Source organism: Macrotis lagotis, chromosome 1, assembly GCF_037893015.1.
Source record: "Macrotis lagotis isolate mMagLag1 chromosome 1, bilby.v1.9.chrom.fasta, whole genome shotgun sequence".
In the NCBI taxonomy this organism is placed as follows: Eukaryota; Metazoa; Chordata; class Mammalia; order Peramelemorphia; family Peramelidae; genus Macrotis; species Macrotis lagotis.
Genome location: NC_133658.1, coordinates 922,500,928 through 922,573,016, shown reverse-complemented (window position 1 = coordinate 922,573,016; position 72,089 = coordinate 922,500,928). Strand labels below are relative to the sequence as shown.

Sequence of the window (72,089 nt, the reverse complement as noted above, 5' to 3'; positions counted from 1 at the left end):
TTGAGGAATATATGGAGACCTCAGAGAACTTGGAGAACTTGTCTTTCTTGTCTCTCTTGTCTCCTGCCCCCTCAATGCTGGCCTGGGGAAAGATAAGGGAATCCCTGAAAGGAATTCAACATGATTTCACTAAACAATGCTCTTGGAAAGGCCACCAGAGATCTCATATTTACAAACACACACGAAGACATACATACATACAAAAAGAAAGAATAGAAAGAGGGGTGAGCTAGATATGATGACAAAAAAGAGATTTCTCTAGATTATTTTATAACTTTTATAAACTGAGTTGGAAGCTCATATTAATTGATTTATTAAGAAGGATTTTTAATCTAAGAGATCTATAAAGAAATTTTAGGCCCATTAATTACCTTAGAACTAGAGATGAAGGGGCAGCTAGGTAGCACAGTGGAAAAGCACCAGCCCTGGAGTCAGGAGTACCTGGGTTTAAATCCAGTCTCAGACACTTAATTACCTAGCTGTGTGGCCTTGGGCAAGCCACTTAACCCCATTGCCTTGCAAAAAAAAAAGTACTAGAGATGATAATAAATAATAAAATAAGTTCAAGGAAGGGGTATTGACAAAATGCTCAATTGCTCTGGCAAATTATATTTACAGTATTCATCACTTTTGCAATCCTATCAACAAAGAAAATAATATAATGATATCAAAATAGCGAAATCTTGTTCTTGAGAGAACCATTCTCATTCTTTGTGATCGTTTCTTCCTTTTCTAGATATATTTAGGATTCTGCACACACATACACACAAACACAAACACACACACATATATATTCATATATATCTATATCTATATCTATCTATCTATCTATCTCTATATATATATATATACACACACCTATATGTATGCAGGTATGTATGCAGGTAGATATGCATGCAAATATTCTAAAATTTCTCCTTGAACTAAAAGTTCATCCTCCTGTATGTAGTAGATTCTATTCTCTTCCAATGTTTTTGAAAATTCATCCAAATATATGCCTTCCTCCAATCTATATTTACTTATCCAATTCACCACAATAAAGCAAATGTCACTGTTATTCACTCAACAATCACATCTACCAATTCTTTCTGTATCTCAGCATATAAGTCATTAGGCAGGTAAAAATAGAGTGGAAATACAATCTCAAATACTAGCTCTGTGATTTTCTAGATATATGACATTGAGGAAATCACTTAACCTTTCTGAAGTTATTTTCTCCACTATAAATGGGGACAAATTGTACCTCACATAGATGTGATGAGCCATCAAATTAGTTTAGGGGAATCACTTTGCAATCTTTACAGAACTCTATATATTATTTTGTTTTGGTGATTGTTCAGTTATTCAGTCAAGTAAACCTCTTAGTGACTCTATGGACTACAACAAGCCAGACTCTTCAATGAACTACTACCTCCTAAAGTTTGCCTAATCTCATGTTGATTTGTTCCATGTTCTATCCATCTGACTTTCTATTATAACCTTTTTCTTTTTCCCTTTTATTTTTGCAAAGCTATGGGTTTAATTACTTGCCCAAGGTCACTCAGTTAGATAATTATTAAGTGTCTCTGACTGGTAACTCAGGTACCTCTGACTGCAGGGTGAATCCTCCATCCACTGCAATACCTAACTGCCCCCATTCTTTTGCCTTTAATCTTTCCCAAAGCAGGATTTTTTTCATAAAATCCCATCTTATTATATGTCCAAAGTATTGAAGCTACAGCTTCAATACTTGACATTCTACTGAAGTGCTTGAATTTAATTTCTTTGAGTATTGACTGATTCAATCTATTTGTTATTTTAGAGTCTCTTAAAAATCTCTAGGACCAAAATGCCAACGTGTCAGTTGGGCAACATTAAGTTTTGCTTGTAGAACAATTCTCATAGCCATGGAGTCCTGCCAGAAACACTATAGCTTTGATCATACAGACCTTTTTGTGCTCTAGAAGGAAATAGCAAATCATTATTATCTTTACCAATAAAAAAGGATATAAAAATATATCAATCTTAACTTATGATTATTTAAGTCAGATTAATTGAATTCATTAAGGGTTATCTTTACTCTACTGTCTCCTTTTTTTTTCTTAATTCTAGTAATGTCATTATCCTTTTCAGGAAAAAAGAAAGCCATGTATAAACTGATCAGATCTCATCTGTCCATTGTTATTCAACTCAACCATGTCTTTCCCTTTTCATTCCTCTTGCTCTCTCACCCAATAGAAACAAAAAGAAAATTATTTTAATTATTTTTCTCACTTAAGCCAGATGATTGTTGCATATAGAAATGCAATAAATCCAATGATCTATCATAAAAATTCTATAAATTTCCTCGAAAGATGTCTTTCAATAAATACCACTTGGATTAAAAAAAATAAGAAAACTGATTGTAGATGCTTCTATTTCTATGTCAATGTTGAGCAAAACTGAAAAGTCAACCAAATTTGCTTTTTTGGATAGTCTCCTAATGCTATGAAGTTTCCCCCCCACACACATGTATATGATACTCCTATGATACCAACTTCTCATGCTAATGGATTCTTACAATTCCTTCTTCGATTAAATTTTATATAAATCTGCTTTCAGGGGAGCACCTCTATGCCATTCATGAAAAGGAATTGAATTGGAAGAAATTATGAGAAGGCAGAGAATGTATTTTACTGCTGAATCAACTTGCATGTTAGATTTTCTAGAGCATATTGTTCTGAGAGATATTGAAATGAATTTAAATTTTTCTAAAATTGACAAATTATCCTAGGAGAAGAATGTGGAAAAATGTGGAAGAGAAGAAAATGAATTTTGAGTCAGGAAGAAGTGGATTTACATCTGTCATTGATTACATAATAGCAATTTGACTCTGGGGAATAAAAAGCAAAAAAAAAAAAGGAAAAAATGCACCTTACACTGCTACAAATCAATTGTAAATTTAAGCTTCAAATTTAAGTAAAATTAGTAAAATTGAGGCATTTGAATGAATAATTTCTCAAAACCATACTGTGATAGAATATGAATTTTCTTTACAGAATATTAGGCTTGATATGGGTGACCTTGCTCCAGAGTAAAAAATTAAGATTTTCCCCTTAGGTTAATTAAAAACAGGAGGACAATGAGCAGGATTTAAGGAGACAATCTTCCTAGGAAGATAGAGCCACTATTCAGATAATCATTGTTCACAGAGGATAAACTTTCCAGATCAATTTTGGCTAGGATGTTTGCAATTTCTATGGTTAGATCCCTAAGGAGGTTAATTATCTTCTCTATTCTTTGTTTTTCTTAAAACACAAATTTCTTTCCCATTTCTGTGTGACTATACTAGATGATCTCTGTATATACACTTATTGGCACATCCAAGAGAAAAAAAACTTCATATCTTTTCTATATATTTTTCATGTTATTTTAACCCTATATTATTAAGATGCTGATAATTTTAGGGTTCACAGGCATCAGAATCAGTTACATCAAAGTTTCTTCCAGTTCTAACTGTATGACACTATAGTGATAAAATTAATCAGATAATCCATCCTGCTGAGGGTCAGCTCCTAGGAGTGATTTACACATATCTTTGGTGACTTTTTCCATCAGAAATATGTATGTATTCTTCCTCATTAAATGGATTATCTGCCTCTCCAGTTAACCCTGACCTGGGACAATCTGTGACTCTGGAGGTGGTTGCAAAAGGCTTTTCTGACAAGGAAGTCTAAAGATTACTATGGATAAATATTGTAAATTTAACCAGGAATTTGTGAAGTTGGGTCTCTTTTAATCAGTCATTCCTGAGAGAAGTTTCTGTTATAAAAAGTCTGAGTTTCCAAAAATAAATCAGTAGAGTTTGTATCACGACCTTCTATGTACATTTAATTCGATCTGACTCTTGTTCAGTGTTTGGACACACACCAAAGTTATTGTGGGCAATACCATCTCAGCAAATACAACTATATTTGAACTTAGCAAACAAGACAGGAGAAGTGTTAATTTTTTGCCTTTAACAGAAATTAGTCAGGCAACATGAATTGTCTCCATAATGATTCCTGGGGTTAAGGAAGAATCTCAACTGCTACTAAGTCTTATGATTTTTCCCAGATGAAATAGAATGTATTCTCTTGCATGGAGAAAGCAATCCTCTACCTTTCCCCAATTCAGTCAATTCATTGAAATGTAAAAGAATAGAAAACTTAATCAAATTGGTGCAGAGACATAACTAATTTCTGACTAAAGGACTATGCATTTTTCTGTTTCCTGACCCAGATACTGTTGGAAGGTATTGCGTAAATGATACCCCATTTCACCATTCTTATCTCATCTCCTGACCTGTCTATCCTGTGCACTTACCAATGATTCTTCTAGAAGTGAGAATCTAGGTGGTGCAAATATATAAACCATGTAAAACCATACTTTCCCAGGCTCTATGAAGTTCCACCCAACTCCTTAACTTCTGGGAATTAGAGAATTCAATGCAGAATTTGCTAGTGTTGCATAACTCTTTTAGGGAAAACATTTTAGTATAAAAAAGGAAGAAATGTCAAAAAAAAAGGAGTACTGTGGAATAATCCAAAGTGCTGACTTGAGTTAGTGAGTTTGCTGGTAGGAGGGTAATTCAAGAAGAGACTAGATAACTACGTATCCTCCTCCCATATTGAATAGAGTTGAACAAACTGACCTCAAAGTTCTCTCTCAGTTCCTGAATTGAGGATTCCAGAATAACTAAAGAGAAGCATCCATCCATCAAGGAAACTGATTTAGTTGCTAGATTGAAGCCCCAATCATGATTTTTCATTCCAAACATTATTGCACACTAACTTCATGCAGATACTGCTCATGTAAACTGTCTTCACATTAAAAGGTAACAGTGCAATGAGAAGAGAAGACACTTGGATTTGGAGTATGAGACTGTCAGTTTTAATTATCCTGTCAATTACTAATTCCATGATGATCAACAACACAATTTACTTTGTAGTTCTTCAATTTTCTTATTTATAAATATAAAGAGTAAAAGGAGGGAGGAAATAGGTGACTTCTAAAATCCAGTCCAACACTAAAGCCATGCTCCTAGGATTCTATAGGAGGAAATATTGTCTATTGGAAATAGAATCATGGATGAGTCTGATGAATGAACTTGAACCTAGAATCATCTTGTGAATCCAGACTACTCTCTTAACCACTGTGAGTTTCATTGGTTTCATTGATAAAAATGGCACAATAACAACTATTCCACATTTGTGGTGAAGCTCATGGGAAATAAGGATATAAAGAGCCAGGAAACAAACTATTGTTCAAAAGTCATTGCAATGTACCTGCTATTACAAGTTTTAAAATTACAGAGCATTATTAAAACATATCTCACTGTTGCTGCGATGGTTATTATTGCCCTGTGATCAGATCATTTTGAAGAGCCTGAACAGTGCCAGAAATCTACTGAACTAGTATCCTATCCACAGGTCTACCCTCATTCGTACCTGTAGTTACATACTCAATCTGGAAAATTCTCAGTCACTTCATAGTAAATAAACTAAGAGACCACTGACACAATTTTACATATTCATATTACCAACCTGTTTTTTTGGTTACTTGCCTGATCATTTTGGCAAAATGGTTTGGGGGAAGAATAGTCTTCATTCTTCAAGAACGAAGTAAGTGAATGCTGGTGCTGGCTCTGTCCCACTTTCCACTAAAACTATGAAGTCCAAGGATGCATGAGAAATAACTCACTGCTGTTAGCATTGAAGCATATTTGTTGCTCTAAAGCAGAGCTAATGTCACCTATGAGATTCATTATGGTCTTCAGAGAATTCATCTCAACAGGGAAAACCTTCTGGCTTTACAGAGTAATTGAATGTTTAATGTAAGAACATTAAAGTTTCACCAAATAGTTTAATGACTAAAGGAACTGGGGCTGCAAGGAGATCCAATAGTTCATGTCATTTAACAATAGCAATTATAAGAGACTTTAAGATTTACAACAATGATCTCATTTTACTCTCCCTACCATTGTGGATGGTTTTTGTTGTTTAGTTGTTTAAGTTGAGTTTGACTTCTTTGGCACCCACTTTGGGGATTTCTTGGCAAGATCACAGGAAGGATTTGCCATTTCTTTTTCCAGCTCATTTTATTGCTGTGAAACTTAAGGCAAACAGTTACACATTGTTTCCCAAGGATTACATAGCTAGTAATTATCTGAGGCCAGATTTGATTTCACAAAGATGAGTCTTCCTGATTTCAAGACTGTTATCTCCACTATATCATTTAGATAACAAACATTTATAGTGATCAGTGTTACACAAAACACTGTGCTTACACTATAGATTTTGAGCTCCACACCAATCCAATCACTAAATATTGCAAAAATCACTTTCTTATTGGGATAAATAAGGAATTCCCAAAACAATGACAATTCTGCGATTGACAGCTGATGTGACTAAAAGTTTGCTTAAATGAATGAATTATTTTTCTTTGAAAATACATTTATTCCCAATAAGGTCAAAGCTAACATTAAAGAGGGAAATAAAGGTCAGGGACAGGGAAGAAACTGAATGTTTGTCATCACTCTTTAATGGTGGCTTTTTAAAAGAATCTTGTAAAAAAGTGATTTTCCTGATGAGATTCAATAAGGACAGAAGTTCAAGTTTATTTCCCAACCAGTATTTTCAAGATAATCCTGTTGCTTGAACTACAATTTTGGGCACTTCCATAATAGCGTTTGGTTAATAATGACCTGAAAAAAGACAGAAGCAATGCTCAGAAATAATTGAAATTATGGTCTTAAAATTTATATACATTTAGCTAGTGTTTGCTATCTGCCACATATTGAGTTAGGCTCTGAAGAAATTTACATTGTAGAGGATGGAGCACACAACCTGTGCCTGTGTAACAAAATGCAAACAATATGCCAAGTGATACAAAGGTGGTTTTAGGAAGGGTAGCATGTGAACAAATGATGTCCTCAGAAGAAAGTTTCATTTGGATACAACCCCAGAGCTATGGCTTGAAGAAGACAAGGTTATCTCCCAGATAGAATTGAGGAGAACATGCATCCCAGACCAAGCTTAAGATATGTAAAAGATCTTCCCAGGATTATTTTCATAATACCTCATTCTAATATTTGCTTGAGTATAAACTTTGTTCAGTCATTTTTTTATTTGTGTTTGAATTTTTGTAGTGCCATTTGGTGGTTTTTCTGGCAAAGATCTTGCTAAGGCTTTCCATTTTCTTCTGCAGCATATTTTATTGATGAAGAAATTGAGCTAAACTGGGTACAGTGGTTTGACCAGAGTCAGAAATATACTAAGTGCATATGGCCAGATGTCAACTCTGGAAAATGAATCTTCTTGACTTCAGACCCAGCACTGTATTCATTGTGCCATCTAGCTCACCAATTGAAGCTTACAATCCACATAATGACTCTTAACCCCTCTAGCTACAGGCAATTTATTTTCAATGAAAAATTATGAGTAGAATCATTTAAGAAAACCAGTAAGATTAAGGCCAAGATATTATTTACATATATGCAAACTTAGACATTTAATTATTTGCTTGTGCATTTACATCTATATTCTCACAAACATGTATCTACAGGATATTCATTTAGGTTATTTGATGTGTGCTGGGAACCTGGTTCTGTTATCCAGAACTAACTGCAGCAGGTGCTTTCCTTTACAATGTCATCCTTCTTGCAAAATGTTAGCAGAAAAAGGAGGAGAATCCCTTCACCAGTTTGCCAAAAAATATTGACCACTAGAAAATTGTCTTGAGACTGCAGAACAAAAGAAACTATTTCTTCCAACTGCTTTAGATATGGATTTCTGAATTCTCAAACCCTTAAGAGATTTTAACAATAATTGTTTTATGTCACTTCCTTATACAAATGTTTGGTTAATATTTGCTTGTAAGTCTTTCTTGTGAAGTAAATCTTGTATCCATTATTATTTTTAGTTAAGTATTTATTTGTTCTCTCCACCAAGAAAAAAAATGGGACAAATTTCTTTTTCTATTATCTTCAGTGTGGGTTTCATATTTTCTTATGTGAAAGCAATTTCTTATACTAAATTCTAATAAAAGATTAATTGCCTTTAGAGAATAGTAGGTTTCATATCAGATCATCTTGTTTCACTAATTAGTAATTAAATTTCTTATGTTAATTGCTAATTTAGGAGAACAGTGCTTAGGATGGAAGAAGACTGTCCTCATGGAAGAGGAAAGAAAATTCAGGAAGAGACAGAGTTGATCCTCTTTGTAGAGTGGTTTTAGATGGAAATATTGTACAAATTGCTATGTAAAGGACACTAAGGAAGCTAAATATTTTTTCCATTTCCCACACTGAATAAAGTTTGAGTTTTTGCTCAAATTCTTTGTAATCATCATAGGATAGTCTTCATTCCCCATAGGTTTTGTTTGGCAAATCCCAGAAAATAAAACTTCATATAATATATATATATATATATACATATATATATATATATATATGTATATATATATATATATATATATATTTCTGCTATGTTTGTTTTAACCATATGTTTTTGAGTTTCTTAAATTTTATGTTTCACAGTTGTTTTACACTGTCATTTGGATCCAGATATATGTTTTGAATAGAAATCAACCTTTTACCCCTGACAATATGACAAGAAAGGATCACTAGAAAACCAAGACAGATTTTGAGCCTGACACAGTGGTCGTGTCTGAAGGATGAAGTTTCTTTTCTTTTCTTTTTATTTTTTTCTCTTTGAAGATGAAGTTTGCGAGATTGCCTTTTACATTTGGGAATTCTCACAGGTTGGTGAGAAATGTTTTGGTATTCAGTCTTCAAGTGTGTTTTAAGGACTTATTTCTAGGTTTAAGTGACACATTTTCTTGATGAGAACATCTAGTAGTTAGATCTCTGGACCTTATCTTGGTATGATATAAGAAATTTGTTTGGCATCCTTGTCATATGTCTAGTGACTTTAATATATGTATGGAATGTAGTGTCTTATTCTGTCTGTTGGTGTTTGGTTTTGTGCATAATTGTTGTTTAATTGTTGTATCTTGTCATGGGTTAATCTAAACTTAGAGACCCAGTAGAAAGGACACCTGATTTCTATATGACAAAGTATTGAGTCTAATGACCATAAATTTTGTCAAAGTTGGTATAAACTAAAAGATGATGCTCCCAAATTATGTTGGACATGATGGGGATCTTTTGAAAAAACTACATTGAATTATCTCAAAACAAAATTAATTTGAAAAACTAAAAATATTTCTGTTAAGGAATATGAATGTTTCTATCACTGGTTTAGTGAGTTGCTACAAGGAGAGTACAAACCTGAAATTTTGTCACTTAGAACTCGTAAAAACATATTAACTCCACTTGTTCCTCCACAACCCTTTCCCTTAGTGAACTATGGAGCCTTCCAAATGGACTCTTCTCCCTTCTCCAAAAACACCAGCTTGTCTTCTTTGTTAAATTTTTGTTCTTCCTCCTTATCCATTGCCCTCTTTACCTCCTGCAGATTCTGATTTTTGGGGAATCTAACTCATCTGTAAACCTGAGTCACAATCTAGATCCTACTAAAACCTCATTCTTATCTGCTCCCCTATATCCTATCCTCCCTATGTCTAAGGAAAATTCTGCCTTTGTTTCACCTTCTCTCATTGAAAGTAATCTTCATTTATCACTCACTTTTCTTTCTCCTTTTTCAAATCCTTCTCCTTTTTCTCCTTCTTCTTCTCTCCCTTTTCCTCAGTCTCATTACTTTTTCTCTCCTTCTTATTCTAATATCAGTTTCTCTTCTTTCTATTCCCCTCATCCTTATTTATGTAGTATTTCTTTTTCTCTTTGTTCTTCAATTTCTTCCCTTTCCGTTTCTGACTCATTTCCTTCTTATTTCCTTAAAATTCATCCCATGATTACCTATTCTCTTTGTCCTGACATTTTCTCTTCTTTTCTTCCTATCTCATCTCTTTCTTAATAGTTCGGCTTATTCTTCTATTCAGCCTCAGTCCATTTACTCATCCTCCTCCAATTTCATCTCCTTTTTATTCCACATTTTCTCCCCTTCCTACTCTTCACTCTCATCTTCTCCTTATTCAATTTCTTCTTCCTATTCTCAATTTGTCTCCATCTCCTTTCCTCTCCTTCTGCTATTCCATCTTCTTCCATGTCTTTGCTATGTCTCCTCCTTCACTTGGCCCAAGAATTTCTTTTTCTTATGATGTTGCCCCAGGTCCAGATAAGAACCCAAATCCTGACCTCTCAGAATCTAGTTTATTGTTAAACTATCCTTGAATCCTTTAGTATATTAAAAAAATCTTCAATAGATTAAGAGAGCAGGACCTCAGACAATTCCAGTTACAGATGGAGCTAGATTGGTTACATCAAGATATTAAGCTTTACACTGTTGCATAGTAGAAATATGAACCATGGCATGGAGGCGAATTTCAGACTTTAAAAAAAAAAAGATTTCCCTGACCCCCAACAAGATCCAATGAATTTTAATGATCAATTTAAACTTTCTCTGGAATTCTATTGTTCTGGGATTCCAGACATTTGTAAGTTAATAATAATTTTAGTTGGAAAGGGAGAGGCAAAGAACTGATTCAGAATCACCAAAATGAAGGTCGCATTTAAGGAATTTCTGGAGACAGATCAGGTAGTTGATATAGCTCAGCAAAATATTATATGGATGCAAAAGCTTTCAGGGATACTTTTAATACACTTTATCCCACTTGTTTTCCCCAATCCAGTAAATTTTTCAAAAAACAAAAGTGTTATTCAAAGAGAAGATGAAACAATTTTTCAACTTTTTGATTGTTTATCAGAGGTTTTTGATGTAAATTCTTGTTTAAAGCATGATCAGGCAGGAAGAGGACAGATTCAATTTCTCTCTTACTTTGTTACCAACCTTCAACTTCTCTCCCACAGAATAGTAAAATTACCAAGCTAGAATGGCAAACTAAGGATCCCCAGTGCATAGTGAAGTAAATGCTCAGCATGCACAGATCTTACAGCTCAGTCAGAGGATGTCCTCCAGGAAAAAAAGGGAATTGAGGGCAAATAAAGACAAGATGCATGGTATACAGCTTTAGCAGTTAACCAGGAGGCAGTCTGAGAATCAAGTAACAGGGATTTATCAAGACAGGAAGAAACCAAGTTCCTGGAAGAAACAGTGGAATTTTTGGGGGGGCAAGGCAATGAGGTTAAATGGCTTGCCCAAGGCCACACAGCTAGGTAATTATTAAGTGTCTGAGGCCAGATTTGAACTCAGGTACTATTGATTTCCAGGCCCGGTGCTCTATCCACTGTGCAACCTGGTTGCCCCAACAGTGCAAAATTTTGAAGAGCAACAAGGAATTAAAAATTCCTTCCACTTCTAGCCAAAATGGCAGAGAGAAGACAGGCACAGTTCTAAAGTCTCCTGATCTTTCCCCATCTATAATATGAAACAAACCTCTTAACAGAATTCTGATCCACAATACCCAGAAATAAAAACCAGGAGAAATAACATCTAGCTCAGGATTTCTCTTCCACAATCATGGGTGAGTCTGGGTGCACAGGGTGGATCAGCCAAGGATCAGCCTGATTGGTGGCTGGAGTGGAGTCCCGGGGGCCTGAGTGCTGTGCCTGCTTGATCAGCAGTGGGGCTAGACCGCCTGGGCTTGTGTCAACTAAGAAGTACAGGCATTGGTGTTGGTGCTGACCATCTGGAGCATGGTGACAGGGCTGGGTGGAGAGTTCCACTGCAGAAGAGCTGATGGACACCATCCCTGGGCTCCTTGGGTATAAGCAACTCTGAGTCCACACCCCTATTGCAGCTGAGCCCTTTTCCCAGAGCAAACACAATTACAGATTACTTCTGCCCCAGATACAGGTGTGTGAGCAAAAGAGCCATCTCTGCAGACAGTAGGGAGAGGGATGACCTCACCCCAGGGTAAAGCCCACCACTGATTGGAGGAAAAAGTATTTAAGAGCTTCAATCACTCCATTTAGGCTAAGGGAGTAGGCCCCAATCAAGGCCACAGACACTCCAGATAAGGCAACCAGCACCTCCCACTGGACAGTCAGAGAATTTGCACTCAGTGAGTAAAGTCTCTAGGAATCCCAACACTAAACCTCTGTGAACCAGCCCCTCCCCAACTCAAGGTCTTGGTAAAATGAAGAAAGGTCAGCGGTAAGGTGGATCCATAGAAAAAAAATCTTGGAAGGAAAAGACGCTAACTCAGAGAGCTCTAGATCTAGGGGGTAGGGGGCTTGTTTATTGTTTGTTCTGGGCAAAGGGCTCAGCTGAAAGTCTGGAGTTCACCTCCCCGGTCCAACTGGTTGTTCTCCAGGCATGCTCTGCGACTCTATGCTGGAACTCACCCTCCGGTAGCTCCTCTCGACCTGGCCAAAGAATCCAGAACTAAAGCTGAATCTAACACCCAACATTCACCAGAGTCTCTGTGTCTAAGGCTGGCATTTTGTCTTCCCCCAGCTACACTCTTGGAGCTGATCCTCTGCTCTGGTCTCCTGGTTCACCCATGGTCCCCTGAAACAGACCTTCTTGGTGACTGTTCTCCTAGCTTCTTTTTCTGGGTTTTGTTGATCAAATTTCTTTTAAGAGGTTTCTCTCATGTTATTTCTGAGGGGAAAGAGAGAGCACCTATCAGTGTCTGTCTTTTCTCTGCCAACTTGGTCTTAAGTCCAGTCTTTCAATTCTTAAACTTTATTCTAATACTCAGGTTTTGTAGATCTCCAATTCTCCAGGTCTCCCTCTTCTTATATCTCTCTCTCCTTACCTCATTTCATGTTGCAGACTTTCTCTCCTACATCCTTCAACACTGCCTTTAAATTTTAAAAGATAGTACAGTCTACTTCTATTCCTAACCAATTTTTTTTTTCTTTTTTAAAATAGAGATATTTAAGTTTGCTAATGATGAACTTAGTAATTCTTGTTAACCATATTTTTTGTTCTTCCATTCCCTCACTTGTAAAATGAGTAATAATACTTTCTCTACACCAAGAGGTCATGAAGAGAAAAGACTTCTGTATATTGTATATTGCTATAAAATGTGAACTGCTTTCATTAATTAGCTATTATTTAGCACAGTGTTACTCACCTTTTTAGCCTTCAGTTTGAAAGAGTTTGCACAACCTGTCCTTATTTAAACAAATAATATAATTCTTTTGTCCTCTCACCTCTACTTTTGATGGCACTCATCACATCTCTGGGATACTTTTCCCCCCTTTGGTTCAGACTCATTTTTTAATATAAAATATTTTATTTGTTTTCCAATTATATACAATAGTAGGTTCTCCCAATCATTTTTGTAATGTTTTGAATTTTACAATTTTTCACCCTTCCTCCCTTCCCTATACCCTCCCTTTCCCCTCCCCACCCAGAAGGCAATCTGATTATCTCTATATTGTTTCCATGAAATGCATTGAACAAAATTGAATATGTTGAAAAAAATCCTTTTTCATGAAATAAAATATTAAAGAGAGCTAAATTATGTAGTACATGTAACAACTTCTTTAAAAATTGAAGATAATATTTGGTCATTGTTTAAACTCCACAGTTCTTTCTCTGGATAGAGACTGCATTCCCCATCACAGACCCTAAAACTTTCCTTGATCGTTGCACTGATGGAGTAATTCAATTAAGGTTATTCATTTCCCCCAAGTTGCTGTTAGAGTGTATAATGTTCTTCTGGTTCCACTTATCTCCCTCAGCATCAATTCATGCAAGTCTTTCTAGGCTTCTCCAAATTCCTATCACTCCTGATTTCTAAGGGAACAATAGTGTTTCATCACATACATATACTGGTATTTGTTTAGCCATTCCCCAATTGATGGGAGTCTACCTGCCAAGGCGGACTCAGAAACTCTATGAAAACAACCATAAAATACTTTTCACACAAATCAAATCAAATCTAAATAACTGAGAATATATCAACTGCTCATGGATAGGCTGAGATAATATAATAAAAATGACAATTCTACATAAATTAAAATACTTATTTGGTTCCATGCCAATCAAACTTCCAAAAATTACATTAGTGAGCTAGAAAAAGTAGTAACTACATTCAGAGGAAGAAACAAAAATTGAAGAATAACAAGGGATTTAATGCAAAAGAAGGCAGCTTAGCCTTACCAGATCTAAAATCATGTTATAAAGCATCAGTCAAAAAACTGTCTGGTAATGGTTAAGAAATAGTGGTGGATCAGTGCAATAGATTAGGTACAGAAGAGACAGCAGGAAAAGATTATAGCACTCTGCTGTTTGATAAAACCAAAGAGTCCAGTTTCTGGAATAACAGCTCACTCGTTGATAAAAAACTGTTGGAAGGTAGTATGGCAAAAACTTGGATAAGATCAATATTTTACAACCTATAACAAGCTAAGATCAAAATAGGTGAAGGATTTAGATATGAAAGACAATATTATAAGCAAACCAGGTAAACAAGGTATAGTTTGCTTGTCAGATCTAAGGAAAGGAGAGCAGTTTATGACCAAGCAAGAGATGGAGATCATCATTAAAAATAAACTATATAATTTTGATTTCATTAAATTAAAATGTTTTTGTGAAAGCAAATTCACTCTAATCAAGATCAAAAGTAATGTAGCAAATTGAGAAACAATTTTTTACAAATAGTGTTTCTAACAAAGAACTCTTTTCTAAAATATAAAGCAAACTGAGTCAAATTTATAAAAAAAACACCAAAAGTAAACAAATAAAAAGGCATTCCCCAATTGACAAATGGTCAAAGGATATGTAAAGGCAATTTACAGATGAGGAAAACTAAGTTCTCTGCAGTCATATGAAAAATTGTTCTAAATCATTACTGAACAGAGCAATGTCAAGGCATCTCTGAGGTACCACCTCAATGTTGGAAGGGGTGTGGGAAATCTGGGGCACTAATACATTGTTGGTAGATCTGTAGATTCATCCAGCCTTTTTTTGGAGAGCAATTTGGAATTATGTCCAAAGGGAAATAAAAATGTGCACAACCTTTGATCCAGCAATAACATTACTGGGTCTATACCCTGAAGAGATCATGAAAAAGGGGAAAAAAATCACTTGTACAAAAATACTCATAGCAACTTTGTTTCTGTTGATAAAGAACAGGATGCCTTTCTTAGCCTTCATAATTTCCCCTAAGCTATAGGATGTACTGAAGGATAGACCTGTTATACTATACAAAGACTTTTACATGCTCCAGTTTGCTAGGCATTTCTCTTTCTGGAGTCATTGTCCCTGCAGTCCAAGTCCTTTGGGATTCCCTTTCAGCTTACCATAAACATTTCCTCTGAGTTTTGTTTATTTGTAAAGTACCCTGGCTCTGAACTTACAAAAACATTGTATTCTGTCCTGACATCATTGATGGCTTGTCCGTTTACCAATACCATGCCAGAGGGACTAGTCTGCCATGTCTTCCCTGATGAATAGCTGAATGATAGACTATCAGAGAAGAATATAACTTGAGAAATCAGCTCCTCCAACCCTTCCATCTTAAAGTCACAGACACTAATTTCTAAGGAGGAGAAGTGACTACAAGGGAGAAGTTTAACACATCTGATACAATCTAAATTATAGGCAAAATGCTTGCAGGTCAGTAAAGTTTCATATATTTTTTTTCAATATTGGGAAGGCTTGCATTTTAAAGGATTTTAAAGCTGGACGTTACCTCCCAGATCATTTAGTGAAAGGTTTAATGATCCATGGGACTCTAGGTAACAAATCTCATTCATAGCCCAGCTATGGAAACTTCTGCCCCCCCCCAAGCCTACCTAGGGCTAGGTTTCTTGGTATTTGGGGATTTATTCTTCATGTATTTTTGAAGCTGAACCCACAAAGGGTGTTGATACTCTGCTTTATGAGCAAGGGGACATTTCATGTTTGTGTGTCCTGGATCACTTTGACTGTTAATCTGGGGAAGACAGTGAACCCCTGCTTTGTGTCTTCTGCTTAAATTCATAAAGCGAGTTATGAAGTATTATGGAAGGAATCAATGGTAAGTCAACAGAACAATAAAAAGAAGCAAACAAACAAAACATGTTCACGGACCAAAGCTTAAGAACTCTTGTGAGAGAGAAGCCTGTGAGGGGAACATCAGAATAAACAGCACAGGGGCAATCTTCACTCAATGTCAAGGAAGCCCGTTCATGATGAACTAATAAGCATGGATCCTCTGGTAATCACCCATAGACAAAAATCTAACTTGTACCTCATCAAATTAGACTCCTTGATAACAAACCTAGAAATCTGAGGAATGCAAATGTTCCTTTGAGGAGAATGAGATTAGACAGAAATTTGAGGGGAAGGAAAAGGATAGGGGGTATAGAGATGGAAGAGAGAGAGAGAGAGAGAGAGAGAGAGAGAGAGAGAGAGAGAGAGAGGCAGAGTGACAGAGAAGAGACAGAGAGACAATCACAGGCAAAGATAGAGATATACTTAGACACAGAGGCAGAGCTAGCTAGAGATGGGCAAAGAACAGAAAGCAAATACAAGTTGGAAAGACAAACCATTACTTCTTAGTTAATTTCTAGGTCAAAATACTTACACTCTGGGAAGGACACACGACTTGCCTGATGACCAGTCTTCTCATGGGTCATTAGACTTCTTACTTTCTCCACGCTTTGCCTCAAGAAGCTGGATTCAGAGTCCAGTTACAGGAATAGTGTTTCTTTGCCAATAGTTAGACACAGGGAAAGAGGAAGAGTGTAGTCCTAATTTCCATTTATTTAAGAGGGTGAGGAAAGGAAGACTTAAGTCAAAGGTCAAATGACCAGGCTTTTCAACTTTTCTGAAGGACTCCATAAAAGTGTGGAAGAGAAGTAAGATGTCAGGCAAGAGGAGGGAAGGTCAAGGGCTCACATGCCTGGAATCTATGTACTTCTGATCAAGCTAGGTACCAAGTGTTTCTGTTTGCCTCCTCTGAGCTCTATCTTCAGAGGGATTCAGGATCTGTCCTTTAGGGAGCTCCATCCACATAGGTCAGCCTGGAAAGGTCTCTTATCAGTAGTAAATGAGTAGAGAACAAAATCCTTCCTCAAGACACATTATAATTGAATCAAGGGAATCTTGTACCATGGCTATGAAAGGAAGGCATCACCATTATCTATAACCCTCAGGGAAATAGTTCTGTATTGTAAGGAGCTAGGTGGAAAGCAGGGTTTTAAGACCAGATTCATTCTTATTCCAATATGCATCTTCTACCAGTTTTCATATAACATTAAAAAGCTAATTAGAGTTAGGGTTCAACAACTGTCAATGCAAACTATTAATGAAAAGAAGAACTGGTCACACTATAATTAAAGTTTGTGGAAATAAAAACACAAATAGTACACTGACAGCAGCAAATAATAAAAACTATAATTTTATCCACTTTCATAAATTTATGGATGATAAAAATGAGAGTCAGAGAATGAAACTGACAGGACCAAGGTCAAACATTTAATTGATAATAGATATTGATAAGAACCACATCTCCTGATTTCCAAGTCCAAAATACATTAATCTAAAGGAATAAATTGTGCTTATATCTAAAGAAACCCCGACTTCCAACTGATTTGTGCATGATTTTGATTTCTTGACTGTGGATTAAATATGAAATGATAGATATCTGTGAATAAATGACAATTATTTAACAAGTCCTGGCAAGGATGTATTTATACATCCAGAGTCTTCCCAGGAGAATCAAGGTATTAAGCTTCATTAAAATGAAGGAGAGAGCTTTTGTTGTATATCCACAATGCCGGGCACTCCAGGGAATCCATAAAATACAAGAAAAAGGAAGTATAGCAATATCTCAAAGCATTCTGGGTAGCATTACCTTAGTGTGGTTGGAGAGACATATTCCTCCCTCCCTTCTTCAGACTAAGATAATTTCACCTTAAAAGATATCAAATACCCTCATCTTCATTGATTTAGGAGACTAAAATTTAGACTGCTACTGTGTTCCTGGTTACCTGAGTACAAAGCATGTCTGAGGACTTCAGATACTCTGATGATCACTTGGTGGATCATGATGTTGGGTACTTTAGCACAGTTAAATTACCTCAAAGTGATATCATCCCTCATGAATGCATGCCTTTTGTGGTGGTTAAGTAAATACTTTTCATTTAAATGAATATTTTATTTGTTTTTCTAATTTCCTATTTCCTGTGGTCATTTTAACAACCATTTATTTCCAACGTTTTCAAATTTACTATTTTTCTCCCTCCTTCCCTCCATTCCCCTCTACCCCTTCCCCTAAGAGAAAGCAATCTAATACTGGTTTTACATTTGCAAACATGCAGAACATAAATTAGTATTGAACATATAGTGAGACAAGAATCAGATCCAAAAGGAAGAAACCACTGGAGAGGAAAAAAAAATTACTTAGTACATGAGACAAGCTTTAGGTTTTTGCAAGACAAATGGGGTTAAGTGACTTTCCCAAGGCCACATAGCCAGGTAATTATTAAGTGTCTGAGGCCAGATTGGAACTCAGGTACTCCTGACTCCAGTGTCAGTGCTCTATCCACTGTGCCACCTAGCTGCTCCAAGACAAGTTTTAAAATTGAAGATAAAAAGCATTGATCTTTAGTTAAGCTTCACAGTTCCTTCACTGTATATGGATGGTATTTTCCATCACAAGGCCCCTAAAATTGTCTTTGATTACAGTACTGCTACAATGACTAAATCCATCATGGTTCATCATCACCCCATGTTATTGTTAATGTGTATAATGTTCTTCTGTTTCTGCTTATTTCCCTCAGCATCAATTTATGTAAGTCTTTCCAGGTTTTTCTGATGTCCTTAAAGAAGGGATGCCTTATGATTCCTTACAGGACAGTCGTGTTCCCTCACAAAAAATAATCCAAAGTTTGTTCAACCATTCCCCAATTGATGGATGGTATATATATAAACTGACCCATTCTAGCCTCCTTTTCTGAGCTAGTATGCTTATCTCTAAGGTACCATTCAACAGACCCTGCTTTGAGCTGACTTTTTTTTTTTCATTTTGGTGTCTTGGCTTTCTCAAGGTTCTGATATTGGAGAAGGTACCAGTTTTCATACCTTCCTTGTTGAAAATCCTAGAATCCTTAATTGGATTAGGAATTCCAGGGTGTTTCTCAGTGGACCAAAAAGTAAGGAAAGCTGGAAGATCTCTCTGGACTGCCTGTTTAGGGAGTGTCATTAGTTCACTCCCTAGAATGTGGTATTGGATCTGGGCTATCTTTTGGCACTCCAGTCCCTGGGCTAGGCAATCTGGACTAGAAATGGCAGAAGCTTTCCCTGGATAATCAGAGTTGGGAAAGTGCTGCTACCCACACAGACAAGGTGAGAACACTTAGAGCTGTTTTTCTCTCTGTACTGGACAAAGCCATGTCCTCCCACAGGAATGCAGTCTTCTCTGTGAATGGGGGTGGGAAGTTCATAGTTCAAGCCACTAACTAGAGGCCATGACAGAAAGCAAATTTGACCTCATAAATATTGCTTATATTTGTGTGTGTGTGTGTGTGTGTGTGTGTGTGTATGTATGTCTGTGTGGTTAAATGGAATGAATGGGATGACATGGAATATGAGTGAGTATATCTGATTCTCAGCAGCAGTTCTCAAAGTGAAGTCTGGAGATTTCCAGCACCACTAGACTCCTTTAAGTACTTCAGGTGACTAAAATTATTTTTGCAGTGATATCAAGATGTTTTACTTACTGATATTGTAAATATCAATAGTTCAAACCCACATAGACAAAGGCAAGGCTCAAGTGTAAGGGGGTCATGAAATCAACATATTTGAGATCCTCTGTTTTAAAGGAACATTATAAGTAAATGATGATGTATTGTACTGGATAGAGCACAGACTTTGGATTCAGGAGGACAGGAGTTCAAATCCAGCCTCAAACACTTGCCAATTAGTAGCTTGGGGAAGTAATTTCACTCTTGTTGTCTCCCATCCAGGGACATCTCTAGTCATCCTGATTCGTATCTGGCCACTGGGTCTACATGACATTGGAGGAGAAAATGAGGCTGTTGATTTATCACAGAACCCCCTCAGTCAAATCCAATTCATGTGCCTATCCTGGCATCACCTCCCTGATGTTGAGGTCTTCTTCAAAAAAGAAGTACAGAAATTATATTCATATGAGGAAATTTAGTCCTCAGAATGAGGAAACAAGTAGAGAGCATTTAGGAGAAGATAAGAGGAGGGAAAATGGAAGAAGTTTTCTTATTGAAGCATGTCACTGAATAAAAAAAGAAAACATTAGGAAAGGACTTTCGCAAAGAGATTGCAAAACTTTCAAGGACACATCATATAATATTGATGAAGAGTTTAGTCATTTAGATATATGTTGGAGTGCTTTCAATAAAACACTATCTAATAATCTTTGATTGGTCTTTGTGTTAACTTAAAAAGATGGAGGATTCAAAGAAGAAAACTTCTCTGGAAACTGTAGTCATAAGAAATATGACATCATTTGTAAGAGTGAGTGAAACCCAACAGAGCAAGAAAGATAAAGATGAATTTATTGGCATATAATGTTTATCATATGGACAAGAATAAGGTATTGATAAGGAGTTTCAGAAATCAGGCCAATTAAAATAATTTTTAATTATCTTTTAAATTTTATTTTAAAATTAACTTCTGTCTTCTGTCTCCCAATTATAAGACTAGAAAGTAAGTGCATTAATTATACATGGTAAGACAAAATAAATCTTCACATGTTTAATGCCCCCAAATTATGCTATTTTGCATCTTGAACCTATCACCTTTCTGATAGGGTGCTTATGCCTATCTATCTCTCTGGAGTCATAATTTATCATGATCGATCAGAGTTGCAAGTGTTTTAAGTTTTACAAAGTGTTAAAAAAAGTTTTCTTGGACCTACTTACTTTTCTGTATCAGTTGATAGGACTTCTTGGGTTTTTCTGAAACACTTTCTTCCCTTCATCATTTTTTTTTAATAGCAGAATATTCTGCAGCAAAGTATACCATTGTATCCATGCACCATCATTTATTCAGACATTCCCCAAATGTCATGAAGTGCATTTTAGTTCCCACTGCTTGTAAATAGGTCTTATATTTTTATCCACATGAATGTTTTTGGGGCTAGGCAGTGGGGTTAAGTGTCTTGCCCAAGGTCACACAGCTAGGTAATTATTAAGTGCCTGATTCTGGATTTGAACTCAGATCTTCCTCATTCCTAGGCTGATGTCTATCCACTGACATGGAGTTTTTTTAAAATTTTTTTGTCAATCCAATTATAATTCCTTTTAATTCATATTGCCAGAATTTCTCCCTTCCAGAGAGCCATAATTTTTAACAATGAATTCTGATCAATCATTTTTAATAATAAAATTACTCTTTAGTAAACACACTGAAAACACATTTTATGTTTCTGGATTATAAAAATAAAGAGTATATAATGAAAAATGCTACTTATAGGATTGGCTAGGTGGTACAGTGGATAGAGCACTGGCCCTGGAGTCAGGAGTACCTGAATTCAAATCCAGTCTCAGACACCTAATAATTACCTAGCTGTGTGACCTTGGGCAAACTTAACCCCATTTGCCTTGCAATAAATTAAAAAAAAACCCTACATATAATCAAAGTCTCTTAAAACTTTAAATGTCAGGAAAACAATATATCTATTATAGTCAAGAGAATATAAATTAGATCCCAACTTGATGAAAAACATATTCATCATAGGAATGAAATTATTGGAACAAGAAAAACATTATAAATACTAACAACAATATGGGGTGATGATCAACTATGATGGACTTGCTCATTTCAACAGTATAATAATCAAAGTTAATTTTAAAGGACTTATGTTGCAAAATACCATCCATTGCCAAATAAGAATCTATGATATTGAAATTAAAATTAAAGATTTACCTTCAATTTTTAAATTGCCTTATGTCTTATGTCATTTTTTTCTCACTGCTTTCTTTTTTCTAATTGGATTTCTTTCTTCTTTTACAACATTATCAATATGTTCTATTGCTTTGCATGGTTATAAATGTAGAACGAATAGTAGAATGTTTTCTCTCAGGTGGAGGGGTAGGGAAGGGAGGGAGGGAAAAATGTAAAGTTCAAAACCTTGCAAAAATTATTGGCTAAAACTATTTGTAGTTGGAGAAACAAAATATTAAAAAAGGAACATTTTCTAAATACAAAAATATAACCATCAAGAATTTTTTCTATAATAGCTGTATCAAGGCTGTAATATCCTAAACCTTAACAGTACAACTGATTTTATTTCCTTAAGCAAATTGGGATAGAAACTATGAGATTTGGACAAATGTGGCACTGAGTCAAGTCCTGCATCTAAATTGAAATAAGATCTGACTACTGTCACTTTTAAGGAAAATTATTCATTTTAATTTGAAAATATACATCAAGGTCTCTGAAATAAAGTCTTATTTTGTATTAAATAAAAATGAAGCACCCAGTGTCTGGAAGGGACATTTTATAAAATAGTTGCTACTTTGACTCTTACAAATATGTGTTTTCCTTCCCAAAATATTCTGCTATAAGACTCTCATTTCTTGAAAAGATGATCCATGTGAAATTTGCAATCCACAAAATTTAAGGAAGCTTAGTGCCTACTTTATTGCCTCTAAATAATGGATAAAGAGGAAAATGAATGATCTCAAATATCTATTTCTGTCTGATGGCCATAAACCAAACAAAACACTGGAAAATTACTTGGAATTCAGTAAGAGAACCACAATTATAGTTGTGTTTTTCTTCTCTTGGCATCTCATACGAAAAACAGTCTCTTTAAAGAATAAAAGTTTATTCTATGAATGAAGTGAAAAACTGACATTTGCTTTTATCAAGGTTTCAATATACAAATTTTTTGTTTTGTTTTTTTGTCCACTTCAAAACTCTCCTTGCACTGCTAAACCACCGACCACATGTGATAGTTGGGTAATGCATAAGCTAAACTTCCAAAAAATCAAGCTGAAGACAAACCCAACCAAATTCCTTTATATTCAGGAATTGAAAATTAAGTTTTCTCCCCCTAGAGCAGTAGTTTAATTTATGGAGCAATTATGTCTTTTATATGGTTTTCTCTCTCAGAAAGTAATATGGATCTATTTTTCATTACTGAAAAGTTGGTTTCTACATTTCTGCACTTTTTGTAAGTTACAGATAGCCTTTTGTCCAACATGTTATGCTCAGCCTTCCAACTGCTGGCACAAACAAAAGCATGTCTCAGGATATAGGTTTGAAGTTAAAAATAGGTACAATTCATGATTTATCCTATAAAATCACAAGATGAATTTTTAAGATCTTTTGCAATCATGACATAAAATATTATTTATTTAGTATTTCATTTTCACCCAGTTACATATACAAACAATCTGGAAACCACCATTGCACCTGTGGTTCAGTTTCCCAGTTGTCAGTCCCTGTGTTGTTGGGGATCTGTCTATACTGAAATGGGCAGTGCTTTACTGCTCTTCTCTCTTAACCTGGTGCAACAGAACTTTCTTGCCAACCTGCTTAGACATATTATGCTGAAAAATTATTCCATTGTCTTTTTGTGTGTTATGTTGCTCTGGAATTTGTTTGAGTCATTATTTAAAGATCTTTGGAGGAATTTAGGTGGAGAGTTCATGCAAGTCCCTGCCTTCACTCTGGCATCTTGGTTCAATCTGGAAATAACTAAAAGATAACTTTTTTCAAAAATTAAGGATTTTATTTATTTTGAGTTTTACAATTTCCCCCCTCATCTTACTTCCCTCCCCCATCCTGCAAAAAAAAGGCAATTTGTCAGTCTTTACATTATTTCCATGATATACATTGATTCAAATTGAGTGTGATGAGAAAGAAATCATATCCTTAAGGAAGAAACACAAAGTATAAGAGATAGCAAGATCAGACAATAAGATACCAGTAAAAGGTAATTTTTTAGGAAATGTAAAGTCAGGCTCCTCAGTGTAATATTATTCATGAAGGAGTAGATGTGTTGCTGACTACTTTTCAGGCCATTCATCTTGACTTTTCACCCAACTGTCACCTGTGACTCCAAGAAGTTATATAATGCTTGTGGCCACACTTTGGTAAAACCATCTTATAAGATAATCTAAACTAAGTTAAAAATAACCAACAGGCTTCAAACACATAAATGAGTCAGAAGGATATCTACTCCTAGCATGAGAAGACTATGGTCACCATTGTTCTGTCGGTCAAAATGTGTAGATGAGAGCACTTTGTTCCAATGATCATGAAGGTTGCTTTAGCAAGTGGAGTTATGCAAATATCAACAAAGGTGTCAAAGTCATTCACTGCATTCTGGGTCATCACCTGCTATCTTGTTTTTGGTCCTGCCATTGGTATTTGATTACTGAAAGACAGAGAACAGATAATAACTTTATAGAACCTACCTTACTTAAATAGAATTAAAGCACAAGTCAGGACATAGCCATATGATTTCTTTGGTCCTCTTTGATAATAAACGATGAACAAAAATAGTACTTGCAAAAAACAATTTAAAAAAATTGGTACTATCAGTAGTTTCTATATATGAAAATTATCTGTTCCTCTAATAGTTTAAAGTTTCATCTAATGTTCATCTAGTGGCTTAAAGTTTCACTTTCTTAATAGTAATTTAATTGGAATAAGGTGAATGAGAGCAAAATGTTGATTTTCTGATTGTATCTTTTTAAATTGTCATTTGCCAGTGTACTTTAAATAATTAAAAAATAAATGAAGGACTAATTTTAGATTGTGATTTTCCTGAGGTTCTGTTCAATAATAAATTTTGTTCTCTTTATGATTTTTGCATTTTATATTATTATAAGACTCTTAATGTGAAAGTAAAACACCAAAAAAGATAAAGAAACCTCAATGGAAATTAACTGGGAGGAATAAAAAATCATACCTCAATCTATATTCAGATTCCATCACATCTGTCTCTGGGATGAGTTGTCTTCTTTATCATAAGTCCACCAGAGAAGTTGCTTCAATATTTTGTCCCAAGGTGGCTATATCTAGTTGTATTTCCCTCCATTCTGTTCCTCCCCACTTCCATTTATTCTATTCTGTCTCTCTCTCCTTTCACCCTCCTAATGCTCAGAATTGTATACGATCTGATTACAGTCCCATAAGTTATTCCTTTTCTTCTATCACCTATTCCCCCTTCCTTTCCCCCCCCATTCCCCCTTATCCCATTCCTCTCTTCTCATTTTTCTCTAGAGTAAGATAGATTTCTATACCCTATTAAGTGTTTATAATATTTCCTCTCTGCACCATTTCTGATGAGAATGAAGGCTCACTCATTCCCCCTCACTTTGCCCCATTCCACTCCATTGAAAAAGCTTTCTCTTGACTCTTATATGAAATATCTTAGCTCCTTCTTCTCCTTTCTCTTTCCCCCAGTAATACCTTTTGAAACGTGCACATTTGAAACGTGCACCCGAGCACCTGCTTCTGCCTTGAGAATGAGCCTAGCCGCGGGCTTACCTCTCTCCGAGGTCTTCGGGTGCACTCCGGCTTCCGCCCTGGGGGATGGGAAGGAAGTTCACAGCCACACACGAGCCTGGTTTACAACAGCAGCATCTTTATTCATGAACAGCAGAAAATGGCCCCCCGAACTTTTGCACAGCGCTCTTTTATCCAGTAACCCTTTCTTCCCGGGGTACATGCTCCTCCCAAGTTCCAACCCATGGGCGGAGCCACATCCTGTTAGCGAAGCCGTCCCAGTACCCTATAAGATACCTTACAAGGCAGGTTCAGACTTCCAGGGGTCTCACGGCCCAGGTCATATGACCTTCATGGGTCGCCCCGGTCCAGAGCTTCCCCTTACAACCTTTCATCACCCAATGGGTCCATCATTAAACCATTATATTCTGCTCCTTCCTGTGCCCTGTGTGTGTGTGTGTAAGTGTGTGTGTGTGTGTGTGTGTGGGTGTGGGTGTGGGTGTGGGTGTGTGTGTATAATATATATATATGTATATATACATATATATTCCTTCTAACAGCTCTTATAAATGAGAAAGTTCATATGAGTTATCAATATCTTCTTCCTGTGCATTAATACAAACAGTTCAATATCATTAAGTTCCTCATAGTTAGTCCTTCTTGTCCACTGCCTCTATGTTTCACCAGAATCCTGTACTTGGTGATCAAACTTGCTGTTCAGCTCTGATTGTTTCAATAGGAAAGTTTGAAATTCCATCTTTTCTCTTGAAAGAGGATGTTCAATTTTGCTGGGTAGTTGGTTCTTGGTTGTAAATCAAGATCTTTTGCCTTCCAGAATCATATTCCAATCCCTATGAGCCCTTAATGTAGATGCTGCCAGATCCTGTGTAATCCTGACTGTTTAACCATGATAGCTGAATTGCTTGTTTCTGGCAGCTTTTAGTATTTTCTCTTTGACTTGGAGGTTTTCGAATTGACTATAAAATTCCTGGAAGTTTTTCTTTGGGGATCTCTTTCAGGAAGTGATCAGTGAATTGCCTCAATTTCTATTGTACACTCTGTTTCTAGGATCTCAGGGTAATTTTGCCCTATTATTTATTGAAAAATGAAGTCTAGGTTCTTTTCCTGGTCATAACTTTCAGTTAGCCCCAAAATTTTAAAATGATTTCTTCTGGATCTGTTTTTGAGGTCACCTATTTTTCCAAGGAGATATTTCACATTTTCTTCTAATTTTGGGCTTCTTTAGAAGTTTTTTTTTTCTTCTTGATTTCTTGCAAAGTCATCAGCTTCCTTTAGTTCCATCCTGCATTTGAAGGAATTATTTTCTTCAGAGAGCTTTTTTGCCTCTTTTTCAATCTGGCTAATTTTGTTTTTGAAGGCATTCTTCTCCACATTTACCTTTTGTTTTACTTTTTTCCATTTGGTCTAAACTAGTTTTTAACATTATTATTTTGTTCAATATTGTGAAGTTTTTGTTTTAGTTTTTCAATGGGGGAGACATGGGCATGTTTATAAACAGTAAGAGAGATGAGCAAATAGAAAGGGAAAATATTTAAAATTAGCAAAAGGCTAATGATAACAAAGGGGAAACAGCCTATTGGAGAACATTTGAAAGAATTGTTTCTTTGAGGATGTGAAGAGGTTAGCCTTAGTAACGATTAAAGTTACTTCATCATGTGAGATGCAGTAAAAGAGAAGGTAATTGGAAAGACATAGGAGTAATGTGAGATGTGGAAAAATAGAGAAAAAAGGTTTTTGTCTTATTGGTTTCTGCAAAACAGGAGATAAATATCTCAGCTGAGAGGGCTGTGAGGGGGGAGGGTAAGCTACAGAATGAATGAAAAAATTTAAAAGAGAAATTGTGGGGAATATTATAATGAGTTGATAAGTCAGATGTAATAGGTTATGACAATAGAGTATGTGTCCAGTTGAGATGGTGAATCATTAATATGAACTTCCTCTATTCAGAATTATTATATGATTTTGTTCCTTTTTTGTTCAGCAGACTATAGTAGAGAAGATAATAAATGATGACAATTACTCAAAGCTAAAGGCAAACAGTGTAATACTAATGGAGAGAAGGACTGAAGAGAAGAGGAGACTGGGTACTGTGTACAAAGCACCTTCTAACAACAAAGAGTAAATATTTAATTGTTAGACAGTCCAGGTTCCCTAGAACCTCAAGTTCTTTGATGCGGTTTAGAAGGTATTAGAGGAATATAATTGGTATTACAGGGAAAATGAGAAACAGAAGTTAGGTAGCTTGAAATATATATTGATAACATTAAGATACACACATGATAACATGTATTTATCTATATTAGGGCATGTATGTATTACATTCACATTATTTTAGCATTTGAAATAGCTATATTACTTTAAAAATTTAAAAATATTAGAATGAAAATTTATAGAAAGGTTACATCCTATATAAGTAGAGAGATGAATTCATATATCAATAAATAATTCAAAATCCTAACTGATTACATTCAATGGTTCAAAAGGAAAACTCCAGTTCATCTGTAAACAAGCACCACAAGTTAACTATCTATACATAGTATATAATCTATATATAATATGGGAAAACTATTTTATTTTTTTCAATGGAGAACAGCATTGTGTGGTGTGTGTGTGTGTGTGTGTGTGTGTGTGTGTGTGTGTGTGTGTTTGTATGATGGAACAGTTTGGTGTTTGAAAATAAGCCCTACTGTGCATGGAATAGTTGGATTCTAGATAATTGACCTGTGTAGAATTCTCTGATACTATTATACCATTAAATGATGCTACCAATAACAATGCCATTTGATAGTATCTTTGATGCAGTCATGATGATGAAATATTGTGCCATGAATCACAGATGTATTACCTTTCCATCTGACTGTTCCTTCAGCAAATGAGATTGTTGTCTGCTGGAGGAAATGAAACATGAAACATAACATCATTCTTGATAAGTAGAGTACCAGAATTCATGAAATAAATTCAATATATAAATTTTTCTTGGAAAGATATATAGTTTGAATTAATATAGTAGATTTTGTCATCCATTTAAAAAAATGTTACTTAGGGGTGGCTAGGTAAAGCACTGGCCTTGGAGTCAGGAGTACCTGGGTTCAAATCCAGTCTCAGACACTTAATAATTACCTAGCTGTATGGCCTTGGGCAAGCCACTTAACCCCATTTGCCTTGCAAAAACCTGAAAAAAGCACAGTGGATAGTGCATGAGCCCTGGAATCAGAAGTCCCTGAGTTCAAATCCAGCCTCAGACACTTAATAATTACCTAGCTGTGTGCTTTGGGCAAGCCACTTAACCCCACTGCCTTGCAAAAAAAAACCCTAAAAAAATAATAAAATAAAAAAAACCAAAAAAAAATTTTACTTAACAACAAAACTGCATGAATGTTACTTTGAATATTTTCCACACATTTTGAATAGGTCATCCAGGGGCATTCAGTCTAGTTTTTAAAACTTTTCATTTCTGTGATGAAATGATTTGTCAAAAACCTTCCTCAAGGCACATAAGACATCTTTATTTCTGAGACTGTAGATGACAGGGTTGAGCATGGGAGCTAGAATGGTGTATAAGATGGCCATGACCTTGTTCTGACATGGAGTATGATAGGACTTTGGTCTTGTGTATGTAAAGATACATGAACCATAGAACATGAGACCACAGTCAGGTGAGGAGAACAGGTGGAGAAAGCTTTTTTCTGTGCCTCCATAGATTTCATATGAAGCATGATACAGAGAATCTGACCATATGAGAAAAGGATGATGGAAAAGGGAATTAGGAAGAAGAATAAGGCACTCACATAGACTTTTTCTTCATATTGTGGTGTATCAACACAAGAGAGTCTCAACACAGCTGGGACTTCACAGAAAAAAGTGGTCAGTGGTCCTTGTGCCACAAAATGGGAGAAGCATCACATAAATTGTATGAATTATAGAGTTGCTGATTCCCCCAAGCCAGCAGTCAGCAGTCAGAATGAAACTGATCTGATTATTCATGAGAATGGGATAACGCAGTGGGTGGCAGATGCCTACATAGTGATCATAGGACATGGCTGTGAGAATAAGGCACTCAGTACCCACAAAGCTGGCACATAGGAAGATCTGGAACCCACAACCTGCAAATGTGATGGATTTCCTGCAAGATATGTAGTTGAAGGCCATCATGGGAACAATATTGGAGATGTTCAAGATATCTGTAAAAGAGAGATATTTGAGAAGGATGTACATTGGAGTGTGGAGCTGGATGTCAATGTGGATGAGAAGAATCAAGACTGTGTTTCCCATTATTGCCACTATATACGTGATGAGAATAAGTGATAAAAGGAGCAATCCATACTGGTTTGCATCCAATAATCCCCTCCTCCAAAAGTCTGATTCTTTTCCTTCCACATCAGGATTATTTCATTTTCTCTCCTGTAGTCCAGAAGACAAGTTTTCAAAATTGAAGAAGAGATAAAATCAGTACTGAGTCTGACTATAAAATAATGACTATCTACAGAAGTTATTTCATTGGTTTAGGTTAATAAATTGAAATTCAATTAAATCAATTAAATTACTTATTTGAATTTATTGAGCACTTGTAATGATCAATTCATTGAAGGAAGTGCTAAAAAAAATCCAAGTGGCTCATGTCAGCAGTTCTATACTCATCTTCCTTTCCTTTATGATTAGTTAACTTTAAAGGAAATAAGGATGCTGATTGAGCCTCTCAGTGCCTAGTCTTTTCTCTCAATTAAGAGTATGGAACATTTTTCAAAGCAACGAAGAGATCATATACTAATGGAACTTTGGGGGAGAAATAATTGTTTGTAATAGACAAGCACACCAGTAGCAAAAATTCTGTGAACCAACCATTTTTTATATCATAATCATGATGACTCTCATGATCACCATCATAATTATCTTTTAAAATTAATTTTATTTGGGAGTCCTTTTGAAAACTTTTTGAAAACAATTACAAAACACTTATCACACAACTAAAATCAGATTTAAATATCTGTACAGATATCAACTTGTCATGGTTAGGCCAAGTTAATATAATAAAAATGACAATTCTATCAAAATTAAATTACTTGTCTATTGCTCTACCAATAAAAATTCCCAAAAGTTGCTATAGAAAAACTTATCAGTAAATTCACATGGAGAAATAAAAAGTGGAGATTTTCCAGTGATTTAATGAAAGAAAAAAGTGCAAAAGATGGTGGCTTAGCCCTACCTTATCTAAAAGTTGTATTATAAAGTATCAGTAGTCAAAACTGTCTGGTACTGGCTAAGAAATAAAGTGATGGATCAGTGGAATAGACTAGCTGCAAAATAAATAAATAAATAAATGGATGGATGGATGAATGGATGAATGAATGAATGAATGAATGAATGAATGAACAAACAAACAAACAAATAAATAAAAAAGGAATAGACTAGCTGCAATAGCAGGAGATGATTATAGTAATCTGCTGCTTCGTAAACCTAAGTCCAGCAATTGGGATAAAAACTCTCTCTTAGGTGAAAACTGTTGGATTAATTGGAAGTTAGTATGGAAGAAATTAAGATTTGACTACTGTACACCATATACCAAGATAAGATCAAAATGGATACAGGATTTAGACAAAAAAAACAATTTTATAAGCAAACTAGATGATCAAGGAGCAATTTACTTGTCAGATATGTGGAAAGGGAAGCAGTTTATGACCAAGGAAGAGATGGAGAACATTGTTAACAACAACCTAGATAATTTTGATTACATTAAATTAAAAAAGTTTTGCACAGACAAATCCATTGTAACCAAGATCAAAAGAAATGTAGTAAATTGGGAAATAATTTTTACAGTTACTATTTCTGACAAAAAACTCATTTCTAAAATATACAGAGAAATGAGTTACATTTTCAGAAAAAACAAGCCATTCCCTAATTGACAAATGTCCAAAGGATATGCAAAGGCAATTTACAGACAAAGAAATTAAAGCTATCCACAGTCATATGATAAATTGCTCTAAATCACTAATTTTTAGAGAAATGCAAATTAAAGCATCTCTGAGGTACCACTTCACACCTCTCAGACTGGCCAATATGACCAGAAAGGACAATGATCAATGTTGGAAAGATTCTAGGAAAAGTGGAACACTAAATATTGTTGGTGGAACTGTGAGTCATTTAACCTTTCTGGGGAGCTATTTGGAATTTCACCCAAAGGGTAACAATAATGTGCATTCTCTGAGATTCAGCAATACCAATACTTGGTATACTCTGAAAAGATTATGAAGAAAGGGTAAAAACATCTCTTGTACAAAAGTATTCACAGCAGTTCTGTTTGTGGAGGCCAAGAATTAGATATCAAGTGAATGTTCATCAATTGGGGAATGACTTAATAAACTGTGGTATATGTATGTCGTGGAAAATTATTGTTCTGTTAGAAACCAGGAGGGATGGGAATTCAAGGAAGCCTTGGAAGGATTTGCTTGAACTGTTGTTGAGTGAGAGGAGCAGAACCAGGATAACACTATGCACCCTAACAGCAACATGGAGGTGAGGATCAACCTTAATGCACTTGTTCATTCCATCAGTGCAGCAATCAGGATCAATTTCAGGGTATCTGTGATAGAGAATACCATCTATATCCAGAGAAAGAATTGTTGAGTTTGAAGAAAGAGTAAGACTATTAAGTTAAAAAAATTATCTTTTCATGTAATTTTGATATTTCTTATATTTATTTTTCTTCCTTTAGATTATGGTCTCTCTCTCATCATTCAACTTAGATCAATGTATACCATGGAAACAATGTAAAGACTAACAGACAGTCTTCTGCATGGATGGGGCAGAAAGATATGAGATTAGAGAGAAAATTGTAAAATTCAAAATAAATAAAATATTTCTTTTATTAGGAAAAATAAAAAAAATAAATTGAATTAAATTACAATAATTTTATTTTAATTTATAGATTTAAAACAGACTTTTCCATAAGAGTATAATAAAATATCCAATGTCATTTTTAAAATACTATTTCTACTTCTATATAAGATGGTTTCTTGTTTCTTTTCACTTTACCCTTCATCATTTTTTCAAGACTTTCTATGCATTTGTAAGATCATTGATCTCAGCATTTTTTATAGTAAAATAGTGTTCCATCGCAACTAAACACCACAACTTGTTTGATTATTCCTCAATTGATGGGGATCCCTGCAATTGTCAGTTCATTGCTTACACAAAGAGATTTGCAAAAAAATAATATTCATATATAAACTTATAGTTATAATTGAATTTCCCTATACTTTACACATTATTTTATTTCTCGCCCTCTCCATTACTTTAGATTTCATTCTCACCCTCTCACTTCCCTTCCTATCTACTCCTACACGATTATGAATGCCACTCTGTCTCCCAGCGTCCTTTGTGAATCCACACAACACTCCTATAGCTGTAGCCTCCAGGATCCTAATCTATATAAGTCTCTAAAATTTCTTCCCTACATCCGGTCTCTTAGTTTTCTTATCTCTCTACATGTTCAGAAGGTTCTTACACATTTTCAGTTGTACAAATTGTTTATTATTCAACCTATATAGGAGAAAGTTTCCATCATTCCAATCCTCCATCACCACCAACATCCTCTGCAGTGGTTCTTCTCATTTCCAATTTAATGACAATTGCTCCCTTTAATCTTTTCCTACTTAGTAGGACTTTTTTAGAATCATCCCATCATGGGCAACTTAGTTATAATCGATGAGATAAATTTTCCTTTGCTTATTTTTTTCCTTTGCTGCTTTTTTAAAAGCATTTAATTATTTTAATAAAGTTTTTAATGCCAGACTGTGGATATTATTGACTTAGGTCTCGAGTATTCCATGTTGTTATATACTGAATTCTGGCCAGGGGTCAACATCAGGGATTTTGTCCTTCCTGACACAACAATTAAGGGCTCTAGTGACATTGTTCTTAGAATATTTTTACTTCTTAAGGTAATACATTCACCAGGCACATGCTCCCTCCTCCTCACCCATTGTAGGAGCACTTCTGGATAGTTGAGATGAAATTTATTGTGGTCTGATCTGCTTTCCAGGTGAGATGCCCTTAGGATCTACTGTTTGTTCCTCTAGTGAAGTTGGTCTTGAGATGTCTTCCCTTCATTCAGGCAAACTCAGCCTAAAGAAGTCATGTCTTTTGTGAGCCCCTCTCAAATTATCTTAGAATTGTTTTACCCCTATATTTTTAGTAAACCAAATTCATTAGTGATTTCCTGTATTTGTGGAGGAAATCTGGAGAGTCAGAAATTTTTTATCTATTTCAGGATCTTCCCACAATACTTCTTCCCTATGACCACCACCAGCAGTAGTAGTACCAGCGTCACCATCATTATGATGCAGTGGTTAGAGAACAATCCCTGAGGTCAGGAGGACCTCACTTCAAATCTGACATCAGATAATTGCTGCTTGACTTTGGGATAGTTACTTAATCTTGACTGTCTCCTATTAGGGGCCATCTCCAATTGTCTTGATACATATCTGGCCACCCTGTCCTACACTTATACCAAAAGTTGTTGATTGTCTTCTCAAATCTTTTTTCTAGAAGTCATTCTGTGTAGATTCTCTCTAAGATTATTTAGTGTGAGAAAAATTAGTATATGTTTATAACTGCCTTTCTTTTCAGAAAAAAAGTTAAGAAATTTTCTTCAAGATAGTGACATTGTTTTTAAAGATAAAATACAGTTCTATTTTTTTGCAAAATAAAATGATAGGAAATTAGCAAAAAAATATTTAACTATGTTTATGTGACTTTAGTATCATGATATCCCATTTATTCCTTTTTATATGTTAAGAATTTGATATATTCATGGTCCTTAATAGAAGTTTTTTTATATTCTTGAAACTGCTGTGGCATTTTTGATAAAGTTTCTGTTGTCAACCTATTTGGAAGTAATGATTGATTTTTGTACTTTCTTAGAGAAAGAGATTCAAAATGATATCACAATGTTTGAGACCAGTCTGACTGTGACTCCTCAGATTGGTATGAGCTTAGGGTGTTCTATTACAGGTTGGCACTAATAGTCCATGTGAACATCAGGTACACATTGTCTAAAGTTGTACTTCTCATGTTTACTTTTAGCTGCTTCCATTCAGTGTTACTCTTGGAGCTCAGTATATTCTCTGATTTGGGCATGCCATGGTGAACAGTCCTATGTTAGTCATTTCTCATGCTGCACAATCAATTCCAAAATTCTTCAGAGAAACATTGAGAATGTCATGCTGTTACTTTTTCTGTCCCCCTATGTGAGCATTGGTCCTTTGTGAGTTCTCCATAAAAATAATCTTTCTGGAAAACATACATATGGAATTTCAACAAGATGTCTAAAGAAGGAAATAAAGGTCAGGAAAAGGGAAGAAACTCAATGTTTATCATCACTCTCTTTAACGTGGCTTTTTAAAAAATCTTGTACAAAAGCATTTTTACTGAAAAGATTCAATAAGGACAGAAGTTCAAGTATTTTCCCCAGCTAGATGGAGACACAGTATGTTCAAGACAATCCTTTTCTTTGAACTATAATTTGGGGCACTTATTCCATAGCAATTGGTTAATAATGACCTTTATAAGACAGAAGCATTACGCAGCAATAATTGAATTTATGGACTTCAAATTGATATACATTTTTGAAGTGTTTGCTATCTGCCTAATGTTGAGTTAGGCTCTGAGCATACAAACACAATCTGAAAAAGAACCTTCTCTGAAGGAATTTACATTGTGGGGGACAGAGTACACAGTCCATGCCTATGTAACAAAATGCAAAGAATATGTCAAGTGATACAAAGGGGTTTTAGGAAGGAGAGCATGTGAACAATTGATAGCCTCAGAAAAAAAGTCTCTTGGCTTTTAGAAGCCAAGGTTATCTATCAGGTAGAATTGAGGAAGATCTGCATGCCGGAACAAGCTTAAGACAAGAATGTTCTCCCCAGGATTAATATCATAATCCCTCGTACTAATATTTGCTTTGGTATAAACATTGTTCAGTCATTTTTTATTTGTGTTTGATTTTGTGTAGTACTATTTGTGGGTTTCCCTGGCAAAGATCTTGTTAAAGCTTGCCATTTTATTCTACAACTTATTTTACTGATGAAGAATTTGATTCAAACAGATTATAGTGGTTTAAACAGAGTCTCAAATATAGTAAGTGTATATGGACAGATGTGAACTCTGGAAAATTAATCTTCCTGATTTCAGTCCCAGTACTGTATTCATTGTGCCATCTAACTGCCCTATTAAAGCTTACAATAGACATAATGACTCTTAATCTCTTTAGCTATGGGCAGTTTATTTTCAATGAAAAATTGAAGTAAATCATGAGTAAAATCAAATAAGAAAACCAGTAAGATAAAGCCAAGATATAACTATCATATATGCAAATATAAACATTTATTTATCTAAATGTGCATTTACATCTATATTCTCACAAACATACACACACACACATATATTTAAATAATGTCTTTTGAGTTATTTGATGAATATTGAGAACCTGGTTCTGTTAGATAGAAGTAATTGGCAGCAGGTGCATTTACAATGTCATCCTTCTTGGAAAAATTTACCAGTCAGAAGGAAAATCACTTCACCGGTTTCCCAAACAATAGGGACCTCAGAAAAATTGTCTTGAGAATGTACTGCAAAAGAAACCACTTCTTCCAACTGCTTGAGATATAGATGTTCTGAACTCTCAAACCCTTAAGACTTTAACAAGAATTGTTTTTGTCAGTTCCTTATGCAAGTGTTTTCTTAGTATTTGTTTGAGTCTTTCATGTGAAGCATATCTTGTATCCATTATTATTTTTAATTGTCTTCATTTGTTCTCTCCAACAAGAAAAAAATGAGACAAATTTCTTTTTCTATTCTCTCCAATGTAGGTTTCACATTTTCTTATGTGAAAGAAATAATAATTTCTTATAACTAAATTATGATATAAGATTAATTCCCTTTAGAGAATACTAGTTTTAATATCAGGTCATCTTGTCTCACTAGTTAGTAATTAAATTCCATATGTTAATTGCAAATTTAGGAGAACAATAATCAAGATGGAAGGAGACTGTCCTCCTGGAAGAGAAAAGAGAATTCAGGAAGAGACACTGAGATGATCATCTTTGTAGATTGGTTTCAGTTAGAGATACTGTGCAAATTGCTATGTATAGGACACAAAGGAGGTTAATTATTTTTTCCATTTCACAAATGATATAAAGTTTGAGTTTTTGCTCAGTTTCTTTGTGATCATCATAGGATGGTCTCCGTTTACCCATAGGTTTTGTCTGGTTAATCCTAGAAAATAAAGCTTCAAATGTAATATATATTTTTCTACTGTTTGTTTTAATCTTATGTTTTTGAGGTTCTTATAATCTTATGTTTCATAGGTTTTGTTTTGTATTGTTGTTTGAATCTAGACACATGGTTTGAAAGGAAAACAACCTTTTCCTTCTGCCAATACTACAAGAAGGGATCCCTAGAAAACCAAGACAGATTTTTTTCCTGAAACAGTGGTTTTGTCTAAAGATGAGGTTTCTTTACTTTGCAAACTTAACTGTAATGTGGATCTTTTATTTTCGTTTTCTTTGAAGTTGAAGTTTGTCAGGGAGATTATCTTTTAGTTTGTGCAATTCTCAGAGGTTGGTGAGAACTGTTTTAGTTTTAAGTTGTCAAGTGGGTATTAAGGACTTATTACGAGTTCTAAATGAGGCATTTCATTGTTGAGGATGTCTCTTAATTAGATCTAGGTCATTTTTTGATATGGTATGAGAAATTTGTTTGGCATACCTGTCATACGTCTAGTGACTTCAATATATGTTTTGGGTTTAGTGTTTAATTCTGTCTGTTTCTGCTTGGTTTTGTGCATTGTTATTTTTGTTTAATTGTTTGTTGCATCCTGTCATGGATCAATGTAAACTTAGAATTCGAGATCCAGTAGGAAGCACACCTGATTTATATATGAAAAAGTATGATGTCTAATGATGATGAATTTTGTCAAAGTTGGTGCAAACTAAAAAAAAAATGATGATCCTAAATTATGTTGGACAGGATAGGGATCTTTTGAAAGTACTAAATTGAATTTTCTCAAAACAAAATTAATTTTAAAACTAATAAGACTTCTATTGAGGATTGTGAATGTTTCCATCACTTGCTTAATGAGATTCTACAAGGTGAGTACAAAGCTGATATTTCTTAACTTAGAATTTGTAAAAATTTTTTAGCTCCACTGATTTCTTCTTCCTCAACAACCCTTTCCCTTACTGAACTATGGAGCCTTCTAAATGTACTATTCTTGCTTTGCCAAAAACAACAGTTTGTCTTCCTTTTTCAGTTTTTGTTCCTCCTCCTTATTCATTGCCCTCTTTATCTCCTAAAGACTCTAATTTTGGGGAATCTAACTCATCTGTAAACCTGAGTGACCACCTAAATTCTATGAAAACCCTATTGTTATCTGCTCCCCTATATCCTACCCTCCCTATTTCTAGGGAAAATTCTGCCTTTCTTTCACCTTCCCCCATTGAAAGTAATCTTCATTCATCACTCACTTTTCTTTCTCCTTTTTCTTGTCCTTCATGTCTCTCTCATTTTTCTTCTTCTCTCCTTTGTCCTAATGTTCTTCAGTCTCATTCTTTTTCCTCTCCTCCTTGTTCTAATCCCACTTTTTCTATTCTTATTTTCCCTCATCCTTATTTATGTTGTATTTCTTTTTTTCTATTTCTTCCCTTTCCTCTTCTGACTCATTCCTTCTTATTTTCTCAAAATCAGTACCGCCATTACTATTCTCTTGTTCCTGACATTTTCTCTACTTTTCTTCCTATCTTATGTCTTTCTTAATAGTTTTGTTTATTCTTCTATTCAACCTCAGTTCATTTATTCATCTTACTCCTAATTCATCCCCTCCTTATTCCACATTTCCTCCCTTTCCTACTCTTTACTTTCATCTTCTCCTCAGTCCATCTCTTCTTCCTATTCTCAGTTTATCAAAATCTATTTTCCTCTTCTTCTACGTTTCCATCTTCTTCCATGTCTTTGCTAAGTCTCCTCATTTACTTTCCCCAAAACATTCTTTCTCTAATCATGTTGCCCCAGGTCCAGATAAAAGCCAAAATCCTGACCCTCTCAAAATCTATTAGTTTAATGTTAAATTGTCCTTGGATCCTTTAGTAGATTAAAAAAAATCTTTTAAAAGATAAAGAAATCAGGACCTCAGAGCATTCCAATGATAAATGGAACAAGATTGATTACATCAGACATTTAGCTTTACACTGTTGCATAGTATAAATATAAACCATATGACAAGAGTTAAGGGCAAATTTGAGGAATTTCAGGAGACAGGTCAGGTAGCTTCTATGCCTCAGCAAAACCATTATATGAATGCAAAAATTTTGAGAGATACTTTTACTTTATTTTTTATTTATTTACTTTTTTGCAAGGCAGTGGGGTTAAGTGGCTTGCCCAAGGCCACACAGCTATGTAATTATTAAGTATCTGAAGCCGGATTTGAACTCAGGTACACCTCACTCCAGGGTGGGTGCTCTATTCACCTAGCTGTCCCAGGAGATACTTATTAACACAGTCTATCTCACTCGTTTTTCCCCAACTACTGAATTTTTCAACAATCAAAACTGTTATTTAAAGGCAAGATGAAACAGTTTCAATTTTTGATTGTTTATCAGAGACTTTTCATATAAATTCTGTTTTAAAGCAAGATCAGGAAGGAGGAGGACACATTCAATTTCCCTTTTATTTTATTAGTAACGTTCAACTTCTCTGTCAAAGAATATTAAAAATTACCCAGCTAGAATGGCAAACTAAGAATCCCCAGTACATAGCTGAACTAACTGCTCAGTAAGCACAGACCTTACAGCTCAGATAAAGGAGAACCTCCAGGAGAAAAGGGTACTGAGGGCAAAGACAAGTTGCATACTGAGCAGCTTAAGCAGTTAACAGCTTCTATTTAAAATCTACCTATCACCAGGAAGTAATCTGAATATCAGTATTGGAATCAACTGGGTAACTGGAAGAAACAGTGCAAAATTTTGAAGAGCCACAAGGAATTAAAAATTCCTTCTCCTCAGCCTTTATGTAATTTTAAAACTTCTTTTTTTTTTGTTACTCTTGGACAGAACCATTTTCATTTTTTATCCTGACTCAATTTCCTGTATTGCCCAATCCCCATAATCTGTTATCTTTCATTCTTCCCTTTGCTAATGTGTCCACTGTGGTTAAAATATGCAGTTTCTATTTTTCCATTCTTGTTCATGCCAGTAATCAGTATCTTTTTTTCATTTACATAGGAAGGACAGTAATTTATGCTAATAGTCTTGTTTTTTTTAAAATTTGTCCTTCTTAATTGTAAAAATTATTCTAATAATATGGCTGTGTAGGTATCCAGTTCTCCAGGTTTCCCTCTTCTTACCTCATTTCACAGTGGAGACATTCTCTCCTACATCCTTCAACTCTGCTTCTAAATTTTAAAAGATAGTACAATCTAGCTGCTATGCCTAACCGAAATTTTGTTTTTCTCTTTTAGAAATATTTAAGTTTAGGGGCAGCTAGGTGGCATAGTGGATAAAGCACCAGCCCTGGAGTCAGGAGTACCTGGGTTCAAATCCAGTCTCAGACACTTAATAATTACCTAGCTGTGTGGCCTTGGGCAAGCCACTTAACCCTGTTTGCCTTGCAAAAAAAAAAAAAAAACCTAAAAAAATATTTAAGTTTAAATCAATATTTACAAGGTTATAAAATAAGGATTATTTTACATAAAATATTCTGTTGATATGAAAGATGTATTGTGGACACAGAATCTGAATATAAATTATAGGAAAGAAATATATTTTTCTGTCCATTTTAAATTGTAAGATGAAGTTCTTTTTCTTCAAATATTGATAAAGTAACTTAAAATGTTTTGTTGCTGGATTTTGAAGAGTTTAAAGGTTTAAAAAGGGATATCTGAGTCATAACAAAGAAAATTTTAGCACAATAGATAAGTTTAAGTATCTAATTACTGCTTCATCTGACTTCCTGGCCATTGGAAAGAAGTGTTCTTCTCTGTACATTCCACCAATGGAAGACTTTCCATGCTTTGGGGAAATAACCCCCACAGCTCAGTAATGAGACTGAAACTTCCTTGGTTACCCTCAACCCAGTTTAGCCCATAAACTAAAATGATTTACCAGAGCATGCCCACTCTATACACAACAGTTTCTGGTTAGGTAGTTAAGGTGGACCTCAAATTTTGCAAGCAGCCTTGAAAGGGACTTTGCAGTCTTACACAAACACTATATCCATAAAAAACCTTTTGAACAAACAAATCCACTCAAACCAAGATCAAAAGATATATAGTAAATTGGGAAACAATTTTGACAAATAGCGTTTCAGACAAAGGACTCATTTCTAAAATCTATAGCAAACTGAGTCAAATTTATAAAAAAAATAAAAACATAATCCAAAACCATTACCCAACTGGCAAATGGTCAAAGGATATGTAAAGGCAATTACAGATGAGGAAATCAGAGCTATATGTGTGTATATATATATATAATTTCTCTAAAACATTACTGATTAGAGAAATGCAAATTCAAGCATCTCTAATTTAACACATAACACATCTCAGGCTGGCCAATATGACCAGAAGGGACAATGATCAATACTGGAAGGGATGTGGAAAATCTGGGAACCAATACATTGTTGGTGGAGCTCTAAACTGATCCAACCTTTTTGGTGAGCAATTTGGAATTATGTCGATAGAACAATAAAAATATGCACAACCTTTGATCCAACAGTACCACTGCTGGGTCTACACCATGAGGAGATCATGAAAAAGGGAAAAAGCTTCACTTGTACAAAAATATTTATAGTAGCACTATTTGTAGTGGCATAGAATAAGATGCCTTTCTTAGCCTTCATAATTTCCTGTAAGCTAAACGATGTACTGAAGGATAGAACTGAAATACTATGCCCAGTCTTTTACATGCTCCCACAAGCTAATAATTTCTTTCTGGAGTGGCTGTCCCTGCTATCCAAATCCCTGGGGATATTTCCTAACCCTACCAAAAACATTTCTTCTGACTTTTGTTTCTTTGTAAAGTACCCTGGCTCTGTACTGACAAAAAGCACTGTATTCTGTCTTGAGATCACTGCTGGCTTGTCCATCTACCAATACCATGCCAGAGGGATTGGTCTGATATGCCTTCTCTGACAAATTACTTAATGATTGATTATCAGAGGAGAATACAAGTTGAAAAAACAGACCTCCAAAACATAAACTCACAGACACTAATTTCTAAGGAGAAGAAGTGACTACAAAGAAGAAGTTTAACACCTCTGACACAATCTAAATTATAGCCACAATGCCTGAAGGGCAGTAAAGTTTCATACTGTTTTTTCAATATTGTTAAGACTGGATTTTAAAGAATTTTAAGGCTGGAAGTTCTCTCCAACATTATTTAGTGAAAGGCACAATGATCCATGGGACTCTAGGTAACAAATCCAATTGATAGCCCAGCTATGGAATATGCTAACCCCCCTCCTCCCCATACCTACCAAGGGTTGTGTTTCTTGCTATTTGGGGCTTTATTCTTCATAGAACTTTGAAGCTGCACCCACAAAACAGTGGCATCACTCTGGTTTTTGAGCAAAGGGACGTTTCATGTTTGTGTGTCCTGGATCACTTTGATTGTTAATCTGTAGAAGACTGTGAACCCTGCTCTGTATCTTCTGCTTAAGTCCATAAAGGGAGACATGAAGTATTATGAAAGGAATCAAGGATAATTCAATAGAACAATAAAAACAAACAAACAGACAAAACATGTTCATGGAACGAAGCTTAAGAACTCTTGTGAGAAATAAGTCTGTAAGGGCAAAATCAGAATAAACACCACAGGGGCAATCTTCACTCAATGACAAGGATGCCAATCCAAGATGAACTAATAAGCATGAATCCTCTGGTAATCAGCAACAGAGGAATATGAAACTTGTACATAATCAAATTAGAATCCTTGATAACAAACCTAGAAATCTGAGGTGTGCAAATATTCCATTAAGGAGAATGTGATTAGACAGAAGTGACTACTAAGGGAAAGGAAAAGGACAGAGGAGCATAGTGATGAGAGAGAGGGAGAGAGAGAGAGATAGAGAGAGAGAGAGAGGGAGAGAGAGAGAGAGAGGCAGAGTGACACAGACACTGTCACAGGCAAAGATACAGGTATACATAGACACAGAGGCAGAGGTAGCTAGAGATAGGCAAAGAATAGAAGGCATAAAGATTGGAAAGACCAGCCATTACTTCTCAGCTAATTTCTAGGTCAAAATACTTCTACTCTCGGCAGGAGACATGACTTGCCTAATGGCCAGTATTCTCCTGGGACATTAGAATTCTTGCTTTCTCCACCCCTTGCCTGAAGAAACCCAATTCAAAGTCCAGTTACAGGAATTTTATTTTTTGTCTCAATAGTTAGACAAGAGGAAAGAGGAAGAGTGCACTCCTAGGTTCCACTCATTTAAAAGGGTGAGGAAAGGAACACAAGTCAAAGGCAAAAGGGCCAGGCTTTTCAACCTTTCTGAGGGACCCAACAAAAGTTTGGAAGTAAAGAAGGATGTTAGGCAAGAGGAGGGAAGGTAAAGGGCTCACATCTCTGTAATCTACTTCTGAACAAGCTAGGTACCAAGTTTCTCTGTTATCCTCCTCTGAGATCTACCTTCAAAGGGATTCAGGGTCTGTCTTGTTGGGAGCTCTATCCAAATAAGTCAGCCTAGAAAGGTATCTTATTAGTAGTAAATGAGTAGGGATTCACATCCTTCCTCAAGATATGTATCATTGAATCAAGGGAATCCTGCACTATACCTATGGAAAGAAGACCTCACCATTGTCTATGACCCTCAAGGAAATAGTCCTGTATTGTCAGAAGCTAGGTGGAAAGACCCCATTCATTCTTATTCCCACATCCAACTCCTACCAGTTTTTATATAACATTACAAAGGCAATTAGAGCTAGGGATCAACAACTCTCAATTCTACTATCAATGAAAAGAAGAGCTGGCAGAACTCTCATTAAAGTTTGTGGAAATAAAAATACCCATAGTAGACTTGACAGCAGCAAATAATAAAAGATATAATTTTATCCATTTTCATAAATCTATGGATGATACAAATGAGAGCCAGAGAATGGAATTGACAGAACCAAGTTCATACATTTAATTGAAAATAGGTATCAATTAGAACCACATCTCCTGATTTTCAAGTTCAAAATACATTTAACTAAGGGGATAAATAAGCATAACTTCCAGCTGATTTGTCCATGATTTTGATTTCTTGGTGGTGGATTAAATATGAAATGATAGATACCTATAAATAAATGACAACTATTTCACTAGTCCTGCTAAAGTCCTGATTTACTCATCTGGACTCTTCCCAGGGGAAACAAATGGGTGTCAAATGTCATTAAAATGAAGGAGAGCTCTTTCCTTGTATGTTCACAATGCTGGACACGCTAGAGAATCCATATAATACAAAAAAGGCAACTATAGTAATATCTCAAAGCTTACTGGGAAGCATCACATGAGTGTGGTTGGAGAGACATATTGCTTCCTCCCCTCCTCAGATAAGGATAATTTCACCTCTAAAGATAGCAAATATCCTCATCTTGATTGATTTAGGAGACTAAAATTTAGGCTGCTACTGTGTTCCAGGTTGCCTGAATACAAAGCATGTCTGAGGACTACAGGTACTCTGATGATAACTTGCTGCATCATGATGTTGAGTCCTTTAGCCCAGTTAAAATACTTCAAAGTGACCTCATCCCTTGGTGAATACCTGCTTTGTATGGTGGTTAAATAAATACTTTTTGTTTAAATGAATATTTTATTTGTTTTTCCAATTTCCTATTTTCTATGGTAGATTTTTACCAATAATTTTTTTTGCAGAGGTGTGAGATGTACTATTTTTCTCCCTCCTTGCCTCCCTTCCCTCCCACCCCTCCAGGGGAACTGAGGGAGAGCAATCTAGTATTGGCTTTACATTTTCAAACATGCAAAACATACATTGATATTGTGAGACCAGAATCAGATCCTAAAAGGAATAAACAACTGGAGAGAATAAAAATTACTTAGTACATGAGACAAGTTTTAAAATTGAAGATAATAAGCATTGGTCATTATATAACTTCACAGTTCCTTCAGATACAAATGTTATTTATCACAAGTCCCTTAAAATTGTTTGTAATTATGGTACTCCTGCAATGACCAAATCCATCATGGTTAATCATCACTCCACATTATTATTAATGTGTATAATGTTCTTCTGATTATGCTTATTTCCCTCAAAATCAATTCATGCAATTATTTCCAGGTTTTTCTGATGTCCTTAAACAAGGGATGCCTTATGATTCCTTATAGCACAATAGTGCCCCATCTCAAACATAAAGTAAAGTTTGTTCACCCATTCCTCAATTGACAGACAGTGGACCAATTCATATTCTCCTCTGAGGTGTCACATAAAGTGACCCTTCTATCCTCCTTTTCTGAACTAATATCATAGTATCCTTATCTCCAAGATAACATCAGTAGACACTGCTCTGAGCTGACTTTTTTTTTTCACTTTGGTATGTTGGCTATCCCTAGGTTCTTTTGTTAGAGGTGGTATTGGTTTGCATACATTCCTAGAGACCTTGCTCAATGGGTTTAGGAACTCCAGGGGGTTTCTCAGTGGGCCAACCAGTAAGGCAAGTCAGAAGATTTCTCTGGACTACCTGTGTAGGGTGTGTCAGCCCTGGGGCTGGATCTAGGCTGTCCTTTGGCAACTCAGTTACATGGCAAGGCAGTCTGGACTAGAAATGGCAGAGGTTCTCCCTGGATAATCAGAGTTGGGGAAGTCCTGCTGCCCATAACCAGGCCTTAGGACAAGGTGAGAACACTTGGAGCTGTTGTTCTCTCTGTACTGGGCAAAGCCAGGTCCTCCCACAGGAATGCAAGGGCTTCTCCAGGAACAAGGGTGGGGGAGGGCTCATAGTTCAGATCACTAAATAGAGGCCATAACAGAAAGCAAATTTAATCTCATTAATACTGCTGACATTTGTGTATGTGTGTGTGTGTGTGTGTGTGTGTGTGTTTGTATGTCTGTGTGGTTAAAGGGAATGAATGGAATGGCATGGAATATGAGTGAGTATACCTTATTCTAAACAGCAGATTTCAAAATACTGTCTGGAGATTTCCAGTATCACCGGACTCCTTCAAGTAGTTCAGGAGGCTAAAACTAATTTTATAGTGATATCAACATGCTTTACTTACTGATGCTGCAAATATCAATAGTTTAAACCCACATAAACACATGATCTTTGGGAAGGCAAGGCTAAAATGTAAGGGCATTATGAGATCAAAATATTTGAGATCATCTGTTTTAAAGGAACAGTATAAATAAAGGACAGTGTGTTGTAGTGGATAGAGCACAGACTTTGGATTTAGGAGTTCAAATCCAAACCCAAGCACTTGCCATTTGGTAGCTTGGGGAAGTCACTTCACCCTGGTTACCTGGCATCCAGGGCCATCTCTAGTCATTCTAATTCTTATCTGACCACTGGATCTAGAGGACTCTGGAGGAGCAAGTGAAGCTGCTGACGTAGCACATAATGCCCTCACTCAAATCCAATTCATGTATTTATCATGGCATCACCTCCCTGAAGTCAAGGTCTTCTTCGAAAATGAAGGACAAACATTATATTCATATGAAGAATGGGGAATAGGCCCCAAAATGGGGAAACAGAGAGCATTTGGGAGAAGATAATAGGAGGGAAAATGGAAGAAATTTTCTTATTGAACCATGCCACAGCCTATGGAAAAAGAAAAATTATTGTATGACTTGGTAAAGCCATTGCAAATCTTTCAAGGATGCATTATATAATATTGGTTAAGAGTTTAGTTTTTCAAATATAAGTTGGAGTGCTTTCAACAAAGAGCACTCTAATAATTTTTGACTGGTCTTTGTGTTAACTTAAAAAGATGGAGGAATCAAAGAAGAAAATTTTTCTGGAAACCATAGTCATAAGAAAATATGACATCATTTGAAAGAGTATTTGTCTGAATCCCAACAGAGGAAGAAAGATAAAGATGACTTTATTAGCATATAATGTTTGCCATTTGAACAAGAAGATATTGACAAGACTTTTAGAAACCCAATCAATTAAAATAACTTTTAATTGAGATCTTTTAAAATTTAAAATAAAATTAACTTGTGTTTTCTTTTTCCCAACTCCTTAATTATAAGAACAGTAAATAAATGCAATAAATACATGGTAAGATAAAATAAATCTTCATGTTTAATGACCCAAAAGTATGCTGTTTTGGACCTTGTACACATCACCGTTTTGACAGGTAGCATATGCCAATGCCATTTCTCTGGAGTCATACTCAATCAGAATTGATCACAATTTTAAGTGCTTGAAGTATTACAAAGTGTTACAAATAGTTTCCTTGCATCTGCTTGCTTTTCTGGTTCAATTGATAGGTCTTTTGGGTGTTTTCTGAAACACTTTCTTCCCTTCATCACTTTTTTAAATAGCAGAATCTTCCACAGCAGAGTATTCCATTGCATCTATTCACCATCATATATTCAGCGATTCCCTGATTGTCATAAATCCCTTTTCAGTTTCCTATTCTTGTAAATAGGTTTTATACTTTAATACACATCGATGTTTTAGGGGAATAGACAGGGGGTTAAGTCTCTTGAACAGGGTCACACAGCCAGGTAATTATTAAGCATCTGAGGTTGAATTTGAATTCAGGCCTTCCAGATTCCAGGGCCATCGCTCTATCCACACTCATGGATTCTTAAAAATATTTTTGTCAATCCAATTTTAATTCCTTTTATTTCATATTGATTGAATTTACCCTCAATAATATCCTCCTCCTACAGAGCCATGCTTTTTAACAATGATTTTTAATCAATCATCTTTTTGGATAAAATTATAACATAAAAACCACATCAAAACACATTTTCAAATTCTAGATTACAAAAAAAGGTTATGTAAAATGAAAAATACTTCATATATAAACAAAGTCTTAAAACTTTAAAATTAAATGGCAGAAAAACAATATATCTATTATGGTCAAAAGAATATAAATTAAATCACAACTTGATGTAAAACATAATCATCATTGGAATGAAATTAGTTGAATGAGAAGAACACTATAAAAAATAAAAACACCATGAGATTATGATCGACTATGACAGACATTCTCATCTCAACTATAGTATAATAATCAAAGTTAATTTTAAAAGACATACTGTAAAATACCATCCACAGCCAGAGAAGAATCTGTGATGTTTAAAATAAGACTAAAGCTTATTATCTTCAATTTTTAATTTGCTTTATGTCTTATGTCAATTTTTTCTCCCTGTTTTCTTTTTTCTACTTGGATTTCTTTCTTCTATTACAACATGATCAATATGACTCTATTGTTTTGCATGGTTATAAATGGAGAGCCAGCAGCAGATTGTTTTCTCTTAGAGGGAGGGGGAGGGAAGGGAAGGAGGGAAAAATATGTAAAGTTCAAAACCTTGTAAAAAATTATTGGTTAAAACTGCTAATTGGTTAAAACTTTGTAGTTGGAAAAACAAATAAAATATTAAAAATAAAAGCTTTCTAAGTAGGAAAAAATATGCATCAAGAATTTTTTTAAAGAGCTGTATCAAGGCTGCTACATCCTAAATGTTAACAGTACAACTTATTTTATTTCTGTAAGTAAACTGAGATAAAAACTTAGTGATTTGTACAAATGTGGCACTGATTCAAGTACTGCATCAAAATTGAAATAAGATATGACTGTTGTCAAATAAGTTTAAAGAAAAATATTCATTTTACATTACAAATATTCATTAAGGTATCTAAAATAAAGTCTTATTTTGTATTAAATAAAAATGAAGCTCCCAATTTTTTGGGAAGGAACATTTTAGAAAACAGTTGTTACTTTTACTCTTAGAAATATGCATTTCTCCACCCCAACATTTTCTACTGTAAGATTATCATTTATTCAAAAGATGATCTATGTGAAATTTGTAATCTATGTAATTTAAGGAAGCTTAGTGCCTACTTTGTTGTCTCTTTAAATAATGGATAAAGAGGAAATTGAACTATCCTAAAGACCTTTTCCTGTCTCATTGCCATAAACAAAACAAAACAAACCCTGGAAAATTACTTGGAATTCAGTAAGAGAGGATCACATTGTAGTTGTTTTTATTTCTTTTTTCATAATTAAAGATTTTATTTGTTTTGAGTTTTACAATTTCCCCCAAATCTTGCTTCCCTATCCCCACCCCCCCACAGAAAACAATTTGTCAGTCTTTACATTGTTTCCATGTTGTACATTGATCCAAACTGAGTGTGATAAGAGAGAAATCACATCCTTAAGGAAGAAACATAAAGTATAAAAGATAACAAGATCAGACAATAAGATATCAATTATTTTTTTTAAGGTTTTTGCAAGGCAAATAGGGTTAAGTAGCTTGTCCAAGGCCACACAGCTAGGTAATTATTAAGTGTCTGAGACTGGATTTGAACCCAGGTAGGTACTCCTGACTCCAAGGCTGGTGCTTTATCCACTATGCCACCTAGCCACCCCGATATCAATTATATTTTTCAAAATTAAAGGGAATAGTCCTTGGACTTTGTTCAAACTCCATGGCTCTTTATCTGGTTAGAGATAGCATTTTCTATTGCCAACAGTCCAAAACTGACCCTGATTGTTGTACTGATGAAATGAGCATGTCCATCAAGGTTGATCATCACGCCCATGTTGCTGTTAGGTTGTACAGTGATTTTCTGGTTCTGCTCATCTCACTCAGCATCAGTTCAGGCAAATCCCTCCAGGCTTCCCTGAATTCCCGGCCCTCCTGGTTTCTAATAGAACTATAGTGTTCCATGACATACATATACCACAGTTTGCTATGCCATTCCCCAATTAAAGTACATTTACTTGATTTCCAAGTCTTTGTCACCACAAACAGGGCTGCTATAAATTTTTTTGTACAAGTGATTTTTTTACCCTTTTTCATCATCTCTTCAAGGTATAGACCCAGTAATGGTATTGCTGGATCAAAGGGTATGCATATTTTTGTTGCCCTTTGGGCATAGTTCCAAATTCCTCTCCAGAAAGGTTGGATGAGTTCACAACTTCATCATCAATGTAATAGTGTCCCAGGTTTCCCACAACCCTTCCAACAATGATCGTTATCCTTTCTTCTCATATTGGCCAGTCTGAGAGATTTGAGTTAGTACCTCAGAGAAGCTTTAATTTGCATTTCTCTAATAAGTAATGATTAAGAGCAATTTTTCATATGACTATGGATTGCTTTGATCTCCTCATTTGTAAATTGCCTTTGCATAACCTTTGACCATTTGTCAGTTGGGGAAGTTTTTAAAAAAAATATGACTCAGTTCTCTGTATATTTTAGAAATGAGTCCTCTGTCAGAAACATTAGTTGTAAAGATTGTTTCCCAATTTACTACTTTTGACAAGTTCATTTGCCTTGGCAGTATACTTTCCAAGGATTCATACACTAATAATGAGACTGACACACACAGATTTTCAGAGCTAGCTCAGTATTTGGGAAACTCTGAGTGATAGTGTGGGAACAAGGGATATTAGACAGACTATCAGACTGAAAGTCTAGGGAGTCATTGCTCTGATTTGAGTGTTGTATAATGGTGACACCTGGAGAATTTACCAGGTCCATACCAGGGAACTGAATCACTTCTATTTTAATTGTCTTAGGAAGGTTCTAAAGATCACCTGGCAAGATAAGATACCAGACACTGATTTCCTTTCTTAAATTAAACTGCCAAACATTCAAACTTTGCTACAGAGAAAACAATTACAATGAACTGACCACATAGCTCAAATACCAGAAAGATAATTTCATGGAGAACTCACATGTAGCAGGAGGATGGTTAGAAAAAGTGACACAAGGACAGTGTCGAGCTATCTCCTAAAAACTAGGGTATTGAGTGTGCAACATGATATATAGTGCCAAAGGACTGCTCTGTTTGATGTACCCTCCTCATCAGAGAGGGTGCTATACTCTATGAGCTAAGAACTGAAATAATATAAAGGAAACACAAGATGCACAAATTGAGAAAATCACCCCCATATGTTCACATGCCTTCATTGTGCCTAGTCTTTGGTTGAGCATTCCAAGTCCATATTGGTCTGTTCTGTCACTCAGACATACTGCCAGGCACTAATATCGTGAGCTGTAAATTGAAATAATTCAAAGGAAACAGATGATGCACAAGTTTAGAGAATCACCACCATGTGTTCACATGCTTTAATTGTGCCCAATCTTTGGTTGAGCAATCTAAGTTCATATTGGTCTCATCTGTCACTTAGACATGATGTAAGATTCTAATATTGTGATGTCATTTTGGTCTTCTTCAGTGATGAAGTACAAGAACTGATCATGTCAGCTAAGTTTATCTGAAAGTTTCCTTGTTGAGTGCCTCTAGTGTGTTAATACAATACAACTATATCTCAATGAAATATATTTTTTTGCTGAAGGAAACAATGTGAGCATAAATTTCTGAATTCATTTAGCAAAGTTATAGTGTTTCTCTTCTCTTACTCATGAGTTTCTAATAAAAAGGAATCATTGGTCCCCCTTTTCTCAATGCTTTGTAATCTGGCTTCCATTTCCATGTCTCTGCTTGTATAATAATTAATCACTTCAGTTGGAAATTAATTTAATGGAAATTTATTCAATTTCCTGTTATTTTCCTTCTGATCATGGAATAATAGTTTGATCACTTTACATGGAGTTCCGCATTATAGCTGAACTTTTCATGGAATGTAAATAGCACGATCATTGTGGAAAAATAATGGGAAGTTTTAGTTTTTGGTTTTCAGTGGGGGAGACCTGAGCACATTTATAAACAGTAAGAGATGAGCGAATAGAAAGCGAAATATTTAAAATTGGGGATAGGCTAACTATAGCAGAGGGGAAATAAGCTATTGGAGAATATTTGAAAGACTGGTTTCTTTGAAGATCTGAAGAGGTTAGCATTAGTAAAGATTAAAGTTACCTCATCATGGGAGATGCAGTAAAAGAGGAGGTAATTGGAAAGACATAGGAGTGATGTGAAATGTGGAAAAAGAGAGAAAATAGCTTCTTGTCTTATTGTTTCCTGTAAAACAGGAGATAAATAGCTCAGCTGAGAGGGCTGGGGGGAGGGTTAGCTACAAGATGAATGACAAAGTTTAAAAGAGCAATTGTGCTGAATATGATAGTGAGTTGATGAATCACATATAATAGGAAATCTCAGTAGAATAAGTGCCCAGTTGAGATAGTGAATCAAGGGACTTTAGAACTGTGCCTGTCTTCTCTCTGTTATCTTGGCCAGAAGATAGTTGTTTTTATTTCTGTTAGCATCTCATAAGAAAAACTACCTCTTTAAATCATCAATGTCTACTTGCTCTATTTAGAATGATTACATGATTTTCTTCATTTTTATTCTATAGACTCAATATAGTAGAGAAGATAATAAATGATAACAATTACTCAAGGCTGAAGGCAAACAGTGTAATAACAATAATGGGGAAAAGGAGAAGAGAAGAGGAGAGTTGCTACTGTGTGCAAAGCACATTCTAATCACAAAGAATAAATATTGAAAAGGTAGACAGTCCAGGCTCTTTAGAACTTCATATTCTTTGAGACAAATCATAATATAGAAGGTAGCAGAGGAATATAATTGGAAAAATAAGAAACAAAATTTGGATAGCTTGAAAGATAAATTGATAACATAAAGATACACAAATGCATGGTAACATGCTTTTATAAATATGTGCATTATGTGTTATATACAAATTATTTTAGCATTTGAAATATTTATAGTACTTTATAAATTTAAAAATATTAGAATGAAAAGTTTTAGGAGGGTTACATTCTATGTAAGTAGATAGATGAATTCACATATCAATCAATAATCCAAAATCCTAACTAATTGTATGTGGTGATTCAAAAGGAAAACCCCAGTTCATCTGCAACCAACCATCAAATGTTACTTATCTATCTATTGTATATATTCTATATATAATAGGAGAACGCTATTTTATTTTTCAATGGAGAACAGCAGTATTTGTGTGTGTGTGTGTGTGTGTGTGTGTGTGTGTGTGTGTGTGTGTGTGTATTTGCATGAGGGAACAGTTTGCTGTTTGAAAATAAGCTCTACTGTGTAGGGAATAGCTGGATTCTAGATAGTTGGCCAGTGTGGAATTCACTGATACTGTTATACTGTACAATGATGCTACCAATAACAAAGCAGTTTGATAGCATCTTTGATGCAGCCATGATGATGAAATATTAAGCCATGAATCACAGATGTTTTAAGTATTACCTTAACATCCAGTTGTTATTTCTACAGGTGAGATTGTTATGTACAGGAGGAAATGAAACATGAATCAGAACATCATAATTCATATGAATTGTACCTCATGAAATAAATTCAACACATGAATAAATTTTACTTGGAGAGGTCTATAGCTGAGTTAGTTAAATTGATTTTGTCATACATTTAAAGGTGATTTAATTCAACATGCAAAGTGCATGAATGTTATTTTGAATATTTTCCACACATTTCTAATAGGTCATGCATGGGCATTCAGTCTAGTTTTTCAAAGTTTTAATTTGTGTGACTAAATGTTTTGCCAAAAACCTTCTTCAGGGCACATAAGACATCTTTATTTCTGAGGCTGTAGATGACAGGATTGAGCATGGGAGCGAGAATGGTATATGAGAGGGCTATGATCTTGTCCTGACCTGGAGTGTGATAGGACTTTGGTCTCATGTATATAAAGATACATGAACCATAGTACATGACAACCACAGCCAGGTGAGAGGAACAGGTGGAGAAGGCTTTTTTCTGAGCCTCCATAGATTTCATATGAAGCACGATACGGAGAATCTGACCATAAGAGAACAGGATGATGGAAAAGGGAATTAGGAAGAAGAATGCAGCACTCACAAAGACTTTTTCTTCATATCGTGATGTATCAACACAAGAGATTCTCAACAAGGCTGGGATTTCACAGAAAAAGTGCTCAATAGTCCTTGTGCCACAAAATGGGAGAAGCATCACATAAATAGTATGAATTATAGAGTCAACAATTCCCCCAAGCCAGCAACCAGAAGTCAGAATGACACTAATTCGATGGTTCATGAGGATGGGATAACGTAGTGGTTGGCAGATGGCTACATAGCGATCATAGGACATGGCTGTGAGAATAAGGCACTCAGTACCCACGAAGCTGACATAAAAGAAGATCTGGAACCCACAACCTGCAAATGTGATGGATTTCTTGCCAGATATGTAGTTAAAGGCCATCATGGGAACAATATTGGAGATGTTCAAGATATCTGTGAGGGAGAGATGCTTGAGAAGGACGTACATTGGAGTGTGGAGCCGGATGTCAATTTGGATAAGAAGAATCAAGATTGTGTTTCCCATTATTGCTACTATATACATGATGAGAATAAGTGATAAGAAGAGCAATCCATACTGGTTTGGATCCAACAATCCTAATAGGATGAAATCTCTTGCAAAAGTCTGATTCTTTTCCCCCCTCATCAGTATTATTCCCTTTCTCTCCTGTAGTCCAAAAGACAAGTATTTAAAAGGGAAGAATAGATAAAATCAAAATATAGTACTGAGTCTATGATTATAAAATAATGACTGTCTACAGAATTCATTACATTGATTTAGGTTAATAAACTGCAATTCAATGAAATCAATTAAATTAGTTATTGAACTGAGAACTTGTGATGATCAGTTAATTGAAGGAACTGTTAAAAAAAAATCCAAGTGGCACATCTGGGTAGTTCTATATTCATCTTCCTTTCATATTTGTTTAGTTAGCTTTATAGGCAATCAGGAAGTTGATTCAGCCTCTCAGTGCCTAGTCTTTCCTCTCACTTAACAGTATGGAATATTTTTTCATTGCAACAAAGAGGTAATATACTAATGGAATTTGGGGGAGAAATATTTGTTTTTAAAATATGCAACCCATCAGTAGCAAAAAATTCCATGAACCAAACATGGATTTTTTGTTCATCATCATCATCATCATCATGACTCTCATGATCACTATCATAATTATCCATTAAAATTATTTTTATTTTTAATTTATAGATTTAAACAAACATATCCATAAAAGAGTATAATAAATTATCCAAAGTCATTCTTAAAACACTATTTCTACTTCTATATATGGTGGTTTTTTATTTCTTTTCACTTCATCCTTCATCATTTTTTCAAGACTTTCTATTCCTTTGTAAGATCATTGATCTCAGTATTTATTATAGTTCAGTAGGATTCCATCGCAATCAAACACCACAACTTAAGTTATCCCCCAATTGATGGGGATTTCTGCAATGGCCAGTTCATTGCTAACACAAAGAGATTTGCAAAAAATATTGTATTCATATATAAGCTTATATTTATTATTGAATTTCCTTATACTTTACTCATCATTTTCTTTCTCACACTGTCCCTTTTACCTTATATTTCCTTCTCACCCTCTCACATCCCTTCCCATCTACTCCTCCAAGATTATGAATGCTGCCCTGTCTCCCAGCATCCTGTGTGAATCCAGACAACACTCTTTGTAGCTGTACCCTTCAGGATCCTAATCTCTGTAAGTATCTAAAAGTCATTCCCACAACCAGTCTCTTCTATATGTTCAGAAGATTATTGCACATTTTCAGTTGTAAACATTATTCAACAAAGATGAAAGTAAGCTTCCATCATTCCAATGCTCCATCCCTACCAACATCCTCTGCCATAGTTCTTTACATTTCTCATTTAATACTATAATTGCTCCCTTTAATCTTTTCCTACTCAACTTTTTTGGAATCAACCTATTATGAACAACTTAGGCCCCGTCTATCTTTCAAAATATCAAACTTTTAATTTTTCAACCTTTTCCAATATGAATTTTATATGTGTAAGTATATATACACACATTTATACCTATATGATGCTATGATGATGTGACATTTGTCTTCATGAAGACTGTGATATCAGGGAGATCATAACAACACAAGCAAGTGAATTGGATTTAATTGAGGGGGTGCTATTCTAAGTCATCAGCCTTAGCACCATGTCGCACACAGTTATGTGTGCTAACATATAAACATCCATAGATAGATGCAAACACATGCACACATATTTATAAATGCATGCATATATTTGTATAAGCATTTGGCATTAATGAATGACATAATTAGTAGTTAATTTTTCTTTATATTGCTTCTCCATATTTTATATCAAATTTTCCATTGAGTTGTATTTTTTTTTATTTTTGTTGTTTGTTGTTTGTCCATCTGCTATTTTTTTTATTTCTGGATTATATTCAGCTTATCTGGGTAAGTTATTCTTGGGTGAAACCCTTGATTTTTTGTTTTCCAAAATATGATGTTCCAAATCCTATTGTCTTTTAAAGGAGAATCGCCCAGACCTTATGAAATCTTAAGTGTATGACAACAATATTTAAATTCCATGTTTTCCTGTTTTCTCATTAATTGGGTAGTTTTGAAACTTGGCTATATCATTCCTTTTAGTTTTCCTCTAGCATTTCTTTCAGATTGTGAACAATAGATTTTTTTTCTACTTTACTCTCCTCAGGGTAATTTTTCTTAATAATTCCTTACAATATCATCAGGTAATCTGACAAATTTTATATCACCTATACTACATTTGTTCTCCTTATCAATTTTTTTCTAACCTTTTTCATTTTTTTGGATTCCTTTATATCATATTCCTAATTTTGCCTCAATCTCTCATTTGATTTTTGAACTTATTTTGAAGTTCTTCTAGGATTTATTTGGGGTTTATTATTACGTAATATTAGTCTTTAGAGTAATAGTGTTTGCTTTATATTTTTTTAATCTCACTGTCTTCCCCTGAATATAAACCCAGATCCTCTTTTGCACCAAATTAGTTATAAATAATAAGATTAATTTTCCTTTGCTTATTTATTTATATTTTGCTTTTTTAAAAGCATTTCATTATTTTACTAAGGTTTTTAACATCAGGCTGTAGACATTGTTGAACTAGGTCTTGAGGCCTCCATATTATTATATTCTGAATTCTGTCCAGGGATAAACCTCAGGGATTTTGTCTTTCCTAACACCCCAATTAGGGGCTCCAGCCACACTGTCGCCAGAATATTTTTTACTTCCTAAAGTAATGCACTCACCAGCATATGCTCCCTCCTCCTCATCCACATTCACCTTCTGGGATGACATCTGGTCAGATGAGATGCAATTTCTTGTGCTCTGGTCTGCTTTCTAGTTGAGATGCCCTGAGGACCTATTGTTTGTTTGTCTAGTGGAGTTGGCCTGGAGATGTCTGCTCTTCACTCAGGTCAAACCTCTATAAGTCATGTGTTTTGTGAGGCCTTCTCAAATTATCTTAGTAGAATTGGTTTACCCCTGTATTTTAACTAAACAAAATTCATTTATTAGTGATTTCTTCTGTTTGTGGAGGAAATTTGGAGATTCAATAAAGTTTTGATCTATTTTAGTATCAATGCTTCTCAATGCTTCTTCCCTGCCACCACCATCAGCAACAGTGGTATCAGCATCACCATCATTATAGTGCAGTGGGTAGAGAATAATCCTTGAGGTCAGGAGGACATCAATTCAAATCTGGTCTCAGTTATTTGCTGTTTGACTTTGGGATAGTTACTTAACTCTGACTGTCTCCTATCAGGGGCCATCTTTAATTGTCTTGATCCATATCTAGGCACTGGATCCAGATGGTTCAAGACGAGAAAGTGAGTCAGGTAACTTAGTATAGCACTCCCCTCAATCAAATCCAAATAATATGCATGTCATGGCATCACCTCTCTGATATTATGGTCTTGTTTGAGAATTAAGAAAAAAAACATGTTTCATCATCAGCATCATATCATTTTTATTATCCTTATCATTGTCTTTATCATCATCAATAACACACCTTAAAGTTGTTAAAATATTTGATAAATCAGATCACAGAACATTACAGAAATACTTTGAGATCAGTAATCTGAGCATAATTATTATCTTTTGCAGCTGGGAAACTGGGGAAAATTAAGGCTAAATGTCTTCTTTCTGGTCTCATGACAAAATATCAAAGGAAGAATCTCAATTCAGATTTTCCTTAAGGCAATTCTTCATTTCATTATTTATATCAGTGGTGTGAAACTCAAAGAGAAGTGAAAACCACTAATTCAGATATAAGATTCCTATGTATGGTCTATTGAATTTGTCATAAAATGAAATATTGTCTAAGTTCTATTGTATATCCTTTATTTTGCCAAGGATTTATCAATTACATTTTAATGGAGTTTGAACAATTTTGGTGTTAAGTTAAAATGAGCACAAGCAGCCAAGAATTGATCCAGACTTTGTTACATCTAAGCTTCAGAGGCTGCATTGAATATACAGTCATCTACAAACAGATGATCCTGTACCAACTGTCCCCTAGGATCAGTGAGATAACTGACCTTAATGCTGTGCACATTCTCTTTGAAGGTTTCTGATCATAGTTAAAACTAAAATGTGAAAAAACAAGGGAGTAAGGAGACAAGCTTGTTTCCCTCCATTGATGCCTAATAAATCTTGAGAGCATCATTCACTATCCAGAACCCAGGTAAGTATGGCAGCATGGAAATGACATACAACACAGATGTATGTCTCCATGCAACCAAATTTGGCTGTAATTTTCCATAAGCACTTATGACTGCCAGTACCAAAGAACTTGACTAGATCTACAAGTATTCTCTGTTGTGCTCCTGGTAGTATTACTAACACTGATACAATGTTTACTGTCATCCAGGTCTTTTGCTAACTGATTTATAGTTATGATCACTTTTCATCCTCACAACCTTTTGAGAGAGGTGTTATTATTATCTTAATTTTACAGAAAAGGAAAATGAGGCAAATTTAGTTTAAATGAATACTTCAGAATCACACAGCTAGGACATGTCCAAAGTTAAATTTTAACTTAAATTTTCCTGCCCCTAAATTTTGCACAATCTACTGTATTGCTAAACTGCCCAAATCAAAGGAGCCTTCATAGGGTCTAAAATTAGATTGGAAATATACTCAATAATATTAGCTTAATTCTTTCAAAACAGAGAAATTCCCAATGAATTTCATCTGGTCAATCTTCGCAAATTCACCAGAGTTTCATTTATAATGACCATTTCTTCTCTTTTGATTTCTTTCTTCTAATAAGGCATAGGACACACTGTTAGTAGTCCACTTGGAAATGAATCTTGCATTGATAATCAGTCACTTTACATCAAATAAATTGTACCTATTTTCATTTTTTTGGTGATTTTATTTGATATCCACCATAATTCATATCTATCAATTTTGTTCTCAATTTAAGAATTCAGGATATATTGACAGAGAGTTTTGACAAAGGCAATAAGCCTTTGATCTTTTTATTCATTATTCATAACCCATACTGTACCAACATATGTGCATTAGCCTAATTTTGTACAGAATAAGTTGAAAATAAACTATATATAAGTTTATTTTAGAATATTGACATCTGGACTAAGAAACCACTCTCTTGGATATGCCCCTTCTTAACTCTGCTACTGCCACTCTCTTCAGGAAAGCCATCATCTCCTAATGTCAAGACAGTTGTGATTTTGGTCACTCAAGTTCCTTTCTAGTAGTCTCTTTCTAAAACCCAGGCCACTCTCTACTCAATTTTTAAAGTACAAAAATTACCAATACCATTAATAAACTCAGATGATGCAGTGGCTAGAGTACTGGCCTTAGAGTCAGAAAAACAGGAGTTTGAATTCAACCTTAGACACTTAATACTAAATAGCTATGTGAACCTGGGCAAGCCTCATATCCAGGACCATCTCCAGGTTTCCTGACCCATGTATGATCAGATATCTCTGAAGGAAAAAGAATTTTTGGGTGACTTTGCACTGTATCTTCTTCAAATTAAATTCACACTCATGTCAAGGCATCACCTCCCTCATGTCTTCTTTGAGAAGGAAGGACAAACATCAACAATTGTCCACGTATTTCTTATACATAGTCATTTGCTTGTTAGTTAATAAGCTATTTGAGGGTCAGTTCTCTCTTTCACCCTACTTCATATTCTAATTACTTAGCCAAGTCCCTGTTACATAGTAGATGCTTAATAAAAGTTTTTTGATTGATATGTTAATAATGCTTTGATCATACTTCAAAGTTTGTCAATGTTATTGTATACAATATTGTAATCATTGTCTAAATTGTTCTCTTGGTTAGATTCATTCTTCCCTATTTCACTGCATGCCTATCATCGAACATTTCTCTGAATGCACCACTTTCATTATTTTTATGATGAGATAGTATTGTTATATTATGCTATATCTATATACATGTGGGCACATGTATGTGCATATGTAAAAGATACGAGATGAGTGGGTGACAACTAGATAGATTGTTAAATATTCCAGGCCCACTAAACTACTTGACATAAAAATCTGAGATAGGTAGTTTATATAGATAGGAAGGTAGATAGATAGATAGATAGATAGATAGACAGACAGACAGACAGGCAGATAGATATTCCAGGTTCATTAAACTACTTGGCTAAAAGAAACATCAAGTTTGCTGATATTACAACTGATTAACAGTATAAAAGCAATAAAATAGATTTGAATTATTATTTTTAAGAAATAAGTGCTGAAATAGGTTGCATCCACATTTACCTACATCTATCATTCATATATCCATAATTGAAATTTTCTCAGTTCTGGAAACATATCTTACTTAACAATTTTCTTTAAAAGGTCACAGCAGATCTCATATTAACAAATACACATGAAGACATACAAGCATACAGGAAGAAAGAAAAGAAAGAGGGGTGAGCTCGATATGATGAGAAAAGAGATTACTTTAGATTATTTTAAAACTAATAAATTTGGTTGGAAGCACAAGTTAATTAATTTATAGGGACATTTTAATCTAAGAGTTCTATAAGGAAATTTCATGCTCATTAATTACCTTAGAACTGGAGATGATAATGAATAATATAATGAGTTCAAGGAAGGGGTGGGCATCCAAAGTGGGTATTGACAAAATGCTCAATTGATCTGGCAAATTACATTTACAGTATTCATATGACGACCTTTGCAATCCTGTCGACAGAGACAATAATATGATGATATCAAAATGGTTACTTAACTTATTCTTGATGGAACCATTCTTATTGTTTGTGATCATTGCTTTCTTTTCTAGTTATACATTTAGGATTCCATGTATACACACAGACACAGACATATAAACACATACATGTGTGCAGGCATGTATGCATACATGTATTCTAAAATTTCTCTTCAAACCAAAAGTTTATGCTCCTGTACATATTAGATTCTATTCTCTTCCAATGCTTTTTAAAATGAGTCCAACATATATGTCTTCCTCCAATCCTCTGGAATTTATCCAATTCACTAAAATATAGCAAACCTCATTGTAATTCACTCAACAATCACATCTGCCAATTCTTTCTGTAGCTGAGCATATAAGGCATTAGATAGGCTAAAAATCAGAGTGGAAATACCGTCTCAAATACTGTCTCTGTGATTTTCTAGGTATGTGATATTGATGAAATCACTTAAATTCTCTGAAGTTATTTTCTCCACTATAAATTGGGACAGATTTTACTTCATAGAGATGTGATGAGCCATTAAATTAGTTTAAGGAAAGCACTTTGCAATCTTTACAGAACTCTCTATATATGTTTTGTTGTGGTGGTTGTTCAGTCAATTCAGTCTAGTAAGTCTCTTAGTGACTCTATGGACTACAAGAAGCCAGACTCTTCTACTATCTATTATCTCCTAAAGTTTGCCCAAGCTCATAGTGATTTTTTTCCATGACACTGTCTATCCACATGACTATCTATTATCCCCTTTTCCTTTTTCCTTTTTTTCTTTTGCAAGGCAGTGGTGTTAAGTGACTCATCCAAGGTCACTCAGCCAGGTAATTATTAAGTGTCTACGGTCATATTTGAACTCAGGTCCTCCTGACTCCAAGGCTGGTGCTCTATTCACTGCACCACCTAGCTGCCCCTATCCTTTTGAATTCTTCTGATCTTTCTCAACAACAGGAATTTCTTCATAAAATCCCATCTCATTATATAGCCAAAGTTTTTGAGCTTCAGCTTCAGTATTTGACATTCTAAGGTGTCATTCAAATTAAATTTCTTTAAGTATTGACTTATTCAATCTGTTTGATATTCTAGAGTCTCTTAAAAATCTCTCGCACTACAATTCCAAAGTGTCAGTTGGGCAACATTGTTTTACTTAAAGAACAATTCTCACAGCCATATAGTCCTGCTGGAAAAACTATAGCTTTGATTATACTGAGCTTTCTCTGCTCTAGAAGGAAACAATAAATCATTATCTTTACCAATAAAAAATAATATCAAAATGGTATCAATCTTAATTCATGATTATTTGTCAGCTTAATTGAATTCATTAATACTGTCTCCACTTTAACTCTGACAATTAAACTCTAGTATTCATTTTTTCTTAATTCTTTCCAGCAATAAAGTCATTATGCTTGCCAGGAAAAAAGAAAGTCAAATATAAACTGATCAGATCTCATTTCTTTCCATTGTTTGTGTTGATCAGCTCAACCATGCCTTTTCCTTTTGTTTCCTCTTGCTCTTTCACCCAGTAGAAGCTAAAAGTCTCTTAAGTGCTTTTCTCACTCATACCAGCTTATTTTTGCATTTAGAAACACAATAAATTCAATATTCTATCTTCCATAAAATTTCTTGCAAAACATCTTTCAATAAATATTATTGGGATTAAAAACTAAGAAAATTCTGATTGTTGAAACTTCTATTTCTTTGTCAATGTTAAGCAAAACTGAAAAGTCAACCAAATTTGCTTTCAGGGTAAATAGCCACCTAATGTTATGCTGTTTTTTTCTCCCATTCATGATGCTCCTATGATACCAACTTTTCATGCAAATGGATCCTCATGTTACATTCCTCTATTATAGCTTATAAAAATCTGTTTTCACCTCTATGTCATTCATGAAAAAGAATTGAACTGTAAGAAATTATGAGATGGTAGAGAATGTATTTTATTGGAGGAATCGACTTGGATATTATATTTCCTCAAACACATTGTTCTGAGAAATATTGAAGTGAATTTAATTTTTCTAAAAGTGACAAAGTATCATAGGAGAAGATTGTGGAAAAATGTGGAAGAGAAGAAAGTGGATTTTAAGTTAGGAATAAGTGATTTAAAACTGTTATCAATTCCATAATAGTGATTTGACCCTGGGGAATAAACAGCTAAAAAATAAAAAAAGCATCTTTCACTGCTACAAATCTGTCATAAAGTTAATTAAAATTAGTAAAATTAAAGCAATTGAATGAATAATTTTTCAAAACTATACTGTGATAGAATATGAATTTCCTTTTAAAAGCACTAGTATTGATATGGAAGACTTTGCTCCCAAGTTAAAAATTAAAATTTTTCCCTCATGTTAATTATAAACATAGGAGGACAATGAGCCAGACTTAAGGACACAATCTTCCCAGGAAAATAGAGTCACTATTCAGATAATCATTGTTCATAGAGGATAATTTTTTTAGATCAATTTGGGGTGGGATGATCTGCAATTTCTCTGGTTAAGCCCCTGACATTTTATCTAATCTTTCTTTTTCTTAAAACAAAAATTTTTTACCATTTCTGTATGACTATCTTGGATGATCTCTGCATATAGGCTTACTGGCAAATCCCAGAGAATAAAACTTCACATTTATTCTATATATATTCATTATATTATTAACCCTATATTCTTAAGATTCTTATAATTTTAGCATTCACAGGCATTAGAATCCCTTGTATCTAAATTTCTTCCAGTTCTAAGTCTATGATCCTATCTTGATAAAATTAATCAGATAATCCATCCCAATAAATAGAACTGTATATTTGAACTTGACAAAAAATACAAAAGTGTTATCTTCTTGGCTTTAACAAAAAATTAGCTGGGGAACGTCAATTGTCTTAGTAATGGTTCCTGTTCTAAAAGGAAGTCTCTCAACTGCTACTAAGCCTTAGGATTTTTCCAGATGAAATAGAATATATCCTCTTGCATAGAGAAAGCAATCCTTCACCCTCTCCCCTATTCAGTCAATCCACTGAAAGGAAAAAAGATTAATCAAATTATTGCAGATACATTAGTAATTTCTGACTAAAGGACCATGCATTTTGATGTTTCCTGACCCAGATGTTACTGGAAGGTATTATCAAAATGATACCCCATTTTCCCATTCTTAACTCATTTTCTGACCCTTCTGTCCTCCTGTGCACTTATCTCTGATTCTTCTAGAAGCAAGAATCTAATTTGTGCAAACATATAAACTATGTAAAACAATACTTTCCAAAGCTCTATGAAATTCCTCTCAACTCCTAAACTACTGGGGATAAGAGAAATTCAAGGTAGAATTTTCTAGTATTGCATAACTATTTTAATGAACACATTTTAGTGTAAAAAATAGGACGAAATGTCAAAAGGAATCCTGTGGAATAATGCAAGGAACTGATTTCAATTCCTTTGAGGAAAGTAATTCAAAAAGTGACTAGATAACTACAAGTACTCCTCCTATATTGGATAGAATTGAACAAACTGACTTCAATGTTCTCTCTCAACTCTTGAATTAAGGATCCCAGAATAACTAAAGAGAACCATTTAAACATCAAGGAAACTGATATGGTTGCTAGATTGAATCCCTACTTATGTTTTTTTTTCATTCCAAACAGTTTTAAATACTAGTTTCATGCAGATGCTGCTCATGTAAGCTGTCTTCACATTAAAAGGTAACAGTGCAATTAGAAGAATACTGGATTTGGAGTTTGAGATTGCCAGTTCTAATTATCCTGTCAATTACTACTTCCATGGCCATCAACAACTCAATTTACTTTGTAGTTCCTCAGTTTCCTTATTTATAAAGATAAAGAGTAAAAGGAGGGAGGAAATAGGTGACTTCTAAAATCTGTTCCAAATCTAAAGCCTTGATCCTAGGATTCTGTAGGAGGCAATATTGTCTATTGGAATGAGAATCATGAATGAGCTTGTTGAATGAACTTGTGACTCCAGAGTGTTCACTTGGAGTTGCATTGGTTTCATCGATAAAAAACAGCATAATAACAATACTGCACATTTGTGGTGAAGCTCATGAGAAATAAGGATGTAAAGAGTCAGGAAACAAATTATTGTTTAAAAATCATTGCAATCATTGCAAAAATCATTGCAATGATATCACAAGTTTTAAAAACTACAGAGCACTATTAAAACATGTCTTACTGTTGCTGCAATAGTTATTCTTAGCCTGTTATCAGACTATTTTGACGAAGCTAAACAAAGCCAGAGATGTACTGAACTCATTTACTATCCACAGGTCTACTCTCATTCTTACCTGTAGTTCCCTATTCAATCTAGAAAATTCTCAATCACTTGATATGTAATAAACTAAGAAAACACTGACTCAGTTTTGAACATTCATGTCCCAAACTGTTTTTTTAGTAACTTGCCTGATCATTTTGACAAAATGGCTTGGTAGAAGAATACTCTGAGAATGAAGAAAGAGAATTTTGGTCCTGGTTCTTTCCCACTTTCCACTAAAACTATCAAGTCCAAGGATGCATGAGAAATAAGTCACTGCTGTTGGAACTGAAGCATATTTGTTGCTCTGAAGCAGAACTAATGTCTCCTTTGAGATTTATTATGGTCTTCAGAGAATCCATTTGCACAGGTAAAACCTTCTGGCTTTACAGAGTAATTGAATGTTTTATGTAAGCCCATTAATGTTTTACCAAATAGTTTTGGAACTAAAGGAACTGGGGATGCAAGGAGACCCAACAGTTCATTCCAATCACCAATAACAATTATAAAAGACTTTAAGATATACAACTATGATCTTATTTGGGTCTCCCAACCACTGTGTGTTGTTTTTCTTGTTTAGTTGTTTAAGTTGAGTTTGACTTCTTTGTGACCCAATTTGGGGTTTTCTTGGCAAGGTCACTGGAAGGATTTGCCATTTCTCCAGTTCATTTTATTGCTATGGAACCTAAGGCAAACAGTTATACACTATTTGCTAAGGATCATATAGCTAGTAATTGTCTTGAGGCCAGATATGATTTCATGAAGATGAGTCTTCCTCATTTCTAGATTGTTCTCGCCTCTATATCATCTAGATAACAAATACATATAGTTATCAGTATAACTCAAAGCACTGTACTTGCAGTATAGATTTTGAACTCTACACCAATCCAATCAATAGACATTACAAAGATCACTTTCTAATTGGGATAAATGAGGAATTCTATATGCAGTGCCAATTGTGTGAATGACAGCTGGTGTGACTAAAGGATTGCATAAATGAATTATTTTTTTCTTTGTAAATACATTTATTCCCAATAAGGTCAAAACTATAATTAAAGAGGAAAATAAAGGTCAGGGATAGGGAAGAAACTCAATGTTTATCATTACTCTTTTTAAGGGTGGCTTTAAAATCTTTTCCAAATGTGTTTTTACTGACAAGATTCCATAAGGACAGTTCAAGGCTTTCCCCATCCAGCTGGAGACATACTATGTCTAAGATTATCCTGTTCTTGGACTAAAATTTTGGGCAGTTTCTCCATAGCATGTTAATAATGACCTTTACTAGACAGAAGCATTTCTCAGAACTAATTGTAATTATAAATTTCAATTTAAATTGACATACATTAGTGTTTGCTATCTGCCAAGTAATAAGCAAGGCACTGAATGCACAAATAGAAGCTGAAACAGAACCTTCCCTGAAGTAATTTACATAATAGTGGAGGGAGGTAGAAACTTGTGCTCTGTAATAAACTTCAAAGAATATGCCAGATGATACAAAGGCATTTCTGGAGGGGGATCATGTGAATAATTGATGGCCTCAGAGAATGTCTCATTTAAGATGGAACCTCAGTGCTATGGCTAAAGAGAGGTTATCTCCCAGGCAGTATTGAGGAGAATATGCATCCCAGGTCAAGCTTAACATATGAAAATGATCTTCCAAGTTTTATTATTATACTATCTCAGAAATATTTGCTTTTGTTCAAGATTAGGTGCTTTCCTTTTTTCAGTTGCATCTGATTCATTAAATTCACATTTGAGGTTTTCCTGGCAAAGAAGATGGAATGGCTTGCCCTTTTTCTTCAACAGTTTATTTTACTGATAGGCAACATCAAACCTGGTTTGATGTAAATGATAGGGAGATACATAAGCTCCGACATGGCAAATGAGAACTCCACAGATTTATAAACAGGATAGTTTATCTGTTGTTAAGAAGATCATACATATATAATTCCATAAAAGGAAAGTGAAATGAAGGAAGATTTTCTTTTCTGTTCAGAAACTCTGAGTGTCTTTTGCTCCCAGACTGATTCTCTTGAGAAAGCAACCTAGGTCATTTTTTGCCTAAATTGTTGCCTAGCCTTCAATCCCTTTAGAGGATTTATTTCAAGCAAATTAGATATGCAAAAGAATTTAGCTAAAAAAGCCCAATGTCTCCTAATGCTTTCATTGTTATTCATCCTAATCTTTAGTTGGAGTTGGACTCTGATGAATCTTATTTTTTAAAAATTTCTTTTTCATCTAAATGCACATGTATAATTTATAAGTTGCAAAATTTCCTTCCACCCTGCCTCCCCACCACCACCATGATGAACAGTCAGGTTAACATTCAACATACATATTTTTGATAAATAATTTTACAGATTAGTCAGTTTTTGCAGGAGGATTTAGAATTAAGGGAAAGAGACACATAAGAGATAATTTTTATGAAGTGTTCATCGGTTTCTGAAGAATTGTTATTTTCTTTTGTTTTGTTTTAGTTTATTTTCCACTGGAGAGTAATAAAGTCCATAGCAAGTCTAATACCATTTTTTATAGAATTATGAACTGATGAGAAGAGCTGTTGCCATCAGGGTTGATCAGCTCACAATGTCGTTATTAATGTGTACATTGTTCTCTTGGTTAAGGTCCCTGTACTCAGCATCAGATCCTCTAACTCATTCCATGCTTCTCTAGAGTTCGACTATTTATGGTTTCTTATAAAACAATAATATTCATAGTATTCATATACCATAACCTGTTTAGCCATTCCCAATTGATGGGCATTCCCTCAATTTCCAATTCTTTGCCACTACAAAAAGAGCTTCTATGAATATTTTGGAACATGTAGTACTTTTCTCATTTTTTATAATTTCTTCTGAATATAGACCTAGAATTGGAATTGTTGAGTCAAAGAGTATGAACAGCGTTCTTGTTTTTTGGGCATAGTTTCATATTGCCCTCCAGAAATGTTGGGTCCATTCACAACTCCACCAGCAATGCATCAACGTTCCAACCATTCCATTACCTCATCAACATTGATATTTTCCCTTTTTCTCATCTTGGCCAATCTGATAGTTGTGAGGTGATACCTCATAGTTCTTTTCACTTGCATTCTCTAATCATAATGATTTGGAGAATTTTTTTCATATGATTATATATATAGCTTTAATTTGAAAACTGTCTATTCATATCCCTTAACTATTCATCAATTGGGGGATGACTTGTAACCTTATAAATTTGATGCAATCATTTATATATTTTAGAAATGAGACCTTTATAGAACTCCTGGCTGTGAAGATTATTTCCCAGTTTTCTGCTTTCCTTCTACTTTTGGTGGTATTGATTTTATTAGTATAAAACCCTTTCAATTTAATATAGTCAAAATCATTCATTTCACAGTTTATAATGTACTCTAATTCCTTTTTTTGTCATCAATTTGTCTGTTTTCCAAAGAACTGATAGATAGAGCATTTCTTGGTTTATTCATTTATCTGTGATGCCATCTTTTATGTCTAAATCCTATATCCATTGTGACCTTATTTTGTTGTGAGATGTGGGTCTATGCTTAGTTTTTGCCATAATATTCTCCAATTTTCCCAACCATTTTTGTCAAATAGTGCATTCTTATCCCAGTAACTGATAACTTTATTTTATTGTTAATTTTTTTTAGGCTTTTACAAGGCAAATGGGGTTAAGTGGCTTGCCCAAGGCCACACAGATAACTTTAGATTTTTCAAATAGTAGATTGCTGTAATCATTTGCTGAGGTTTCTTTTGCACCTGTCCTAATCCATTCATCCATTGCTCTATTTCTTAACCACTAACAGGCAGTTTTGAAGAGTATTGCTTCAGATTATAGTTTTAGAGCTGGTAGAACTAGACCAACTTCCTTACATATTTTTTCCTCAATTCACTTACTATTCCTGACTCTGAAAACTCTCAAGGATACTGTGAGACTGCTAACTATGTACAGTCCTGCCTCCCTTAACTTCAATTCACTTGCAAGCCAAAATACCACCCTTTTGATAATATCAGTCCTCTTTAGAATAAAAGACAAAAAGAAAATAACAAACCAAAAATTCCATTATGACCTACCAGTCAAAAATCAAAGTAAAACTCACACTTTCATATCTGTTTTCAGAAAGGAGCAGAATTATTTTAATAGTATTTTGCTTTTTTTCTGATTATGTTCCTAACAAAGAATCTGAAACATCTCAATAGAAAAACAATTTTCCTGGAGAATAGATCAAGAAATAATAATTGTCTGTTCACCTCAATATTATGATAAAAGAGAATCTGGATATAATATCACAAGAAATTATTAAAGAAAAAAATGAACTTTTAAAACAAATGAGGTTGGGGAGTCTAGATGGCACAGTAGATAGAGCACTGGCCCTGGAGTCAGGAGTACCTGAGTGCAAATACGGCCTAAGACACTTAATTACCTAGCTGTGTGGCCTTGGGCAAGCCACTTAACCCTATTGCCTTGCAAAATGTAAAAAGAGAACAAAAACAACAAAACAAAACAAAAACAAAAACAAAAAACCCAATGAGGTAAAGTAGCAATAGAAAAAATTTACTGGATACCAGCTGAAAGAGATCCTAGGATGCAAGCCTACAGGAATATTAAAGTGAAGGTTTAAAATTTGGGGTTAAAGCAAAAATTGATCTTGAACATATTTTGAAGAACAGAGGAAATAGTGATCCATCAAAAAAATCTTATCTAGCAAAGTTGAGTGTAACTCTAAATAAAAAAATACATATTAGATTAACTGAAAGGCTTTCAGGTATTTATAACAAAGGAAAATTAAATATTTAAGATATAGAAAAAAACACAAGAAATATAAGGTAATCAGTAAAGACATAATGAGAAGTGTTATGGTGAAACTATTTACTTATGCTTTATGAAAATGTTATTAATCTTAGCAATTATTTTTATCACACAGAATTTTTATAAGAGCTCAAAGGAACTGCAGAAATAAAGTATTAGTCCAAATACTTTCACTTTTTAATGTTTTTAATTTAATCTTTTCCAACAGCATGCAAAGATATTTTATAAATATCATTTTGGTAAGCTTTTGAGTTCAACATTTTTCTACCAAACTCCTTTCCTTTTGACGAGCCACTCACTGAAGTCTGGGTGACAGATCAGTTGACTAATGTCCAGGCTTATGTGACCCTCAGGCTAAAGGCTTTCCATGGAATTCTGCTGGGTTAACACAACTGGGTCAATGTGTGACCTCACTTGTGCAATTGCCTTTTACCCAAACTTCTTGACCTAGGTTACAACCTGCTAGGTTACATTCTATTCAGGTCTGAGAAATATTGAATTGTTTTATCTTGTATGCTAATGTTGTGATATTCTGCTATAAAAAAAAGTGTCTGATATGGCAAATAAATGGCTCTGCTAGTTGTCCTGCTAGCAACCCCACCAATGTGTACACATTTCATTTCTCTCTTGAGCAGAATTAATTCCCCTATGGGTCAAGGGGCTCTAACATTTGGTGCTCTCACTAAATGGGGAAGGTACTAGCTGTCCAGAGTCTGAGATAATCTTTCAGGAGAAGAAAACACCCTGGTGAGGGCATCATAATTCCTGGGATGATTCAGGTGAGGGGAAGAATTAATGAGAAGCTGATCAGTGGCACAGTCTTTAGTTTCATTTTCCAAGAGAGTACAGTGGGTTTAATAGGGAAGGAACTATCAAAAGAAATAAAGAAACCAGAGCAGGACATAAATAATTTTAGACACTGACTAAAGATAAGGGTTTAGAGATTATCAAAAAACAAATAGCTACATTTGACAGACCACTTATGAATATTCTCCATGGTCTCAAAGGAAAGGAGAATTGAGATTAGAAGGTAATTTAAATCACATGATTGGAGAACAGTATGTGAACAGATAAATTAATATTTTGATGTTAAAATACTGTTGAACTTTTTCTCTTCCCCACTTCTTCACTGTGATTCAGTCAGAATACTTACCCCTACCACACGTCTTGTTCACTTGAAGTTCTGGCTCTTATCTCTCGACCTTGAATTAACTGAAAGAAGAAAAAGGACTAGCTAGAGAGAGAATTACTTCATGAAGACTTGGATAAACAAGTGTTAAAAAGAACATTTATTTCGATTTGAAGAATCAGGAAAGAGACAGTGTATGTTTCCAAATATGTTACATAAAGAAATCATAAAAAGAAATGCTATTTTAATTTGAGAAAATTTGGGGGAAGTAAATTTCAGAAAGACAAGAGAATCAGAGGTAAAATTCTAAAAGTATATAAACTGATTATATAGAAATGGTTGAAATAGGGAAACTAAATAGTTAATCTTTTACCGGAATGATATGGTAACATTATAGCTTCAGGAGTTTATCAATATAGATTCTGATAATGTTAGTTATTACAGAAAATTATTGATCAAGTGAGGATTTAAATACAACAGATCCCTCCCCTCCCCCAGAAAAGATTTGGGATAATCCCCTTAAAAAGAAGTTATTTGGTTTATGCTAGTGAAGAAAGGGGACAGGGGATATTCCAATTAAGTTGAGGGATTTGGGGGTGACTGTTTGCCTTCTCAAAAGTTATAACAGTTAAAATCAAGAAGTGTTAAATATTAATATCTTTGCATAGAAAAAGATGTATTGTGATAAAAGGAATGTTTTCTGGATTTTCTCTAGAGTGAGATCAAGGTGAAGTTTTCCCCAGAGTTTGGGGGCCTCTTTGTTTGGAAGTGCTCTGACTCTATTTATATGGTTTATATGTGTTCATTTGAAATTACAAGCAGGGGAAGCTCTTAGCAGTTTCTGCATGATCAGGCTTGCTGTCATATCTGTGTTCTGACGGATCAATCTACTTCCTTTGCCCCTGTTCAAAATTGGATCTTTTTCTTTTTCCCCAAAAACTCATGATTTGGTGCCACAGGAGATCTTCTTGAAAATCATGTTGTTTTGGGAGGAAGAAGGGATTCTATTATTTCATCTTATTTTCTGATCTGATTTATTAACAGGCTTTACTTACTGATTTGGCAAATTATACTTATAAAGGGCCTAGAAGAAATTGAAATACTCCCCAAAATTATTTTTTCTTGACTGGTCTTAACAAAATAGTTCAGGGAAAAGAATATGCAACAATATATTAAGGGAAAATGTAAGTAGTTCAATCTGAGTAATGGGTTCTGTAAGAATTGGGGTTTTTGAACTATTTATGAATTATGGAAGTTGCTTAAAGCCTATAGAAAGTAAGCAAGAGCAGGTTTGATTTGTATTAATAAAATATCAAATTTGGGAACTTTGAAAAGTGATT

General features: G+C 34.7%; 1 protein-coding gene and 1 long non-coding RNA gene across 2 annotated transcripts; both read right to left on the bottom strand.

Moving 5' to 3' along the window:
- Nucleotides 1-24,110: 24,110 nt before the first annotated feature.
- LOC141492798 (uncharacterized) lies at nucleotides 24,111-30,678 on the bottom strand. Its single transcript, XR_012470051.1, has 4 exons — nucleotides 30,592-30,678; nucleotides 29,457-29,569; nucleotides 28,234-28,273; nucleotides 24,111-24,291 (listed from the first exon to the last, which is right to left on the bottom strand). It is a non-coding gene; the product is annotated as an uncharacterized LOC141492798 (long non-coding RNA).
- Nucleotides 30,679-53,031: 22,353 nt separating this feature from the next.
- On the bottom strand, nucleotides 53,032-53,856 carry LOC141509510 (olfactory receptor 2AJ1-like). The gene has a single exon (XM_074219123.1). The coding sequence runs from the start codon at nucleotides 53,854-53,856 to the stop codon at nucleotides 53,032-53,034; it is 825 nt and encodes a 274-aa protein (XP_074075224.1).
- Between the last annotated feature and the right edge of the window lie 18,233 nt (nucleotides 53,857-72,089).

Coding starts and splice junctions, on each gene's coding strand:
- LOC141509510 (XM_074219123.1), bottom strand. CDS start 53,856: ATGGGAAACACAATCTTGATTCTTCTTATCCAAATTGACATCCGGCTC.